Source organism: Nannobrachium achirus (assembly GCF_963921795.1).
Source record: "Nannobrachium achirus genome assembly, chromosome: 6".
NCBI classification, from domain to species: domain Eukaryota; kingdom Metazoa; phylum Chordata; class Actinopteri; order Myctophiformes; family Myctophidae; genus Nannobrachium; species Nannobrachium achirus.
In genome coordinates, this window is record NC_137815.1 from 27794089 (window position 1) to 27856115 (window position 62027).

Below are 62027 nucleotides of genomic sequence, written 5' to 3' on the forward strand. Positions count from 1 at the left end.
CAGGTGGCTACTCCTCCTGCCCAGAGACGCAGAGACAAGCCTGCAGTGTGCGTGTGCGCGTGCACACCGCATGTGCGTGCTCAAAGCGCGAGACAGCGGCCGCAGCGCATTGCATTGTGGGGCGGCAGGGCTTGGATAGCGCTTGAATAGTGACCATCGAATGCTCACTACAAATCCAAATGCATTGTGGGATACTTCAGTGCACTATATTAGGGTACAAAAATGCTCACTATACATTCGGACACTAGTTCAAAATGGCGGAGCCCCCTTTTAGTATACTACATTAGAGAATAGGGTGGATTTCGGACGCAGCCCAAGTAGTAGTACTGATCAGAGGAAAAGAAACACAGATGTTTTTTTCTTTTGCCATGCAGAGTGTGCCCCCTTGTGGGCAAAGATTAGAAATACACTCACCAGGAAATACTTTTGCTGCAGAAGTCTCTCCTGGAAGGCTGACCCGAACACAGAGATCTGTCCATCATACCGTGTGTCCTTCTGCAACAGAGACCATGGACAATGGACCAATAACATTAGAAAGCTGCACACATATAGCTGTAATAGAATAACTCCATAACCTGACATTTTCCAGAACCCATTAACAGGACAACTTCAACCATTTTCCGGTAGGCAGGTTTCAGAAGCGTCCACACAGCCCTCCTCTGAGACACAGACGGTATAAAAGGAAATGGCACCATCTTATCATGAGCAATGAGCATTAAACCAATTACCGGTATATGAAGATATGTTGAAAATGGGTGAAGTAGTCCTTCAAGTTCTGTGATATCATTTTGTTTTCTTCCTAGGTTAGGTTTCCATTATAACGAAAACCGTCATAAAACAACATCATAAAAAAGTGAAAATTGCAGATCTACACAAGCTCACACTGTGTCGCGTTGTGAGCTTCTTCTTCTTTTGTGTATCATCGTCCTTGATGATTGGTTGGCGACATTTTATTTCACAAGATTTCTTGTTACTTAGGGGAGCTTGAGCTTGTAGATCTGCTATTTTCTGCTACTTTGTTAGACCAACTTTGAAAGTACACCTCAGGAGTTCTACTTCTGGGAAGAAGTGTTAGTACAACCTCCTAAGCAGGGTCTCTTTAGGTTCTGAGAACATGCTGGCAAGCTGAAAGAAAATAAATAAATAACATGCAGCTACAAAGTCTTACTAAAGAACAGCTGCTCTGCGTCAGTTGTTTTTTCATTTCTTCACGGTCTTCGGGGAGGCATTCCAGTGCATCAAAATACAGCCACTGCTGAAGCGGTGTGAACTTCCCACTGCAGGCCTACACGGACACAGTGGAGACAATATTATACTGTACACCAACTATTATTTACATTCATTTCTGAAGAAATTACTGTCACGGATTTTACGTGCGGAGAATTTGTACTCAATTAATTGAGTACAAAGGACCCCAATGTAAACAAGCCATGGTGCTTTCTTGGGTTTAAGTCCTACTAGTAGACCTTGTATCCAAATTGTACTGTCATGTATTTCCCTAAGCTAACTGCTAATAAAGTATTCAAACAATCAAAGAGCAAGTCGAGTCAGGAAACTGTGCAATTGCTGGTAGCCGATCATTGATCAGTGTCAGCTCCATGCTTCTGTTTGCCCTGTTTAAACAAAAGTTTGCATTGCTCATTACTGCTTGCTGTTTGCTGCTGCTTACTGCTGTCGGTGCTGCTTTTAAGATGGCTGTTGACCCTCCACCACCTGTTGTTGTTTTGTATCTGCTTTCATGTACTATGGGGGGTCTTTCGTAAGGCCCCTAGTTGGTAGGGCACAGGTTGATATGTAGCCTGCTCCCTCAAGAGTACCTACAAAAGCATTGTCTAACTAAATGTATAATTGTTCAATTTATATTTATTAGAAATATTTTTAGGTAAATTCATGAGTTGTCCTGATTGAACCCATATTAGTGCTAGTGGGCAAGCATAAGGATAAAGGGGGAGAAACTAAGAGATCAAGATTATTTTGCCAGGGGAGAAATAACTACAGTATGTATTGACTGGAGTAGTAATTAGTATTGTACTTAAGTATTTTTTTTAATAACCTCTATAGCCTATATACTGTATATGATTTGGGTCATAATACTGTATATCAAGATAACTACAGTACAGTCTGTGTTTCATATGCAGTATATGATGTGTGTTAGAAATCTGTAAGAGATTATGTTTGACACTTTTACCACTACATTAGTCTTTAATTAGTCTGTTTATTGAGAATCCGAGTATCTGTACTTCACTTGAGAATTGTAGTTTTGGATACTTTTCTCATGTCATCAACATGGATCTGTCCCATTTGGCGCCACCATCAGGCCGATTTTTTTCAAACACATTTTTGGACACTGCTCCTACAGATTTTGCCCTTAAATCAGGCAAATCGGTACACAGTATGTCTACACTGATCTCAACAACATGGATCTGTCCCATATAGCGCCACCATCAGGCTGATTTTTTCAAACACATTTTTGGACACTGCTCCTACACATTTTTCCCTAAAATCACGCTGCGACCTGACGGTCGCTTATCTCCCGATTAGGGAGTCTTACTGGTAGTTTTGGATACTTTTACAGTACACTACATTTCAAAGACAAATATTGCACTTACGACTTATGACTGGGGGTCCTTGAAATGAAAAGGTTTGATAGCCGCTGCCCTTCAGCTTACCTTCAAGACCTCCTGCGCGGCCAGCCCTCCAATGAAGGCATTGACAGGAGCCAGGTCCCCCTGGGCTGTGTAGGAGAAGCACCTCACCACATCCTCATCTTCCAACGGAGTCACCATGGACACCAGGAGATCAGCATCCGTCTGTTGACAGATGACCAACCATGCAAATAAAACCATAGCGTAATGCAGGGGATCTCAAACTTTTTGATCGCACAACTTTTTTGACGTAGTTTGAGAACTGCTGGTGTAATGCATTGGTTTGCAAACTTTTAAATTTGATACAAATGGAACCAAATGGACCCGTCAGGGTACAATGTCAAAGTTCCAGACTTGTAAGGGTCAATTTAGACCCCCCTAAAGGAACCTAGAGAGTCCCTGAAATCCACGTTGAGAACAACTGGTGTAATGCAGTGGTTTCCGACCCTTTTCATGTCAAGGTCCATTATTTATTTGGCATTTGAGCCACGGACAACCATTTGATGAGATTTGGCCTCTCAGACCCAAGACTTGGAATATTTTGTTGTCGTTGGGGTAAGATTTTGTCCACAATTCCATGCTCTATTAACCCATTTAGGCCTAGAATTATTGAATGCTTTAACCAGTGAAAAATAGCAGATATACAAGCTCACAGCGCGGCACCGAGTGCTGCGCTGCGAGCTTGTAGATCTGCTATTTTTGAAAAAGTCGTGAAAATGTCTGCAAATCTTTGAATATACTTTTCAAAGAGAACGTTTGTAACTCAAACTTTGCTTCTGGGTGGTCCCTGGAACTAGATATTTTGAAATGGGGATCTACAAAATAGCAGATCTACAAGCTCGCAGCGCGGCACTCGGTGCCGCGCTGTGAGCTTGTATATCTGCTATTTTTTTTATATTTAAAGCATAAAATATTGCGTCATAATGTGTTCAGTAATGTTGGTATCATAGTAGCACCATAGGAGAGATAACAAGCAAACATTGATCAAAATAACAATTCTTATACATTCTCGAATTGTGTAAACAGATGTTTAACAATAATTTAACTCTTGAGAGCGTAAAATGACCCTTACGGGTCCATTTGGTACCATTTTACGCTCTCAAAGAGTTAAATATCAATAAGGGTCCATTTGGTTACCAACTCTCCATCATTACACTGGGGACCACCTGGATCCCCCTCAATGACCACTGGTGGTCATGCCATTCCTTATAGTTTTCTTTCAAAAGATGCCAGGACTGAGCTGTAGGTACAACAACTTCACACTGGTGTGTCACCAATCATGACTATGCAATTAATCTGCTAGCCAATAAACATGAGGCGAAATATTATTATAAAATATCACTAACCTATAAACACTCAATGTACTTTGTAGAATTGTACAGTACAACCTTGTACATTGCTTACGAACTACAAATCAACTGGAATTGTGATAAATATAAATCTTGTATGATATAACTGAGTGGGAATATGAAATGACTGGGTAACCGTTTTGGCAATATGAGAACCTACCGGTATTCAGTTAAAATGTTACATCACTGCTGCCGTTCAAATATTGTGGTAATAACTGACACTGTCATTTCAGATTTCATTACTGACCTCTGACCAAGGCTTAGGCAGTCGTTCTGTGTCCTTCACAAAGCCATGGAGAGCCTGAAAGGCCAAGTGCAAGGTCTGATGCCTGGTTGTCTTCCCATAATCGGTCGTCACAATCAGCTGGGGGTCTGATAAGGCCTGATGGAGTGGTTTCTGTAATGCATTGAAAGTTGCGGTTACATCTCTTGGCAATGGAGGTTAAATCTCTAGCGAACATGGGTTTACACTGAAGATAAAGACTACTACTTACAAATGTGAGTACTTTTGTCTGCTTAGTTTCAGTTACTACACCGCCATGTTCATAGTCGGAGAAACCTGAAGTGTCTCCAATGCTGAAGGAGTATGCATCTGGTGATGAAACAGGACATTTAAATATGGTATGAGAGATTCACCTCATTATGACGTATCCTTTGATTGAACCAGTTAATCGAGAAACATACAATCTTTCCCTGATTTTGAGTGCAGATAAGGTGCCCTTTTGGCACATCTACTGTGTAATAATAACTATTCATAAAGCACTTATCAAAGCAAGGTTTCATAATGAAATAAATGTAAATTAAGCAATAGTATATAACATCATAACGTGCATAAAGTACAGTGAGAAAAGAATAACACAAAGAAAATCAAACTCCAGAATTTTAAATCATGGAAATGCCTTTTGATTAAGATTATGTTTTTGCCAGGGGGTCCCCAGCTAAATTATTGATAGATAGGAACCATAAAGAACTCAGAGAGAGGTCTTTAACTTTAGAGTTATGGGGTCTGTTTGACCTGATTGAGTTTAAGATGTTACTTATTACCTTGAAGGCACTTCAAGGTAATAAGGCCTGGCTCCTAATACATTTTCTGAGTTATTAAAACACTGACGTGAGATCTGAGTGCCTACCGATTAATTTGATCTCCAAGGGCCCAGCGTTGTTGAGCTCTGTCATACCATGGACCTCAGAGAAGGAGACTCTGAAGCCATCGTCGGCATCGTGAAAACCATGCTTCTGGTCACAAAGCACCACTCCAGGGTCTGACTAGAATGGAGAAAGAGGAGAGAAAAATCACATTAAGACCTGGAATTATTTTATACTTTAGCTATTGAGAAATAGCAGACGCACAGCTTGTAGATCAGCTATTTTAGAGAAATCATGAACATTTGTGCAAATCTTTGAATATATATATTTTTAAAGCGAACTCAAATATTTGCTTCTGTGGGTCACTGATACATAATATTTCGAAATGGGGGTCGGCGGCCAAATACATATAATTCTAGGGGTCCTTGACATGAAAAGGTTCGAGAACCACTGACATAGAAACATGCGTTTTTCAATAACTCAGAGGACATTTATAGTCGGGTCAAAATATTCAAATAGATTTTAAAAAAATCACACCCGTGTGAACTGAGCGGTAGTTTACCCACCAACCCCCCCCCCCCCCCCCTTCCCCCCTGTGTGTGTGTGTGTGTGTGTGCGTGTGTGTGTGTGTGTGTGTGTGCCTGGTCTGGCCTGGCCTGAAAACAGCGCCCCTCCCTTAACATGTGTGGTCAGAAAAGGTACTACACCACAGGCTTGAGGCTACATACGGACGCACCCACCCACATACACGTCTACACACACGGCCACGTATAGGAGCGGCGTGACCACCGCTCAAAAATAGCAGATCTACACTCGGTGCCATGCTGTGAACTTGTATATCTGACGTTTTTTTTAAGAGTTAACGGTGCCGCGCTGTGAGCTTGTATATCTGCTATTTTTTAATAGTTAAAGCATAACATAATGGTGGGTTCCGGATGTGTTCCAGGTCTTAAAGGGTTCAGGTGTCGATGCTCAATCGACCTCACCCCCTATATACGTGATTTTAGAAATATCAGTACGCTCTTACATGTCTCTGTAACAAACCTAAATGATGAAACAATTACCGTACCTTAGTGATGTGAGCGATCATGGCTGATACTGGCATTTCTCCATTAGAGTCCAAGACCTCGAAATGCTCCCCAAAGTCACAGAATAGCTGACTGCAGAAAGAACGTAAGGTTTGTGTGTCTTTATTCAGCACTTTGATGGTATTACATTAGAAAAGATTAGATTAGATTACACTACATTACATTATATTTTTGATACTGCTGCTACTTTCTGATTCTTGTTTTTCCTTGTGTTCTGTCTCCCATGTTGTTACTATTATTATTGTGACCGTAGGTCGCAGTTTACTATCAGAACCGTTACAGCTTGTCTATGTCTGTCCGGTCATCCGGACAGGTAACGCCTGACACTGTGGTTCTCCTGACACATCACTGTGACATCACAGGTGACATCACAGTGATGTCAGATACTCAGAGCAGGGATCTCCATATATGGGCATAAAAGGGATTCTGTTAGGGATCTCCATATATGGGCATAAAAGGGATTGTATCCCAGATGATGCCCTGTTAGGAGAACCACACTAACAGAATCCATATATGGCCAAGACTGATGGCCTTACTGGTTATTACTAATTACTATTAATGCTGCTACAGTGTCTGAGGAACCCAAACTAAATAATGCTACTCTTAACATACTCATAAAGTAACCTTGAACCTTGGACTTGAACCTTGATTAGATTAGATTAAATGGCATGCTCTTCTTCCTTACCCACACAGTCCTTTGGTGTCTGCCACAATGAACTTGATCCCATTCGAATGACACAGCGAACCAAACCGTATCTGATCATCCAGTGAAGAGTCAGTGAGGACTACCACCTGAAAGATGTAATTCAGCCTTTTAAACCTGCCGTTGATTTTTGACCTTTACAGGAAAACAAACTACAAATTCAGAGTAGGGTTTCATGCCTTTATTAATTAATGTGAGGGCTACTTCACTTTCTCTATAGCAGTGGGTTCCCAATCTTTTAGTCCGTGACCCAAAAGAGAAATTGGATATTTGCCCAGGACACAAACTAGTGAAAACAGCTGATCTACAAGTTCACAACATGAGGCTTTGCGGCGTGTTTTGAGCTTGTAGCACGGCTATTTTCACTACTTCTTAAATATTTATGTTCAAATGTATTTGTAAATGTATAAATGAATTTCTTTGATTTTTCTTTAATTCTTCATGACATTAATGAAATAATAATAATTAAAAACAAAATGAGGGAAACAAAAAATGAAGGGCCCCATAAAAATGTGTCCGTGACCCACTAATGGGTCCCGACCCACTGTTTGGGAAACAGTGCTCTATATTGTACATGTACAGTGTAGTCAGAATGAGCTATTTATTCCAGTGAGCTTTCTCTTAAGACTGTACCTGAAACCCAAGCAGCAGGTCTTCAGTGAGCGGTCCAGTGTTGGCAGAGACGTGCACATGAGGGTTTAAGGCAGACAGCTGATCCAAGGAGCTCGTAGCCCGGTTCTGACCCAGATGGGACTCGTTCAGGAAAAACTGGAGGGGAGATCATCACAAGTTTACATGAACAACTGAAACCTGCAGCCATTCAATGTTGCGTTGCTCATTGTCCAAAATGTCAAACCCTGGAAGATCAAACCCTGGATATTCATACTGTCACTGTTGATCTTTGATAAGGTGGTGGTGATGTCACCTTATCAATGATGTCACCTTATCAGTACAGGAAGTGATGTTACGTTTTTATGAAGGCTGACTAACATTGATTTTGGCTTCTTATTATCTATCTGCTTAAGATATTAAGATATATTTGAATTGAATTAACCCCCTTTTGGCTTCTTGACTGGGACATGCTATTCCGCACATTGACTTCCAATGTTCGGAATGGAGGTGTTTTTAATGTTTATATAAGACCCCGCCATTCCGAATAATGGAAGTCAAGCCTTCGGAAAGGCGGTGGTATTATTTCGGAATGGCGGTGTGTTATATAAAAATGAGATACACCGCCATTCCTAACAATGGAAGTCAATGTTCGGAATGGCGGTGTTTCGGAATGGCGGGGTGTAACCAAAATCTCCACTGCACCACTGCTGCCATACAACCAAACATTGTGGTAATAACAATCACTGTCATTTCAGATATTTTAGAATGTCAATGACATAGGCATACATACTTGAGAAGACAGGTCCAGCCAGTTGGTCAGGCCTTCATCCTGGACGGTGACAGACTTGACTCCAGACAGGATGACGTTCTTGGCTATCTCCACACCCAGACCCTTCATCCCCGCAATGAGGACATCAGCTGCCCCCATCCGACGCATGGCTTCATGGCCCAACACATACCTGGACACACAAATGGTTCAACATGTAAACCAGGGGTGCCCACACTTTTTTGATGTGAGATCTACTTTTAAAATGACTAGCTCAACATGATCTACCCATCCAAAATGTTTTAGCTGAGGGCCTGAGGGGGGCTTTGGAATAGCAGCACTGGCGTTACATTTTAGACAAACACACTTACTATAAGGGGGAAATAAATGGGAAATACTGGAGGAAATGTCTTCATCCCATTCAGTATGGAAGTGGTAGGTTTTGGGGTTCTTTGTAATGCTACTGACTCTTGAACAAAGTATTGCATTGGAGGTTTGCCTACTTTAGAAGCCATGAAGGGAGCTGGCAGGCCCTTCTTGATGTCATATTGACATATTCTTTTTATATTAACTAGAAATTCGCGGCCGCTGCGCGGCCGCTCACATCTAGAAATCGCGCCCTAACGGGCGCTCATATTAAAAAAAAAAAAAAAAAAAAAGTTGATGGTCAGCAAGGAACATGCGTTGTTGATTTTTGTATTATGTTTTTGAGACAATTGAACAACTGCTGAACGTGGAGTTGCAGATGCACATACATACATACACACACACACACACACACACACACACACACACTACCCCATTCTGATTAGGTTGTGAGGATTATATATTTTTAGATGCATGTCATGTGGTCTAGCCTGCACACCATTGGTGATCTTTGGGCACACCTGTGTAAACCAACAAAAACATTCAACGTTTTAAGCCCCATGCACTTAGGGGCTTTTAAGCCGTGACATCATTTTGTAGGCAGAGGAGAATCTGCCCCCAGAGCATTTTCTGTCCCTCGCTATTTTCAACAGATCCGAGACAAAAATAACGACTAAAGTATAATTCTAACACTTTCCTTTCAACAACAAAGAGAAGAAAAATGTGTAAATAGTAAAAATAGTAAAAAGATTCACGGAAACTGGGGGCAGAAATTCTCCTCTGCCTACAAAATGATGTCATACTTAACAGCCCCAATGTATGACAAATAGAAGATCTACAAGCAAAAAGTGTACAATACTATTACAATTAATTTACTATTAAATATTAAACATAATCAGTCTTCCCCAAAAGGAAATGCAAGTAGGCAATTTAATTCAGTGTGACCAAAATCCAAAATCAAGGATAATGTTTAGCTTAAAGTTCGGTTTGAACTGAAGCATAGACTGTAAAATGCTTAATACTGTAGTAGCCACAGGCATGTTTCAAGCTTTAAGCCAACCCCCTCAAGGACCACCAGTGGTCCGGGTTCCAGGTGGTCCCCAGCTAAATGATGGAGAGCTGGTAACCAAATGGACCCTTATAGATCTTTAACTCTTGAGAGTGTAAAATTAAACCAGTTTGGTTCCATTTTACACTCACAAGAGTTAAATTGTGGTTCAACATCTGCATTACTTTAATTTACAGGAAGTCTACTCAATTAGAGAATGTAGAAGAATTGTTATTTTGCCTGTTTTCTCTCCTATTGTAGCAACATCAACAATTCATGGGTTGCATTTGTAGTCCTACACCAGCCATGTTGAGGACCAACACAGGTGTTCTGATTAGTTCCATGCCAATCAAACAAATTGAACCACCTTTGTTGGTCCTCAACATGGCCGTTTAGGACTACAAATGCAAACCATGAGCATGGAATTGTGGACAAAATTATAATAATAACAACATGTGGGAGAGGCTAAATTACATCAAATGGTGGTCCTTGGCTCTAATGCTGAATAAATTATAAGCTAATGTAAATCTGTTTTGACTTTGTCTAAAGAAGGTCAACTGATGTACAATACATGAGGTAAACAGGTGTATCAAGGTGGGGCTGGGCCTACGAATTCATGGTCAATTGAAAACATATATCACTATTATCACGCTGACTGAATAATAATGAATCCATTGTACTTACAGTTGTCGGGAGTAAAACCCCTCGTCGATGTCATTATTGATCACAGACATGTTTAATGCTCTAAAGTGACTTTCTGTGCTTGCCTTGCTTGAGTGGAATGAGGTTAGCTGGGTTTATAACCCAAGTTGTGCGTTTGCATACAAGTAAAACTAAACTAGCCAGTTAAACTAGTTTACTATCTAAAGTGCAGTAAGTGAGTAGCCTAGAAGTAGCTACTATGCTACTTCTCGTAGTGTTGTTGACTGGAGTTTGAATGAATACATTTTTACTTTCGTTTCTTGAGAAGTCCTGGGCTTCATTTTTGCCCCCCACTAGAGGGCACCACACTACAAGAAATAAACAATGCACTGCCAGGTACCTATCTATTTGGCCTTTGACTGGACACTTTTGGTAATTTTGGTCATACTGGTCATACAATATGTACATTTAATCAGACCTATTCATTAGACCTTTATAGGCCTTAATTCGGCAATTTCTGTGAAGATAATACATTAACATTAATAAGAAAATGCAAAACATCCTTGAGTGGTTATACTTAAAATACATTATTCATCCAAATAAATAGTGTAATTAAAATATATTATAATTAAAACACACACACACACACACTGCAAGTAGTGTCAAAATATGGTACATAGTCTTGTAAGCCTGTGCATTAAGTGTCGTATGGCTTAGGCTACAAAAACATTATGGTAGACTCTGGTCCAATACAGACTATCATGGGCCCTTTAGATTGTTCATAGATTGACTGATCAGCATTTGACGTGCTATATACATATAACATATGACATTATTTAAATGCCCAGGCAGATTTTTGTTTCCAGTCTGCCATATTAGGCCTATCTTTATTGCTTGCCATTGGGTTGAAAACAATATAGGCCTATTTACATTTCTGTGCTGTTTCAAAATTCCACTGATGTCCCGGGTCAATTTGATCCGGCTTTCACCACCAACGCTATCCAAACCGAACATATTGAACGAATGGTTGTGTACTTGAATTCACTTCTGTATTGTTTCAAAGCGAACTCTTAATGAAGTCACTGCATAATTAATTCGTAATCTTTGTTATAACAGGTGTGTGTGAGTGTCTGCATTGGTGTCTGTGTCATGTGGTGGTCCACAAGGTGGTCAAATGATATGCATGCAGGCTATATGATATAATGTAGACCTCAACTATCATGGCCTGTGTCACAAATGCAAAAGTTAATGCTGTGTGAATTCATTGACACTGTAAAAGCTTGGTTTAACTATGATAGTGGAAACCATTTTTAATGCATAAGCTGTTTAAATTTGGCTACTTATTTGTCTATGTTATTAGAAAAAAATCAAATAGCTATTTCTGTGCACTGGCTGACCACACATTTACATGACCACACATTCCTGTCTTGACACATAATTAATATCATGGTCTGCCTCCACCTGATAAGATTGGGGCAGTTGTTTGAATATGATCTCAGACTTCAGGGAAATATCTGACCTCGGGAAAGTATTTTGGGAGGTTGGCTGCAATTAAATAGGCCTACTACTTATTTACCCCTGTTATACTGCCTATTGCTTCTTTAAAGTAAACACAATAAAGATCTGAATATGATAACTGACTCTTGAGATAAATCGGCCCATCAAGGTTTTCAGAATAAAGGGCCTATGGTTCTCAAACATTTCCATGTGAATGACCTGACCTCCATATTGATATGTATTTGCTGCAGTGCAGACCCCATCTGAAAATATTTTGTGCCAGGTTTTGTTAAGGTTTTTCAAAATGTTTAGAAAATAGCCAATCTACACGCTCATAATGCGTTGCAATGCGTAGTGAGCTTGTAGATTGTCTATTTTTGAAAAGCTTTAAGGGTTTAACTGGACTTGTGATGCAGGTGACCCCCTGGAACCCCTTCAAGGACCACACTTTGGTGAGAGATTAAAAACTGCAGATCAAGAGTGTGACTGCGGACCGGCCCTCTCCATGGAGCACGACTAATTGCTACTATTAGCAGGTGCATGCTATGTGAAGTTAAAGAAAAACACTTGTGGTGACACTGGACACAAATCATTATTGAGGTGCCCAGTTGTCCAGGTGCCCACCACCCTAGTGTCCAGTTATTCAGGTGCCTACATGTCCATAGTGCCCAAGTGCCCACTCATTCAGGTTCCTAGTTATCTCCACCCCTAAGTGCCCACTTGTCCAGGTGCCCACATGTCCCTAGTGCCCAGATGGTTTTGGTGGCCATGTATTCAGGTGCCCACATGTCCATAGTGTTCAAATGGTTTTAGTGTCCAGTTGTCCCCAGTGCCCAGATGGTTTTGGTGCCCAACTAACCTGTTACCTTTGGTAGGATATCTATGCCAGATTGCTGGACTTTGGATTTACAAGTAGATGTTTAACTTCTATTGCCTCAATGTGTGACGCATTGTGATCTTGTAGATCTGTTATTTTCCAAAGATTTTTATACATTTGGAAACTTTAAATGGGACATTCTCCATAATGAGTACTTTTACTTTTGTTACTTTAAGTACATTATGATGCCAACCTTTGTACTTTTACATAAGTAGGCTATAGCCTATAGCCTATATATTTTTAGTTTTTATTCCATGCAGACCTTTACTTAACAGAGTAGGCCTACGCCTATTCTACATTGCACTACTGATACTTTTACTCAAGCAAAGGATTGGATTGGATTACCTTTTCCACCACTGATTATTACTTTAAAAGGAGGTAGTCTGGCCAATAGAAAGCAAGGCATTCCTCTCATACCATCTCGGCTAGGTTACGCATGAGTAGACTGAACTGTCCTCCTCCAGGCCATGCATATTTGGCAAATTTCCTACAGGCGCAGAGCAGACCTACTTTTTCCCATTTCTACACTGGGGAGTCACTCACTGGTACGGACGGGTAGGCTACAACTCCATGGAGTGAATGAAATATATTCATAATGGTGAAGGAAGGTAGATTTCGCAACAGCTTCCAGGCTTCCTTGTCGTTGACGGGGCGTGACACAGACAGACAGGAGTGAACCGAGGACTAAAGTAAATCTGTGCCAAAGTGGCACTGGCAGACTACGCCCCGTGCCCACACACACACGCACAGCCGGCACAGGTGAGTGTGCCCGCTTCAAGACACCACACAGCACCGTGGGGGAGTTGGTTTGTCATCTGGATACGAATGCTATTGATCAAAACGGTAAGATCATGCGATGTACACATTTGTAAACGACTTGTGAACTTTCTGTGAGACTGTTCGCCTGGTTGAAAAGGTAGGCTACAGTAGCCTACCTGATTTACTTTAAAGTTTACATAAAACATGCGAGTAGCCTGGCTACTCGCATGTTTTATGTAAACTTTAAAGTAAATCAATACTGCAATGTACGAATAGCCTACTGTTAAAAGTAAAGGTCTGGAATTCAAAATGTAGGCTACTGGAGTAAAAGTATAGGCTACAAAAGTATTGGTATCAAAATGTACTTAAAGTACCAAAAGTAGTAGGCCTACTCATACGCAGAATGTCACATTTCAAGTTTTCAAATGTAAAAAAGAAAAGAAGAAAAAAAAACAAGGCATTGAGGCATTGTGAGCTTGTAGATCTGCTATTTTCAAATTGGCCGAATTGCATCGAAGGCTGAAGTGGTTACAATGTGTGTGTGTGTGTGTGTGTGTGTGTGTGTGTGTGTGTGTGTGTGTGTGTGTGCGTTTTTTAATAATAATAATAATCAAAATACATAAAGTAACTAATCAAATAATTGTAGGCCTACTGGAGTAAAAGTATGCTACAATATTTGCCTCTGAGATGTAGTGGAGTAGAAGAAAAAGTATTAGAAATTGGAAATAGCCTAAAGTGCAAATACCCCAAAAATGTAAGTAGGCCTACAGTAGACTACCTGAGTAAATGTAGTTACTTTACACCACTCAACTTTCTGTGAGACTGTTCGCCGACTTATTAGTTACACAAACTATAGGCCTACAATAATAAGCAGTACTAGTAGGCTAGGCTAGTAGTCTATGTGTACATTTTATATAGGCCTAATAGAAATAATAATAATGATACAAGTCATTATTTGCCTGGAGTTTGTGTAGGACTGTAGGTCACCCTTTTCTTTCTAAAACGAATATTTTTCTTACTTTGTATTGTTGCATGATTCATGCATCAGACAGAGTTGCATCTTGAACAGAGATTTAATACACGTTGGTGATACAGGAAGTTGCTACACAGATACAAACTGACATGCACACAGCATGTCAACATAAATTGTGTACACACTAGAGGTTCGCGGCCCTTCGGGCCGCTCACATCTAGAGTCCACGCCCGCTTTTTTTTTTTTTTTAAATTAAAAAAAAAAGTTAATTTTTTTTTTAATTTTTTTAATATAAAAAAGTTTTGGCCTAATTGTGTTATTATTGTTACTGTAATAGGCCTGCCAATGTTTTATTTTCATTATTTCAATGTTTTCATTTTAGCAACACACACACACACACACACACACACACACACACACACACAGACAGACAGACAGACAGACAGACAGACAGTATCTTGCTGTGAACTCTAGAGGTGAGTGGCCCGAAGGGCCGCGAACTTCTTGTAAGATACAGGCTCTCGGCTAGCGATTGAGTCTCTCTCTCTCTCTCTCTCTCTCTCTCTCTCTCTCTCTCTCTCTCCCCCTGTGCAGCGCCCTTCCCTCTTGTAACCTGAGACTCTCTCTCTCTCTCTCTCTCTCTCTCTCTCTTGCTCTCTAGCGAATGAGCGGACGGCATAGGGTTAGGGGCGGTATTCCTTACGCCCTAGACGACTACCTATGAATTGAAGTGGATGTAAAGGGGGCGTGGAAGTGGGATGCGGCAATAAGCCCATTGTAAATATAAGATGGCTAACAGATTGAACAGACGTCTGCATATGCGCGCACGTTCGTTTATCAGCAAGCGTTGGTGGTATAGTGGTGAGCATAGCTGCCTTCCAAGCAGTTGACCCGGGTTCGATTCCCGGCCAACGCAATATCTTTGTAGTATCTTAAACAGTGCTGTGTTCTACCTGATACCGCTGATCTTAAACATATTAGCTCTAAACAATGCAAACATTTATACCATTGCAACTTTGTAATCCAAAATATAGTAGTGAAAAAAATACTTTGCTGTTAGAAAACACACGCGCACGCACGCACGCGCGCACACACACACACACACACACACACACACACACACACACACACACACACACACGTCATAAAGGGGGGGAACAAATTAAAGTTACTAGCCCTTACCCGTTCAAAGATATGAGCTCCGAAATGATGTGCAGTGTGTGGGTTATGGGATGTGTGCACTGTGCACACAGTATATGAGGGATGGAAAGTAACTTTAACTGGTGCTTGCATGATAATATGTAGGAGCATCAATGTAAGAAATACCAGTTTCGTTTAATGGCTACAGAGATACTGTCCCCCCCCGCCCGCCCGCCCGCCCGCCCATCCGCCTGCACACACACCCGCCTGCCTGCCTGCACACACACACACACACACACACACACACACACACACACACACACACACACACACAGCTGGTTAAACATGTTGCCTCATGCTAGATGCAGAATAGATATGCCTCATGCTAGATGCAGAATAGATAGTAGATACACCATGAAAATGCTAATATACAGCATATGATTTGTGAAAGTGACAAACGGGCTTCATAGTTATGTCAGGTGTGTTCATATGCTAATGGTGATGCGATTTCAGATCAATTGCTCCAGCCACTGAAACGCTGTTTCAGACAGACAGACAGACACTCACTCAGACATTCGGAAAATTATATGTTTGATGTGTGTCTAAACGTGCCATATAGTGAGAAGTGAGAACACCACTTTTATCTATCTATCTATCTATCTATCTATCTATCTATCTATCTATCTATCTACATCTTATAGGCTATTTAAAATAATGCAAGAATGAGTCAATATTATAATTAGAGAACAGGACAGGAGTCAATAATTGAATCATTGAATTGAATAAGGTTATTTTGATAATATTTTGAATTGATCAATAATCATTTTAACCACTTATGCTTAGCAAACAGACCTGAGTTGCACTGTACTTGTGCGTTCTTTTTCAGCCTATATGTGTTTGACACAAAAATAGCAGATCTACAAGCTCACAACGGTCAAAACCTGACGCGTTGTGGGCTTGTAGATCGGCTATTTTTGGTGAATGGTCCCCCCAGAATAGGGATGCTGGGGTCAATTATAAAAAATATTTTCAGTCTGTTCTATAATGGAAACAGATATTCTCTCAAGTTTTTCTCGTGATTGTAACGTATCTTAAGGGGAAAGATTTACATATTTGACACAAATGTAAGGTACTGTAAAGTATCAATGTACCGGTCATTCAGTTATAGGAGACCAGTGGATCCAACCCCCCCCCCAGCATTACAGAAGCACCTCACTGTAGGGGTCAAGGGTTCAGGCCTGTACCGCTCTCTTGGTGTAGCCATTCGTCCACTTGAAGGATGACTCATCTGACATTATCACTTGCTTTCCACATCTTTGTAGAACAGGGGTCGGCAACCTTCATTCATAAAGTGCAATTTTTTCACAATTGCATTGTGAGCTTGTAGATCGTCTATTTTCAAAAGATTTTTTATACATTTTGAACTTGTGAAATGGGACTTACTGCACAATGAGTACTTTTACGTTTGGTACTTTAGGTACATTTCCATACCGATGCTTTTGTACTTTTACTAAAGTACATTTTGAATTCCGGACCTTTACTTCATTTATTTCTACATTGCAGTATTGATACTTTTGCTTAAGTTAAAACAAATTGTACTTAACTTTTTCCACCACTGTACATTTGTCAACTGTCTATCAAGTATGTCGTTGCTGTAGTAGTACTAGTCAGTGTGTTCATGTGCATCCTGTGTACACTACCGAGTGATACTGTGTCTTGGTAGTGTCAACATGATGCAGCATGTCATGTCTTGTCCACAGTGCATACTATCTTCCCTCTGTGGTCTTCCTATTAGGCACAGCACTTAAAGGCTCTACTCCCTAATCTCTGCTATGCTATATTCTTCTATAGAAACACTTGTTGTTTCTATCTTGAATCAAAAAACAAAAAACACACAAAAAAAAACATAAAGAAACTAATGACACAGAAACGAAGACAGCCAATAATTTTCACAATTAAGCTCAGAAAGCAAACAAGAAGCCAAGTGCTTTTCTTCTGCTTTAAACACATTGTTGCCTTAGGTTACGTACACACCAACGTTTATTTCCCTCTTTCCTCTGTTTAACAAGCTAAAGTGTTTGCATTGCATGTAAACTCTAAAAGCTGTGACAGGAAAAAGCCAACCTAAAACAAAGTCGACCCAAACTCGTTTCCCAACGGGTCTGTGGCCTTAAAGGAGTAGTTCACCCCCAAAAGGACTTTTTTTCTATTGATTAGTCATGCTATGGAGACTAGAGTTCAATAATATTTTTTGTTTTTTGTCGCATTCCTAAGACAAAAACGTGATAACAATACATTTACCCCCATTCGTTCCGGATGGTGACCCGTTTCGAAACGGGTCACCATCCGGATCAATGGGGGTAAATTTACTCGAATCAAATTTTTGTCTTAGGAATGTGACAAAAAACAAAAAATATTATTGAACTCTAGTCTCCATGGCATGACTAATCAATAGAAAAAAAGTCATTTTGGGGGTGAACTACTCCTTTAAGCTAGATGCAGAATAGACAAAAATCTAATCTTTGCTTCTGGGGGTCCCTGGAACAAAATATTTTGCGATGGGGTTCCGTGGCCAAATACATATCATTATGGGGGTCCTTGACATGACAAAGTTTGAGAAACAATGATAGCAACATAAGTTTTTTTCAGGAAAACTGTTAGGATTTAGAAGACATTTTTAGAATGTGCCTATCAGTGGTTAAGGACGCCCAAAATGTGTTTTTGGCCGCGGACCCCATCTCAAAATATTTTGTTCCACGGATGGACCCCTATCACAAAATATTTTGTTCCAGGGACCCCCAGAAGCAAATATTAGATTTCGGTCTATTCTGCATCTAGCTTAAGGCCACAGACCCGTTGGGAAACGAGTCTGGGTCGACTTTGTTTCAGGTCGACCTTTCATGTATTCTGACTCAGGAGTAATTCTTAACTATTACTCAGCCAGTCAAATCTCAACATTCCTCTCTCTCTGTCTTTCTCTCTCTCTTCCCACACAGAGATCCTGCTGGTCTCCAGAATGTGCTTGGTGCGACACATCTCCTGTAGGTAACATACACTCCCCGTGGACCGTTGTGTGGAGATGGTCCTGTGGCCCGCCGTACTGACAATATGCTTAATGTGGATACAATCACACCCTGCTTCAGGACGGTGCCCTGTGGAACCCCGCAGGCTGGAGGACTTCGGCGTGAATTACTCCCTGCCCAGTTTCCAAACGGAAACGCCCATACAGAACATAGCAGTGAACTCATTCGAAGGGGAGGTATATGTGGCGTCACAGAATTTTATAGAGGCAGTGAACGGTGACCTGAATAGACTGTGGGAGGTGCGCACGGGCCCCGTGGGCAGTGCGGAATGCACCACGTGCGGGGTGTGCGACGTGGAAGCGGACCCCAATGACCCGGTGGACACGGACAATAAGGTGCTGCTCCTGGACCCTGGATATCTGCCCTACCTGTATGTTTGTGGGAGTAATCAGCACGGTCTATGTTACATCCTCGATTATGGCTTCTCACCCCCCCAGCCTAAGTGTTTGTTCCGAAAAGGGGTGAACTCACCAACGGACTGTCGCGACTGCGTGGCCAGCCCAAATGGAACGAGGGTCAGCATCGTCGAAGACGGGTTCACAACGCTTTTCTTCGTCGCCGCCTCTGTGGATGAGGACGTGGCGCGGAGGTACCCGAGGTGGTCGATATCGGTGCTAAGGCCGCTCTCGACCGAGGACGGTTTCGATGTGGTCTCCAAAGGCCTGACGGTGCTCCCCTCTCTGCAGGCGTCCTATCCCATCGACTACATCTACAGCTTCTCCACCGAGGATTATGTCTACTTCCTGTCCCTTCAGAAGGAGGATCCCTTCAAGAGCGGCCTGGCGTTCCAGACTCGCCTGGGACGGCTGCCGGTCAAGATCCCGGAGCCGTGGATGTACCGGGAAGTGGTCCTGGAGTGTCGCTACGCGCCCAAGCGCAAGCGGAGGCAGAGGGAAGAATACAAGGACACCGTGTACAACGCCCTCCAGGCGGCGTACTTCGGCCGGGCCGGGAGGGACTTGGCAAACGATCTGAGGATGGCGGATGAGAACGAACCCGTGCTGTACGGGGTGTTCGCGGAGATGGAGGAGGACGGACGTCCCCAAAGGAACTCGGCCCTGTGCGCCTTTACCTTGATGTATATAAACAAGGCCATCGATGAGGGTCTGGAGGACTGCTGCAGTAAAGGACCAGAGCAGCTGTCCAGGGGACTGTGTCACTTCTTCCAGCCCTGTGAGATGTGCCCACATGAAGTGAGTAGAACACAACCCAGATGACAGATGTTTGGGTATGATGTTGATCCCGATCTTGGGGAGTCCAAGTCCACCCATTGCAGATGTTTTTTTGACAGATATCAGAATCAAAGTGTCACATCACAAATTATTTTTGTAGTTCACACTTCAACATTTTGTAGTTTTTCATGAGAAGAGAGAGGGTAGAGTAAGAGCAGGAGAGAAAATAAAACCAGAAACAAATAATAAAAAATCACACCCGTGTGAACTGAGCGGTGGTCGTGGAGGCTGCGCAACAGCAAAACAAATATACATGCATACATGCATGCATGCATGTATGTCACTCAGGCCGCCACTGCTATTGCAGTTGATGCTCAGGGCAGGCTAGACTCAACAGCACCTCTCTGGTCACCCAGGGTACTACTCAGGCTACATACACCAGAGGCTACATACAGACAGACACACAGACACACAGACAGACACGGATACACACACTGCCACGCTATGGAGACGGTGTGACCACCGCTCAAAAAACAGACAGCATATGCAGTAGCAGCCAGGTATGTATATTATGTTTAAAAGAATTGAAAAATCTTGAAATCTTTTCGAAAAAATAAACATAAACTTTAATAGAACAATTATGTAAACCTAGACATAAGTTCCTCTTATTTTGATACCGGGCTGTCATCATGTTCAGAGTAGAGTTCAAAGGTCCTTCCTGGCCCAGACAGGAAGCGAACCACCAAGACAAACATACGGTAGTATAACTAACTAAAGCCACTTGTGATCAGAGGCGATGGCATCGTATAAAAGTGTCCAGTTAGACTGAGTTCAGCGTGTGCCTGGCAACAGTGTGCATGAAACCAGGTGCGTGTGTGTGAAAGGGAGCGTCTGATGAGTCACATGAGACCTGAACATTGCCACACCAGTTTTCCACTCCGTTGAGTTTCAGGCATCAACCATTGATGAATGCCTTCTTTAAAAAAGAAAAAGAAAAAAGGGTGGGAACTGTTTACATTCCTTGTCTCCAAATTATAATTGAAGATATGAGTTTAGACTCACTGATTATCTCCCTGGATAAAGTCGATTGCATCCATTTGCTTCCAATAATCCTAAATACTTTTGGACGTATGTTCTGTAACTCTGGTTTGTGCTAGAAACCTTGAACCTGGATTGATTGGGAGGGGGGAGGTTTACCTGTTTGGAGGTAGCCCAACATTTAAATCACAAGTTGCTGTGTTTAATGACCTTGTAATGCACAATAGTGTTTTCAAAAATATCGATTTATCGAAAAGTATCGATTTTGAATATAGTATCGATTTTCAATATGACTTTTCCATAGTATCGATAATATCGATACTCAGTTTTTACCTCTCTCGTTGGTTTACACCAACGTTACTTTTATGTGTATCCTTCCTACTTTGGCTTATTGTCTCCACCAGCCGAAGGCTGAGGGAGAGTATGTTTTCCCCTCCGTCCGTCCGTCCGTCCGTCCGTCCGTCCGTCCGTGCGTGCGTCCGTGCGTCCGTCCGTCCGTCCGTGCGTGCGTGCGTCCGTGCGTCCTCGCAGTTTGTGAGCAGCTAATCTCAGTCACCGTTGGCCCGATCGCTGCCAAACTGAGCACACACACTCCCTGGATGCCAATCTAGAACCTCTGCCCCACATTTTTCAAATCAGCCTCATGGTGGCGCTATAACAGGCCGATTTGTGTGGCCTGGTTGTTACCAGCTAATCTCCGGCGCCGTTGGCCCGATCGCTGCCAAACTGAGCACACACACTCCCTGGATGCTAATTCAGAACCTCTGCCCCACATTTTTTAAATCAGCCTCATGGTGGCGCTATAACAGGCTGATTTGTGTGGCCTGGTGGAGACCTGTGCTCGGAAGAGCACTGCTTCTAGTTCCTAGTTATTTTAAAGGCCTATTTGTATTTAGAATGTGAAAACATCAAAGGCAGGCCTTTAAAAAGTGCACTACCATCTACCTCAAGAAGTTCTGTATTTTTCTTTAAATAAAAATATTATTTTTTGCACTAAAATCGCCATGGTTGCGTGGTATCGAAAATGGTATCGAGTATCGACATTTTCTTCAAAATATCGTATCGAAGTTAGAAATCCAGTATCCTGACAAGCCTAATGCACAATACTATCCTGTAACTTTAACAGAGCTAACACATTGTGAAGCACAGTAATAACAATGTTAAAAGGGTGGGTTAGGCTTAGAATGTATCACATTCAACCTGGCACCCCTATGTTGGTTATTATATTGTCCAAATTAGTCAACAAATCTTCAAAAAATATCTAAAATAACATTATCTACAAGTTCACAATCACAACACATAAGATCACCACATTTTGAGCTTGAGTCTTGGCTATTTTTGCCATTTGACGCACAAGACTTTTATAGAATATAGAGGGTATGCGTGTGACATCATCATCATACCCGGAAGTTATGCAAGAACGCCTACTGAGTGGCAAAAAATCTACTTTCTGGCCTTGACAGCCCATACATCCAAACAGAAAAGTGGGGACTCTCAGCCTTTTGTGAGGTGTAAGAAGGAGGGCTCCAAGGAAGTAAAAGAAGAGGTTAGGAACCTGTAGTGTGTTAGTGGAGTAGAGTGCAAACTGCAGTATAACGTTATCGTTGCAGTCTAAGGACAACATGTTGAATGATTTTGTTGGCCGCGTCACAGAACAGAAAGGTGTGGTTTTATCTCTCTGCCTTCCAGTGTGTAAGTACAGCCATGTGTTCACTACACCTGGGGGGTGAACACACCAGAGTTATAAATCCTGACGATAAAAACAGGGAGTGTGTGTGACGTGCGTGTGTGTGTGTGTGTGTGTGTGTGTGTGTGTGTGTGTGTGTGTGTGTGTGCATGTGTGCATGTATGCGTGTGCGTGCGTGTGTGTGTTGAGGGGGTTATAGACTGTAGTGGGCTGTGCATTTCACACATTTTATTGGAGTGCCTGGAAACGGCCGCATCGCAGAGGAAGCGCTGATAATTCTTGTTTATTTTGCACATAAAAGGAAAACATCAAAATACACAAGAAGATAGGAGGGGGAAGAGTACTATAAGGAGCAGGAAAATGGGTCCAACAAGTTAATAAAATATGTGCGGGAGAGCATAAAAAAGTGAAGTTGAAAATGTAAAGGGGTGTTTGTTGTTAAAATAAGTGTTTATCTCTATATTCTAATCATTGTCTAGAGGGGTCTCCCCATTGCTCCAGCTCTTTAGTAAAGACAAAATACATTTTCATGTCTGGATACCATTTTGGATAAGTCATACAGGATACAAGATAAACAAGTCAAATTGAAGGTGACAACACCAAAACAAACAAATGGCAGACAACATTGAAACTGAAACACTATCGAGTTGAAGCTGGTTAATGCGACCTCTCACCTGATTGGATGAAATTGGCAACACACCAGCTGTAGAGACAGGAAGACTGCTTTTATAGCAGTGGTAGGCAGGGCTGCCTGTAGGCCGATAATGTCTGGCCTGGCCCAGCTAATTATTTTGTAAATAATTTATAATGTCTCCCTGGACATCAATGGAAATTAATTGGACATCAATTGCTGTGCATTGATGAAACCTGGCAGAATGAACACAGTTCTATTTCCATTCTTTGAATATTCTGTTTTCACTGAACCTTTCCTCTTTAGACTTTTGGATGAAACACATCTCAAATTTGAAAAACAAACCAAACCTGTGTTTCACACGCCTAAAACTTGTATGTTTTCTCTCTGAAGAGGCTTAAAACAACAAAACCAAAGCTCTTGTTCAAAAAGGATTATGTCTGTCTCCAAGAAAACAAATCTTTTTTTTAAATGCCACATTCAAGGTTGCGGACTGCATAAAATGATTATCCACAGGCATTTATGTATGCAACTTACTGTAACATTTGATCCACATGTGTTTCTGTCAGTGGTTATACCAGACACATCTTTATTTTCAACTTTTATTTCAATATATTATTGTATATTAGGTGGTTTATTGCATGTTTCAGGTCTTAAATTTGTCATTGATTGTGTTCTGGAGCACCATATACAATGGCTTAGAAAATTAAATTGTCCCGAGGCCAAACTTGCTGACTCATGCTCTATAACAATATAAAGCTTTAACTGACAAAACCTTTTTGTTTTGACCAAACAATACCTCCAGTTAAATATTTCATTCTGATATTTGGCAAAAACAAATCCCTGTTGCTGTTATCGATGACTCAGCACCATAACACCAGCAATATGTGACGGATCGATGATTCTTGTGATGATCACATAACACTCAGCATGTCTACTGTCTACACTTAATTGAATCATAGCTTCCCTTTTCTGGGGCCAGCATTCGGTGGAAATAGCGGATCTACAACCGCACAGAGTGTTGAAGAGATTGTGGCGAAGAGATTTGGTGTAGTGAGAAACACAGCACTCCTAATAGAGCAATGAGACTATAGGGTTTAAGTTACTAAAACATCTTATGTATAAACTGACAGCGCTTTACTGTATGTGCAGATAAGATCAAATGGTATGCAATATTAATGAGGTAAACGTAAAGGAACATGCTTGGACAGGTCGCCTAAGTGCTCTGTGTTTATCCTTGCATTTCATATAGATATTACATTTTCCTTATCCACATAAACCATATAGCGTCCCCGTCCCTATCAAGCTCACAACACATGTAGATCCGCTATTTTCGGGGAAGAGATTTTGGTGTGTAGAGGTGAAAAAAGAAGGGGGGCCTAGACCCCTGTGGGACTACGGTGAAGCATATAAGTGGTTAACCACGTTCCATTTTTCTAGCCTCTCTAATGCCAAGAATCTTCACTCGTACATCATACGCTGTCACTCTGTGTGCAAATCATGGTGGTGATAGAGAAATATCCCCAACATCTGCTTTGAGTTTTCACTTCACAGGATAGTCTGAGTTGAGGAGCTACAGTCTCCTAGCTCAGTGGTTCTCAACCTCGGTCCGGGGACCACCAGGGCTTTAAATGGACCCTTAGGGTCTGTAATTCTGAGCGTACACATTGAACCAAAGGTCCATTTGGTTCAATGTGTACATTCTGTACACTCTCAGAGTTAAATTAAAATGGAAGACTTAGTTTACAGAGTATCAATTGGGGGCCCATCTGTATCCTAAATGCACATAAAACATCATACATGTTGCAGTTATCCACCCATATGTTGTTCACTATTTGAAATAGTAATTATAAAGAAGCAACTGTTTTGGACATACAAGCTTTCCGCCCGACAGTGACTATATAATATGACCTGGTTGCACTCTCTCTGCTGACGGGCTGCTCGTGGCTGGAGGCGTCAGACTGGGACACTTCCTCTGTAAATACTGCTTCCTGCACCCCCTCCCCTCCCCCCCAAACAACTGGAGCTCGTGTTTATACCTGTATTAACATGGCAGTACATTATTGACAATTATACGACTGGTAGTTCCGAATGAAGCAAATTGATTGGTTGAAATAGCTCTCTTCCCGTGCGAATAATGAGCACTACCATAAAAACAAGAATTGACACATTGTCAATACATAAGCTGGTCACATTTGGGTTAAAAAGGCGGGGACGTTTAACAATGTTACCATAATGCTTTGAATGAGCGTGACAAAGTGAACATATAACTGACTGACTATATTGTGGGATGAAATCTGCAGTAGACGGCTGTGAATTGCTGTAAGTGGCATCTCTTTGATACATTCCAAGGTAGTCTGACACATCCATTCACACACAAAATTAACGAATTGAATATATTAACATATGGATTCCCATTGTTACAATTATTCTTTTGTGTACATTGTGTGAAATGGTAGACATTAAGTAGCCTATATATTCGTATAAACAATCTATGGAAGTGTGACTTCATTTTGCAACACACAAAGCTAATGATTTAGCAACAGTTGCTAGCATGGCCTGTGATGCTACATTAAACAGTAAAGTGTGTTTTTCTATGTTGTCAGTTTTGGGGATTTCCATGAAGAGTGAGCTGTGACTTTAATGTCACAACATTATAACTCTAGGTAGTTTGCAGCAAGTGCAGATTATGTGTACTGTACATTGCATTCACGAAGAGTCTCTGTATGTCACTGCCCATTTATAATATAATGTGAATCATTGATATGGACATTTGTTCATAATACTAAAAAGGCATTACTAACATAAACCACTTTAGCCCTAATTCATACCTAGGCTGTTTGAAAATAGCCGATCTACAAGCAAGAATTGGGAGGCCCGTTTCAAGATCTAATTTGGAGGCCCCCCCCCCCCCCCCCCCCCCCCCAACCCCGAAAAAAATAAATGTTTTTTTTTTTTTTTTCTTTTTCTAAAAATATACTGTACTAGCCCTTACCCGTTCAAAGATATGAGCTCCGAAATGATGTGCATTGTGTGGGTTATGGGATGTGCACTGTGCACACAGTATATGAGGGATGGAAAGTAACTTTAACTGGTGCTTGCATGCTAATATGTAGGAGCATCAATGTAAGAAATACCCGTTCCATTTAACGGCTACAGAGATACTGTGTACCGATCTGCATGATTTTTGGACAACATCTGTAACAGGGCCAGAACCCCCCCCCCCCCCCCCCCCCCGCCCGCCCGCCTGCCTGCACAACCCCCCCCCCCCCCCCCCCCCCCCGTGTGTGTGTGTGTGTGTGTGCGTGTGTGTGTGTGTGTGTGTGTGTGGGTTTGTGTGTGATTGTGCATGGCCTGAACAACAGCGCCCCTCCCTTAACATGTGTGGTCACAAAAGGTACTGTAGGCTAAATAGATATAGATACACCATAAAAATGCTATTATACAGCATACGATTTGTGAAAGTGACAAACGGGCTTCACAGTTATGTCAGGTGTGTTCATATTGCTGATGGTGATGCGATTTCAGATCAATTGCTCCAGCCACTGAGGAGAAACGCTGTTTCAGACAGACAGACAGACAGACAGACAGACAGACACTCACTCACTCACTCACTCAGACAGACAGACAGACACTCACTCACTCACTCAGACATTCGCAAAATTATAGTATAGATATACCGGCAGGTCTACCAGAGATCGCGCTAGTATTTTAAACTGCCAGTCAGCATGACCTGGCACGATTAAAATCTACCAGACATCTAATAAAAAGACCTTTCATAGATATCTGTATGCATTAATGACAACCAGGGCAGGTCCGTATAAAAGCAGCCCAACACAACCATAAGCATTATGTTTTGGATTGAACTGTTTGAACATAATGCATAGGCTATCCACAAATGTAGGGCCAACTTGCACAAATACTGTACATTAATTACTGTACCCACATTACCATTTGCGCATTGGCGTGACATGTTAAGGTAATAAATTAGGATACTCACAAGTTATATTGTGGAGACAAGCAGTGGGGATGCTGTCCCAGCGTCTGATTTAATAGGACAGGACAGCCTTTTGGGGAAGTTGACTGCTCCTCATATATATATATATTCCATTCCATTCAAGGTAACGTTTTAACGTGTCCAGCTGTCCATGATTAACACCGTGTTTCATCTGACTGGATCTAACAGACCAGTGTTGCGTCCATGTTTGTTATTGTCGTCTTAAAATGAGCGTGCGTTGTTGTTAATTAGTGGTTGAACAACTTAACTTTACTCACAAGTGCCCTCTCGTTTGAAAGGATCTGTGATGTATTCTAACTAATAACAACTTGTTTTGACAGTCCATCCATTCACAGTACATATATTGTACAACTAAACCGCACGCCTGGGTCGTATTGCGTATTCCAAAGTCAAGCTGAACGATGCTGTGCAGAGGGGGGCCCATTGAGGGGGGCTTCCGATGGAGGGTCGTTCGCATTGAGTGTCATTTATTTGGACTGAGATTTACCGGCAGTCGGAGTCCCCCCTGGCCACAGGACATTAGGCAGCGCGTTACAGAAAGGGGGCCCCAATGTGAGAGGGGTTTTTCGATGGACTGTCATTGGCATTGACCGTGATTTGGACTTAGACTGACCGGCAGTCGGAGGCCCCCCTGACGGCCGCGGCCCGTTTCAATTGACGGTTGAAACATAGTAAAGGCCGCTACTGTCTACACTCAAAGCTCACAACGTGTCGCATCTGTACTTTTGCTACTTTCAGTACATTTTGATGACAATACTTTCATACTTTTACTCAAGTACATTTTGAATTCTGGACTTTTACTTATAACTGAGTACATCTACAGTGCAGTATTGATACTTTTACGATACTTTTACTTAAGTAAAACATTTGAGTACTTTTTCCAACAGCTAATTTCCCCCATAGCCTGGAGGAGCGGTAACTGCTATTGGCCCAGTTCTTTCCCCCCCATTGTCTGGGAGGGCGCTCCTGGGGTACTGTCCTGCGATTGGCCCTTAGCTCAGTACCATGTGCCATGGAAGCCTATCCAGAAGAGGTAATCAATGGTCGTCTAAGAAAATGACCTGATTACAGAAGCTGGTGGCCCAGCTTAAAAATAATAGCTGAAGCGATCCCTCGCTGCCTACGAGTGCCTACGGGCACTCGCCCTTCGGGCTCGTTCCTGCGGCAACGCAGGCGGTCCAGTAATCACAATAACCAACACCCTCTCGTGTAATATTGCTTAATTAATCCTTTGTATCTATGAATGTTTCACTATACTGTGAAGTCCTCCATGTAGTGGGGAAAAAAACATTGTCAACGTTGAGTTTTGAGTGTTAAAATGTATTATTTTACTGCTTTCAATCGTTTTTAGCGATTTCAGTGGGTGGGGGCATGCGTACAAGTGGCTAAATATTTTAGACACAATAAGCCAGCGATTTCTTCTTCACTTCTAGCCATAAGTCACACGCATGAAAGATTGCGGTGGATCTTGGGAATGTGCTTATTGTGTCTAAAAAGACAAATAGCCACTTGAAAATGAAAACATTTTAACACTCGTCTTTTCTTTTTTCTAATTACAATCTGTATTCTGAATTCTGAACAATCTGAATCGAATTGAATTATTTTCTCTAATTACAATCTAAAATATGAACCAAACTAAAATAGAGTTGTCCTTTTGTACTGCTCTTGTTTTTGGAGCTGTGTGGAACACAAGCTCCCTATACGTGGCCGTGTGTGTAGGTATGTATGTTTGTATGTGGGTCTGTCTGTATGTAGCCTCAAGCCTGTGGTGTAGTACCTTTTATGACCACACATGTTAAGGGAGGGGCGCTGTTTTCAACTGCAATACACACACACACACACACACACACACACACACACACACACACACACACACACACACACACAGCTCCACTTCGAACAGAGGTTCGATTTTTTACTTTTATCTATCTTTTCCTACTGCTGTGCTACAACGGGACAACTGAATTTCCCCCTTGGGATAATAAAGGTATCTATCTATCTATCTATCTATCTATCTATCTATCTATCTATCTATCTATCTATCTATATCTATAAGTAAAAAAAGATATACTATTTCCACCACTGCTAAGAAGGGGATGTGTGTGTGTTTTTCTGGTGTTGTTGCACAGAGTCCGGACACCAACAGCACGTGCAGGATCAAAGCCACCCTGGTGTCCAAGCCCTGCCACAGAGTGGACCTGTTCAACAAGAAGATGACAGACGTTCTGTTCACCTCCGTCCTGGTCACCACCCTGGGCCCCGACACCCTGGCACACCTGGGCACCTCCGACGGCAGGATCCTGCAGGTAGGGGGGTGTAGGGGTGGGCGATATGGTGATAATTATCGTTAAGACGATACAATGTCTCCACAATATGCCTTTTCAGAGATATCGTATATATCGTGATACAATTGATGGAGCCTTGTAAAAAAAATCCTGTTTAATCGTTAATACAGAGATTCATTGCAGAATTCAATTTAAACCAGCATTTTGGTTTAAATCAGTAGTTCTCAAACTTTAAAATGTCATTTGTATACTGTCAGAGTTACATACTTGTAAAGTTCAATTTAGACCTCCCAAAAGGAACCCAGAGAGTCTTGTTTTTGTCAAATAACTTGAAAAATAAATAATAAAACCAACATGAAAAAGAATCGTGATAAAATCGTGTATCGTGATACAACTTGGAAAAATATCGTGATATTGTATTTTTCCATATCGCCCACCCCTAGGGGGGTGTCACCATTACACATTTGAGTTGACGTTAATTGTCACACGTGTTTTTGGCATTGGACAATGAAACGAATTGATATGAATAAAACGTAATTTCTGTTTAGGTTTCGTAATTGCACAGGGCAGATATGACAAATAACTTATATACAAATAAATTACTGACATATTATTTAATAATGTCATACTTAAAAATGCGTAAATAGCTGATCTACAAGCTTAGAATGTGTCAATTCATGACGCGTTGTAAGCTTGTAGATATTTTTTTTATATTTGAAAATGTATGAACATTTTTCAACATGGAAAAGATTCTGATGATTATGTAAAGATAATTGTGATTATCTCAAATTGTCTGTCTAAGGGAGACGTGATAATTAACTCCCCTTTTGGCCTCCTAAAAGGTGAATTTTCAGGGCTGTTTAAAGGAAGCCAATGAACCAGGATGGAAAAAGGATGGAATCAGGGCATTCCGCAGTTCGGTGGCAGTGCTTTAGAACAGGGGTTTTCAAAGTGGGTGACGGGGCACCCTGGGGTGCCGCGACGGCAGTCCAGGGGTGCCGCAAGATCATTTGATAATGTTTGGAATTCATTTGGACACTTGAAAAAATATTTAGTCTCATTCTAAACTTGAAGTACAAAGTTGGGGTCAGTTCTAACCAAAATGGCTATTATCTCAACGTTTTCCTCACAACATAATCACTAAAATATCATTACTATCAGGCAGAAACGTCTGTCGCACAAAACTAGTGAAAACAGCAGATCTACAAGCACACAACGCCTCGCGATGCAAGGCGTTGTGTGCTTGTAGATCTGCTGTTTTCACTAGTTTAGTACATTTTATAGATGATAAATACAAAACGGTTTTGGACATGCAAGGTTTCCACCTGACAACGACGATATGCTATAAATATAAGGTGCTGGGAGTGAAAATTATAATGTAGGGGACGGGTGCCTCGGATTAAAAAAATATTTATGGTGTTCCCCGAGACAAAAAAGTTTGGGAACCCCTGCTTTAGAAGGAGTATTAACCCATGTGTGTTTTTGGGTGTTACCAGTTGTTTACGCTCCCTCTGGTGTTGTGGCTGTGGCTGGATGTTCTACCAAAGCTCAACATCACTTTAATAATGAATGTTATTTCCAAAGTCGTGTTATTGATTTAATATCCATGTTCTTTTAGGTCCACCATTGTCTTTTAGCAGAATAAAAACATATGAATGTTCCTTTCTGTTCTTCTTGTGCAGGTCATTCTTTCTCTCTCCCGCATTACCATTTTTGCCAACTATTCCCTGGGAGAGGCCCCGGTGAGCAGGGTTGCAGCCGTGCGTTCAGAGACATCTCTCCTCTTTGTGGCTGGAAATAAGGTGCTTTTATTCAATAGCAACTATAACAGGATAGTGTTTTCTGCTGGTGTTTCAGTCTGAGTGTATCAAAGGGTGCGTTCGGAAATGCGCACCGGGTTTGTGCTCAGTGTAGTGAGTGCCTAAACCCAACCCTAATCCTAACCCTAACCTCAGTAAAACTATGCCTAAACCCAACCCTAACCCTAACCCTAACCTCAGTAAAACTATGCCTAAAACTAACCCTAACCAGACCCGGTGCGCATTTCCGAACGCACCCTTTGATACACTCGGACTGAAACACCAGCAGAAAACACTCTCCCAACTATAACAGCTGGACAGTTGACAGCTTGTCTACATTTCTGAGGATTCTTGATCGATCCATTGAATACTGTCTATATATAGGCAGTAGGTTGACAGGAAAAAGGGGAGAGAGATGGGGAGTAACATTCAGCAAAGGTTGGGATCAGGACTCAAACCCGCAACACGCTGTCTGGCTACCCTGAGCCTAAAGGTGCCTGGCCGATTGAATACTTTATTAACACGTGGGCTGCCATTGTTTTGAAAATTCTATGTGTTGTAGAGAGCCGCCGTTCACTTACGCTTTATTTTGAAGAGCCCCGGGAAGCCACGTACGTGTGCATGTTGTGTAATCTGACGATTTTATTCGGTCGCAAAACTAAGATCCTAACCGCGGCCTATTGTCAAGGCCCAGTGTCGCCGTGAAAAAGAGTGGCTCCCTGTCTTCTTGGCGTTCTGAAATTAGATTCCGAGATAAAGAGAATGCTGCAACCAAGATGTTCAAAGTCAGTCTTTTCTTTTAGGTTAAGTTAGATGGTATTTTTGTTTTGTTTATTTTGTTTTGTCTTTAGTGTAGAAACAATGATTTCCCTTCAATTTCCTTTTGCCCGTTTCTCTCCTTGGCTTTCTGTCCCTCCACCAGATGTACAGCGTGCCTCCGGAAGGTCCTGGATGTGCACACTTCCTGACTTGTTACAGCTGTCTGAAGGCCCCGCGCTTCATGAAGTGTGGCTGGTGTGCAGGTGGCTGCTCCAGGCAACATGAGTGTACGTCGCCGTGGACTAACCAGACCTGCTCTCCTGTGCTCAGAGAGGTACGACACATGTATCGTATCGCTGTTGTCGTGGCAACCACGGTACAACACACATTAACAATTAGGCCTGTACAAAGCAGAGCAGTTACACAGCAGGGTCAAGATGACCCGTGATAGGACCCCAAGATGCACTCGAATGTTGTTAAACTGTCCTGTTTGTTGCAACTTTTGCTTGTAACTGTCACACAACAAAGTGAACGTAAAAAGTTGATATGGAGATCAGCTATGAGGCCGCTGTTCTCACTGGTTGCTGGTGTGTCTGTATAGTTCTTCCCTAAGACTGCGCCTGTGGACGGCGAGACGGAGCTGACTCTGTGTGGCTGGGAGTTTCAGTCTGAGCCACGCCCGCCCATCATCAACGACAAAACCCACGTGGTGAGAGTGGGACAAACCCCCTGTGCTGTCCTCCCTGTGAAGAGCAACAGTGAACAGTGAGGAACAAACACAAACACACACACATTGTAATTCTTTTTCTGCTCTACAAGTTCATAGTGCAATTAGCGCATTGTGCACATCCTATCCTACCTTTGTAACCCAGGGAAGGTCCAATTCCAAATTCTAGGCCTACATTGATATGCTAGTATGGTCATTCATTATGTCTGTGTATTTTTACTAAATTCTCGTACTACTTATTACTTCTAGGGCTGTTAACATTCCTCATAAATTACATTTGAATATTGGTCCAAAAATTGGCCCTAATATCGAATATATTAAAATATTATTATTATTAATAATTATTATTTTTACATTGTTTATTAAAATATTATATTTTGTTTGTTTTTATAACTTGATACATTGGAAAAATAAATCGAATATACATTTTTATATTCAAATATACATAATTCCCCCATATTCTAGGACTATTCGAGATTTGAATATTAACACGTTGCAGTCCGAAATAGAATGGGGGTTGGTAGATTAGCCGTGAAATTTCTATTATTGTATTGTGATCTGAGACATAATATTATGTTTATAAACATGACCCCGCAGCCCCTCCATCTTGAACAGCGCCGCTGTTTTTTCTTTTTTTTTTCCCCCCAGGCCAGTAACTCACCATGATTTTCTCGATCTCCGTTGGGATAGAATGGGGGTTTTGGCCGATCGTCGATGTCCCCGTGCGTTTCGCGTGCGCGATCCTTTCACGTAAATGTCCCCGCAAATAGTCCATGTGTGACTGAAGAACAGACCTGAAAAGTTTCGCTAGCATAGCCCCAAGCATGGCTGCAGGAGGAGCTCGAGTGTGTAGACAGTAAACGGATGGGTGGAAGGTGCCTTGGAGAAGGAGAGGCGCTGACGTCACCTCTGCTTCATGCACGGTCTGCATGAGCCATCAGTGCACGAGTGGTGACTAGGGAAGGTTAGACGATCGCCGATTTTCGGATCAAAAGCTTTTATTCCGGTTTTAAAGACAAAGTCCGGGAATGTGCGACGTGGCTGAGAGTCCCTGGGGGGATGTGCGATATAGTACGGTTTTAACATTAAGGGGCTCCCCTTGGCTTAGAAGGTGTTAATTTACCGGCCCTACTTACTTCTGTATTATAACTTTTATCAACTACTTATACTGTATGTTGTACGGTACATTGTTAGCACAGCGTGGTAGAGTCTGCCACACCACAATTCCACTGCACGCTTGTGACAAATAAAACATCTGAATGTGACCCATACTCTGTAGGTTAGTGTGTAAGATTCAGCGGCAGGAAGAAGCACCGACGCATCCTCTCAACATCACTGTGGAAGTGCGTGAAGAGAAGACAGACCACCACTATTCCATCCAAGGACAAGCCCACCTGCAAGGCTTCTTATTTGTGGTGAAGATGAGCTCTTTTCTTATGCGCTTGTGTGACATTCAGGGGTCATCAACATGTCTTTAAACGGACAAATATGTCCGTGGCGTATTTTGTATTGTGGTTATAATGTGTACATCATCTATCTATATATATATATATATATATATATATATATATATATATATATATATATATATATATATATACAGTATATATATATATATATATCTTTGAATGCAATTTTGGGGACTGGTAGTAAAGTGTTGGGACGACATGCTCATTAATATGTTGTGTTGGTCAGTTGAGGATGCAAGACAAGACAGCTTGAAGTTTGTTAATAGTTGTTACACTAGTACACCTTACATCACACAACACCTACGCAAAGTACGCATGGTCTAAGACTTTCTCATCAACACATACTTGTTCACCTTAACGGAAACCACAAGTGTGAATGAACACAGGATTGACCCTGGCAGCATATCAATGGTACAGGTGTGTTACCTGTTTATTAAGCTATTACTATCTTTCAACCACAACAAATGAGACAAGACATCAGTTGAATGAGTTTGGGAAGAGGCGTCATGATGAGGCAAAAGGCATAGTATACAACAAATTATTTTTGAAGGGGAAAATCAATTGCAATAACGACGCTGTGATAGTGAAGAAATGGAACTTAGAAAGACTCTTGCCTCCCCCTGTTCAGCTGGGCGCCTGATGGAGGGGAAAGGAACTGGTTGGAATAACGTGTTCCTTCCACGCGCTATGTCCAGCCAGGGAATCTCTCCCGTCAGGGGAAAAGAACGGGCTTGGACTACTCACTAATGCATAGAAGGAAGCATGAGGTCAGTCTGTTGCTCTCCCCAGGTTGGCAGAGGGAGTGTAGCACCCAGGATTACATTAGATAATTGGCACTGGGTGAAAAATGGGAAAAAAGACTCTTTCTGACCAACCACAAATCATTTGACTATTACTAGACCTTTCCAGCAGACAGAGGACTGAGAAAAAGAAATAATAATGAAGTGAAATCTAAGCCATATGTATTGGTGTACCATGCATGGAACTGGGTAGAGCCCTATCATCATTAAGTATTTGTCTCATCAGCAAGAACTGCTCAGTGATGGTGAAGAAAGAGAACTTGCAGACTAACCACACATCATTTTGATGAGACATTTCCAGCAGACAGAGAACTGAGAAAAATAAATTAACTAAGGAACTGATATTTCAACCATTTTTATATACATATTAAATGATTGGCTTATTGTCTTTGCATCATTTGAATTAGGGGTCTAAAATAAGACGAAAAGGCAGTGGCTAAATAGATCTCATCAAAATGTTCATCACAAGCTGGCATGGTGATGACCCCTGGTGACATTCATCATATTACACTGCCTGTGTTCTTTATCCATGGGTTGATGAGGAAACTAATCAATGTATGCATGTATGCTCCTGCATTCCATTCAGGAGCCTACAATAACTCAAATCCATCCTCACTATGGACCTAGAAACGGGGGTACAATGGTCACACTGACAGGAAGTCACCTGGATTCGGGGGTGAACAGAAGAGTTGTCATCGGCGGCAAAGACTGTGACATTCAAAGGTAAAGAGTATGAATTACACATTTGCTTCGTTGCTGTAAAATTATTTTTTTGGAACAGTGAGGTCTCTGTGGTATCTTTTATGTGGCTTCAAGGGAATTAGGGCTGCACAGTATTAGGACATTTTTACATTGCAATGTTTTTGTATTGTAATATATAAAAAGGTTACATCATTTCATCAGATACCCGATAGGCAGATCTGCATATATCTAGACTTAAATAATTCCATTTCTCTGCCTTATGCAGCCTGCCATGTTTTTACCCTGCTGTAGTTCTTAACCTGAACCGGAAAACAAACTGCAAAAGGGTTTCATGATCCCCATTAAAATAATCATGTAATTTTTCATATGGACCGTACTGTTTCTGTTCCAAAAAAGCTAACCTGGCTAGTATTAATTTTCTCTCAATAAGTAAAAGTGTTTCAGGACTGTAGCAGTTTGCCTTTAGCTATCCTCTGTCACTATTGCACATGTGTTTATTGTGATGCTATAACGCTACATTGTGCAGCTCTGGTGGGGATACATCCTCCATAGTGTGCCTCTCTCAACGTGTGGAAGCTGTGGGTGAGAAAGTGGTGGAGGTCTTCATCGACAGCTCTGCAGTCGTCAACACTAAAACCTTTGTCTACAAAGAGAACCCTGTTATAACCGGTGTCTCTCCTCTCTGCAGCTTCAGTCGGTAGGACAACCTTCATTATTAACGCTTCAAAACATTTTCAAAAAGCATTGCCCAAAAAGATAAAATGTTCATGAATTAAAAAAAGAAATACAATGATTTTTCGAAGTAATTTCATTAATAAATGAAATATAAATCGAAGAAATTCCATAAATTAGAAAATGTTTAGAAGTATAATGAAAATAGACAAGCTCACAATGCGGCGCGAAGCGGCGCTTTGCGTGCTTGTAGATCTGCTGTTTTCACTAGTTTGGGTCCCGGGCAAACATTACATTTTTCTTTTCAAAAGAGAAATACCCAAAAGAGTCTTTTGGGTCTCAAGCTAAAAGGTTCGAGAACCACTGTTCTAAAACCACTGTCCCTCGCCAAAGATAATTGATTAAAGAATGATTTCCATTGCATTCAAAATAAACTATTGCCTGCAAACAGAGTTACTATAATTCTTATTTGAAAGTTCATTTATCTGGTTGGTAAAACTTAAAATGACCTTTGAGAGTTTGGTCGTGTTGTCAGGAACAGATATTAATTACAGTGTTGTTGTGAGATTAGTAAGGTGCTATACCATCCAAGGCATTAAGCATAACATTGCTGCTTAGTTACATCATAATAACTCCATGGAAGACAAGAGTACAACTGTCAAGTTAAATTCATTGTTTTGTTGGCCTGATAAGTGAACTATAACATTATAGGTTAAAATGAACCTTTTTGGACATAACTTGAAGTCTTGTTATTCTCTCATAAAGTGGCTCCAGACTGACGATTGAAGGCAGAAACCTAGACTCAGTGCACCAAACTGTGGTCAAATACACATCCATCAATCCCACCAATCAATCTGAGGTATGCTATTTAAAAAATCTTCAAGCTCACAATGTGCCATATTGCAAGCTTGTAGATCGGCCAATTTTGCAAATATTAAATAAAAATCAAACCTCGGTTCGAAGTGGAGCTGTGTGTGTGTGTGTGTGTGTGTGTGTGTGTGTGTGTGTGTGTGTGTGTGTGTGTGTGTGTGTGTGTGTGCAGAGCCGTTTCTGGGCCCATGGGGGCCCGCTCGCGCCCGCGAAAAAATAATAGGCCTAATATTTTTTACCATTTTTTAATCCATTTTATAATGGAAATATATATATATATATATATATATAAAATATATATATATATAAATTAATAAATAAAAAACGACAACAACAGGCAACGTATTTTTGCTATGTTTGAAAAATAATAGGCCTAATATTTTTTATAATTTTTTAATCCATTTTATAATGGAAATATATATATATAAATACAAATATATATATAAATGAATAAATTAAAAACGACAACAACAGGCAACGTATTTTTGCTATGTTTGATTTGTTCTTTTCTTATTTAAATAAAAAAATGAAAACTTCCCCTTCCCCATGGGGTGCTGGAACACCTGCAGCACCTCTAGTTCCCACGCACTGGCAGAGTCCTGCACAGTGGCCACTGTGCCAAATTCACTTTCACTTTCAGAGGTGTGGATGCTCGGAAGCAAAGAAAGTCACCACAGTTTGATTTGATCATTCCTTAGTCAATTATGAAGGGATTTCAAAAATTAAAACGTCTCCATATTGCTTGGGAAGTCTACTTCGCAGAGAAACCGTGGCCTTTGCGATTCGCTAATCGTGGGATTTCGCATCGCGATTTCGCACGTCATTCTCCATGCATCCGGGCGGAGGGGAACTCAATTCGATAGGTACCGAAATGTTGTGTAACTGCTGCGCATGTGCAGATCCTGTTCAAACTCAACGGGACAGTTCTCACTTGTGAGACTGGACACACATTGCTGCCTATAGCGGAGCTGCTGTGTTCCACACAGCTCCAATAATAATAACTAGAAGCAGTGCTCTTCCGAGTACAGGTCTCCACCAGGTCAGGCGCCCTGGTGGCGCTATAATAGGCCAATGTGAAAAGGGTGGCATGTCTTCTTCGCTAATCTTAGGCCTTTCACGGCAATGATTTGAGGCATTGTGTTCCAAAAATGCGTTTTGCAAAGGTCTACCTGCTGGTGGCGCTATAACAGGCCAATGTGAAAAGGGTGGCATTTGTTCCTTGACCTAGTGGGAATATGTGTGGCAAATGTCACGGTAATCGAAAGCTGCGTTCATGATTTGAGGCATTTAAAACTGAGCAATCCTGGAAACTTTGGAAGCCAATATTTAGGATGGAATATGAAATATCGGACAGATCGGTCTTGATCACATGACTAGAGATGCTGTGTGTGTACTGATTTGCGTGATTGTTGGAGAAAAGCTGATGGAGTAATAGCAAAGAATGTGTTTTACATAAGTTGGCCTCCTGATGGCGCTATAAAAGGCAAATGTGAAAAATGCAGGGCAGGCACTGATCGGTTCGGTGGAGTTAAAGGTAAAAATACAAATTTGCCTGTTATAGCTCCACCATGAGGCTGATTTGAGACATTTTAAGTGGGATTTCTTCCTCTGCCTAGTGGGAACACGCACGGCCAATTTCATCAAGATTACGCTGTGTTCATAATTTGAGGCATTTTGTTCAAAACAAAGCAATCCTGTAAACTTTGGAAGCCAATTATAGCCAATCAGGATGGAATATGGAAAATTGGACAGATTTATGTTGATCACATGACTTTAGAGATACTGTGTACCGATTTGCATGATTTGTGGACAAAATCTGTAGGAGTAGTTTACAGAAATGTGTTTTGCAAACATCGGCCTCCTGGTGGCGCTAGAACAGGGCCATGTGAGAAATATGGGGCAGAGGTTCTGAATTGGCATCCAGGGAGTGTGTGTACAGAGTTTGGCAAGGGCGCCGGAGATTAGCTGGTAACAAACTGGAGGAGTCAGCACGCACGGACGGACACACGCACGGACGGACTGACGGACAGGGGCGAAAATATATACTCTCCCCCAAGCCTTCGGCTGGTGGAGACAAAACACTTAATCAATTACTGTCAACAATCTTGTCTTTTGGCATTGCGTCATCCTGCCCAAAGTATTTATGTATTTGTTATGATTAATTACATTTTTTTAAACAGGTCACCCGGGTCTGCAGTCATTCACTGAATGCTACCCACATGGAATGCTTGGCCCCTGTGTTCCCCGAAGACAGGTCAGACATGGGACACATCTCCTTTGACATGGATGGAGTTCATACCCTCTGGAAGAAACGTTTCGACTACTACCCCGACGCCAAAGTCATTCCCTTCGAGAATGACAAAGTATTGAGGCTCATCCCAGGAGTGAATGAAGTGTCGCTGCATGTGCGTATATCTTTTTTTTTTTTTTTTTTTCATTTTCATGATTCATCAGGATCCTGTATTGCTTGATTCTAGGCTTAAATTAATCAAAATAAATATTTTTGTAAAAATCTATCGGAAAAATGAATGGCCGATATTTTTGTGGCACCAGTAAACCACGCCCACTGCTATGCCCTATATCCGTCCTCACTAATGTGATCTGATAACATCATAAGCGTAGATTTCAATCTAACGGAAACGTACAGCTTTCCTCATCCAGGATTGTTAACATGCTAAATCAGTGCGCTTGGTTATTGTTGCCTCATCGTTGTTGCAAAATAGTTTGAAATCCCCACCCTACCAGTGATTCAAACGGCAGATGAATGTAATCGGCAAGTAGATTTCATCAGCGGGTAGATTTCATCAGCAGATACATTTCATCAGCGCACTTCTGAGACAAGGAGTGAGAATACAGAAACGCTACTATAGTGAGGTGATCCCATAAAAATATGAGGTTGAAGTAAGGACTTGCTCCGCCAAGGAAGTGCATGACGCCAGGGACGTGCTGGGCCCCTGATTCAGCCTGGGAAAAAGAGTTGGAGAGGCCCTCATTGGGCGCTAGAGAGAGATCTCTCTCTATAGCGCTGCTTGGGCCAAGCCATTGGGCCAATTACTGTACATGAGTTATATTTTGTTGTTGTCGGGTGGAAACCTTGTATGTCCAAAACCGTTTGTTTTGTATTTATCATTTTAAAAATGATTTAAGCGGTGCGAGGCGTTGTGTGCTTGCAGATCGGCTGTTTTCACTACTTTTGTGCAACAGCCTTGTATGATGAAGCAGGGCTTTGCTTTACGAGAAAAATGTATAAATTTGAAACTTGGAGATACGAGGTTTCTGCCCGAAAGTGACAATTTACTTTGTTGGCCGCCCAGCCCCCAAAATGTAACGAAGGCCGACATTTTATTTTTTTCCTAATGGCCGGCCTGGACCGGCCGGGAATTGTCCCGCTTTTCCCAATGGCCAGCACGTCCCTGCACAGGCGATTTTAAGGGGTGTCACTGTCTATGGGTGCACTTGCACCCCCTGGCCGCCAGGGGGGTGAACAACCTCATAAAGTCATTGCAAGCTACCAAAAGCAACGAATTTCCACAGAGCAAAAAAGCGTCTGTTATTTAGCTCTGGTGGTGAACTACTCCTAAAGCCCTCTCTCTTAAATGTATTTTACACACAAGTTGTTGCAAAAATAAGTAAATAAATCATATAGATTATGTTCATGGTGTTTAGAAAAAGCACAGTTACAATTAGTTAAAACCTGTTAAAACAACAGGAAACCATACAAAATCCGAAAATGTTTGCATGAGGAACCCAGTCTCGCACCCCCTGCTAGAAGAGGCTAGAATCGCCTATGCGTCCCTGCAATACCTTGCAATTTGCTTAGATCTCATAAGATGCAGTGTTAGACAAAGGTAGTACAGCCTCCCTTCCTCATCTTTATAATTCCTGATCCTGTCTGAGCCTAGATTTCCCCCCTATAAATGGTAGCTTGTTCAGTATTCAGTTAAGCGAGTGATTCATTAGGTATTTTCAATTCATTACATGATGCAATTTTGTCAGATTACATGCTTATCACATTTTCTCATCTGTTAAAAAAGTATGTTTGCCTCACTGAGAGATGTGTTCATTTGTCTAGTATCCTGTGGTTTTGGTGAGTTGATGTTGAGCTGTTTTGAGCAACTTTGAAAATTTTATTGTAGCATATGGATACAATAACATTTTCTACCCATTAATCGCTGACTAATGGGTAGAAATCATTATGTTTTCATTAAATGTTCTTCAAAACTGTGTTCCCTGCAGCATTTGGAGCTGAATGCGGTGAACTCGTGCATGAAGATCGTAATGACCATCGGAGGTGTGGACTGCAACGTCCAGGTCCTGCTGAACGAGCTGACGTGCAGGATACCAAAGGGTCTGGTCGTCCCCAGTGAGGGACTGCCTGTCACGGTAAAGCATCTGTCCTGTCAATATCGTCATGACTAGAATGTACACGATAATAAATCATCAATCATGACTTAAAGCTGGAATACATAACATTCGTGTCCTATCTGGAATTCAAGATCCCAGTGTGTGAGCCAAACATTCCACCGCCAAGCTAATACAGAAAGCCTGTTTGGGGAAAAGATATATTACACTTTTGAGCTACATGCAATACCACTTGTCAACCAGCATCTACATGTCTCAACATACTGTAAGAGCAATAGATCAACTACACCACTGCATTGTTAGTTATTATTGTATTAATATTGTGTTCCCCCCAGAATATTGAAGCTGGAGTCTGAGTGGTTAATATGATATACAAAAACGTTATCCTTTTTCTGGGCATCCCAGTGGGTGTCCACTTTATTCCCTTATTTGATTTTTCAGGTAGTTGGCCACCCTAGACACCAGGGTTAACGTGTGTTAAACAGTTGCCATTCATAATTGTCTCCACCAGCCGAAAGGCATGGGGAGAGACTATGTTTTTGCCCGTCCGTCCATCCGTCCGTGCGTGCGTTCTTTTTACATTGGCCTTTTCTAGCGCCACCAGGAGGCAATTTTTGCAAAACTAACTTTTGCCCCGTACTCCTACAGATTTTGTCAAAAAATCATGCAAATCAGTACACAGTATCTCTATAGTCATGTGATCCGATATTTCATAATTGGCTAATATTGGCTTCCAAATTGTGCAGGATTGGTCCATTTTGAACAAAACGACTTAAATCATGAACACAGCTTGTGATTACAGAGAAATTCTGCACACACATTCCCGCTAGATAAAGGAACAAATGACACTCTTTTCACTTTGGCCTGTTATAGTGCCACCAGCAGGTCGACTTTTGCCAAGTACATTTTTGGATCAAAATGCCTCAAATCATGCATGCAGCGTCACCGTTACAGGCCAAAGAAGACATGGCACCCTTTTCACATTTAGCGCCACCAGTAGGCTACAATAACATACCTGACCTGGTGGAGACCTGTGCTCAGAAGAGCACTGCTTCTAGTTTAATTTAATTTCAATCTTTATTTAATTCTCTGAAAACACACATGAAAAGAAAAAGAATACAGAAGAATAGAGAATACGTAAATGAAGTGTGATTGATCAAGTACATGGCATTTCACGGCTGCAGGTGTGTGTCAACGGGGAGGTGCATGATGTTGGCACGGTGGTGTACGAAGACAATAGTCGCACCATTATCGCGGGCATCGTGCTGGGCATCATCTGTGCACTGGTAGTCGGTGCCTTCCTCGCATACATGGTCATGACCCATCTGAGGAGAAAGAAGAAAGGTACGAGAGGTACTTGATATTATTGTTGATTAGGGCTGGGCGATGTGACTTCAAAATCAATATCACAAAAATGTTTTACTTTTGCCTCGATTACAATGAATGAACGATTAATGTGAAAATAAAAATTAGTGAAAATAGCACATCTACAAGCTCCCAACGAGTTGCAATGCGGTATGTTGTGAGATTATAGAATATAGATAATCTATTTTCACCATTGTCTGTTATACAAAACAAATTAAATAAGTGAATAAATAAAACAAAAGTACAAAACAGGGTTAAGTGTTTAATCAGGGCAATCAATTTAATATATAAAAAATCTATTAGATCTTTTTCCCCATGTCAATTCGTTGCTTCTCGATTATTCGATTAACCTACATGAGCAAGATTAAGTTGGTTACTCATTCTAAATATTGATTTCGATCTATTTTCTGTTTTTAAATATCGCCCAGCCCTACTGTACATTGATCATAGTCACAATCATTTACATACTATAAGAGATGTGGGTTTGTGGATGTATGAGCAAAATGACAGCTATGTGAATGTGGTCAATTGGTGGTCTAAAGATGAGTGTGTTGTGCAATAACGTTTAAATGACCTTTTCAGCCAAAGTAGAGTACAATTTGTCAAGACTGTCAAGTCGGAGGCAAATGAGCAGCAATGCTGACACAGGTGATTACAGACAAGGTGAGATATAGTCATTGATAAATCTCTCTTTTTTTATTTCCTTACATCCACCAACCAAGACAATCATTCATTCATCTGCTCACTGATCCATCATTACAACTAATCAAACCAAGTTGCATCCTCAACTCTACTGTACTGTGTGTGGTTTTGTTCATGTTCATGTTTTGTCTATCCCAAATAAATTGAGGTCCCTTTTCCACCAAAAGAACTTTGGTTCTAGAAATGGTTCCGTTCTAACCTTGGTGCTTTCACGGATCCGGATGCCATTTTTTAAATTCCAGTTTGTAACCATTACCAACTTAAGGTTCTGAACCAATTCATTTTCAGTGGAAACACTCTGAACTGGTTCAATATTAGGCAGGAAAAAAGAACGGAACTGGTTCAACCCTGGTGGAAAAGGAGCCTTTAAAGTAAGTTAAGTAAACAGATTAAACAACAGCACCTAATAGTAAGAACAACTCTCTCAATGAGGAGTCTCTCTCTCTTCTCTCTCTCTCTCTCTCTCTCTCTCTCTCTCTCTCTCTCTCTCTCTCTCTCTCTCTCTCTCTCTCTCTGCTTCCAATAATGTCTTCCTCCTCACTCACACAGCATTCCTCTTGCCCTGTAAAATGTAAGGAAGTGGTAAAGCTCATTCTTCTCTTACACAAACAGTTGGCTTTTTAGCTGTAAACATGAGGTAAAATGACACACAAGACCTGTCTCTCTAGGAGGTTATACATGCTAATGTGTCCCCCAGAACAAACTCTTTCCCCCTCCCCCTCCCTCTTGATGGGGAAGCTATGTCTCTCTCTCTCTGTCTGATAAGGAAATGCAACATTACAATGGCAAGCGTTGGTGGTATAGTGGTGAGCATAGCTGCCTTCCAAGCAGTTGACCCGGGTTCGATTCCCGGCCAACGCAAGCTTTTCAGTAGCTTAAGTGGTGGCTAATTGAAGTTTCTGTATTAAGGGCCAGTGTGAAGCAGGCCCTTATAACAGCTAAGAGACATGTTCACAACTTGTAAAAGGTCTGAACCTGAACATTTTTTAAAAGGCCTGTTGGCACTTTTCAATTCTACAAAAAACTTTTGTGTTTATTCGTATTGATTGATTGATTGATTGAATACTGTATTAACATGCTTATTAACAGCACAGGTAGTAAAGTCAAAGGTTATGCTAAAAGGATTACACAAAATGCCCCATAAGGACTTGTTTCCATTGTGGTCCTCAATTAATCAGTTATGCATATATAATACAGACAATAAAATACAAAATATACTACAAAACAAAGGGATTAAAGCTAAGAATCCTAAGTTATATACGGAAAAAGTATGGGAGCGGGTGGGCATTAGGGCATTCTACTAACAAGTTGTTCAAGGTTCAATTGTATTTTGAATTATTTTAGGTCCGTTTTGAATTTGGGTAGGAAGCCTTTATGCATTTTGGTAGGTCATTCCATGTTTTGGTGGCAGCCTAAACTAAAGAATATTTAGAGGGGGCACCCGGATTTGAACCGGGGACCTCTTGATCTGCAGTCAAATGCTCTACCACTGAGCTATACCCCCTACAGTAAGCACAGGGAATATAGACTCATCTTACCTCTAGCCTACATATAATATATGTAAGACTAGTCTACTTTATGTGGGAAAAAATGCAACACAGAGCACCAAAGTCTGACATCACTTCCGCTAGTCAAGTCCCCTGGTCAAATTCCCTGGTCAAATCTAATCTTAGGTCATGTCATATAAGAACTGTGTTCCAGAAATAGACAAATCACCCACAGCAATTTTGCTAAAAGGATATTAAGCATCAATTGACGGCAAAACACAAATTAATTAATTAACTGATTTTTTTCTTTTTCTTTCTCCAAACACAGACGTTATCAAATGTAACTCAATATCATAAACGAACACAGAGTCACATACCTGACAAAATCGCCAGGGTTGTTTGTTGTCATTTTTGGAACACAGTTCTATCATTTATACAACATGATGTAAGATTTTTGGAAAACCAATACACCAAATAACGCTGTGACCCAGGGGTAGAGGGAGTGACGTCAGGTCTTCAGTACTCGTATTTCAAACCTATTTAAAGGTATGTGCTCTGCATGCACAGTAGGTCTGTGTAATGTACCATGATCAAAGTGTAAAGTGTACATGTGCAAATACGTGTATGTATTCATCTCTCTCTCTCTCTCTTTTGCCTCGATTACAATGAATGAACGATTAATCTCTCTCTCTCTCATATCAGACAATCAGACATCAGGCTCAGGGGGCATGGCGTTCCATGGCATGCTGTATGCGGCCAACTATGAGCCTCTGGCCATCCCACTGCTGCCTCAGGAGAGCCTCAACCCCGATCTGCTGGAGGAGGTCAAAGACGTTCTCATACCCGCCGAGATGCTCCGAGTTCAGCACCACGAGATTATTGGCAAAGGTGGGCCTTTTTAAGTAGTCCAGCGATTCCCAACTGGGCCCTGACACAAATCTGTTGTGATACCAATAAATATAAACGTGCTATGTTAGTGTCATTGATCCAAGCCAGATCACAATCAATTAATTGATCATTAAAAATACCATTATTTTATACTTTTGCTATTCAGAAATAGCAGATATACAAGCTCATAGCGTGTCACTTCGTGCCACGCTATGAGCTTTTATATACACCATGTATATTAAACCATACTTGTTGCGTTCATACAGGTCACTTTGGGACAGTCTACCATGGGTACCTGATGGACTGCAATGATCAAGAGATCCACTGCGCTGTGAAATCACTGAACAGTACGTGAATACCTGCTTAAGTCACTGCAACACAAGTTTAAAACCTCTCTGTTTCAGACAGAGTGTATATAACAGGGGTTCCCAAACTTTTTGTCTCAGGGCACTCCATGAATATTTGTTTTAATCCGAGGCACCCCTACATTATAATTTTCACTCCCAGCACCTTATATTTATACCATATCGTCGTTGTCGGGTGGAAACCTTATATGTCCAAAACCGTTCGTTTTGTATTTATCATCTATAAAATGTACTAAACTAGTGAAAACAGCAGATCTACAAGCACACAAGCACACAAGTTGTGTGCTTGTAGATCGTCTGTTTTCATGATGATGAAGCAGGGCTTTGTTACCAAAAGACGTACACATTTGAAACTTGGAGATACGAGGTTTCTGCCCGACTGTGACGATATTTGAGTGATTATGTTGCGAGGAAAACGTTGAGATAATAGCCACTTTGGTTAGAACTGACTGAAAATAACTTTGTACTTCAAGTTTAAAATGATACTAAATATTTTTTCAAGTGTCCAAATAAATTCCAAATACCATCAGATCTTGTGGCACCCCTGGACTGCCGTCGCGGCACCCCAGGGTGCCCCGTCACCCACTTTGAAAACCCCTGGTGTATAATATCATGATTATGTGTGGTGCTCCCAGGGATCACAGACCTGGCGGAGGTGGAGCAGTTCCTCAGGGAAGGCATCATCATGAAGAGCTTCCACCACACCAACGTGCTGTGTCTGCTGGGCGTCATGCTGCCCAGGGAAGGGCTCCCCCTGGTGGTGCTGCCCTACATGAAGCACGGCGACGTCAGGCACTTCATCCGCTCTGAGAACAGGGTGAGTCAGCATTACTGAGCAACTGAGCTTGAACATTTGACCTGCGCAGCGCTTGGACCGTTCACAATGAGTCAGCACAATGTTCTAAAAGTTGTTCCTGTTGATCCTGTTTCCCCTCTGGGAATTACCCAGTGGTTTAAAGTACATTTACTCGAGTACACTGCCCTACAAAGGCAGAGTGCAGTAACTACGTTTTCGGACACACCGACTTATTTGTGTCGCCCAAAGGTCAAATTAGCCTTCATGATATTGGGGGATGAACAATTAGCTCAAGAACAAATATACAATCAGTGTAATATCACTTGTATGTCTATATCTCATTTGGCTGATCAGCTGTAACACTTTTAAATCAATTTTTCAGTGAAATTTGTGAACATAGTTACTGCACTCTGCCTTAAGTTTTACGTTTTTTTTTTTTTTTACTTTACTGGAGTATTTTATGTACTTTTACTTCTACTCCATCCACTTGCACAGAGGCAAATATTATACTTTTACTCCACTACAATTATTTGAGTAACTGGTTATTTTGCATATTATTACAAAACATAAATTACCCACTTTAGCCCTAAATATATTTTGACGATTTGAAAACGATCTACAATGTGTCACGATGTGACACATTGTGACCTTGTAGATCTGCTATTTTCAAAGGATTTCTATACATTTGAAATCTTGTGAAATGGGACATTCTGCACAATGAGTACTTTAAGTATATTTTTATATAGTTTTGTACTTTTTCTTGTTACAAGAGTATTTCTACATGTCAGTATTCATACTTTTACTGTAAAACATTTGAGTGCTGTGTACACTGGAATTACCCCCGTTATTTTCCACCAATGTCACTCTCAAAAGTAAGTCACTCAGTCACCTCCACAATATCACTGAACACCACACTATCAGAAACAAAGTAACATCGGCCTGTGGCTACACTTTGCCAAGGTGAAACACAGCACTTCCACCCTCAGATGTTGAAAATAGGGCTAATGTGGATTAATGTATGTTTTATAATATAATCATCTATCTATAAATGCGACAAATCTCTGTCTGTCTGTTTGTAATCCGCGTATCTCGAGAACCGTTCGTCCCACCGGCTTCAGATTCGGCACGCACGTTCCCCGCCGCCGCACGGAGTGCAGTGCCGGGCCTCGACCCGACCCGACTCGCGGTTTTCCGAAACCGGCGCAAAACGTTCGGAATCTCCTTATGCGGAGCTGATTGTTGACATCAGGCTGTTCCGGAGGAAATCGGCGCAAGCGCTGACTCATTGTGACATCACTTCATAAAAGGCTCTGAGATCACGTACACCACATGAGTCAACAAAAAATGCCATGGTTACGTATTCTGATGTTCCTATATGGGCATAAAAGGACACAGGCAAACATATGGTCAAAACGGCTCTTATGACAACAGGTATAATGGGGTTTGCATTAGGGTGGGTGACGTGACGTAACGTTTTCGCTGTCCTCGGTGTCAAACATGTATAAATAAAAAATATATTTGTCAAAAACCTTCTGAATATTGTGCAGGACATTAAGCTTTATGTGAACTTACTCAAGATTAAAACATTTCATTCCTCATTTCTTCAGAATCTTCAACCAAACATGGCAAAACTCATATGGTGTGACTGTCCTGACCTTGTTTCTCAAAGTGGGAACTTGAATAAAACTAAGAAAAAGAATTGCTAAAAATCATTTGAAAATGAATTTAGGCTAAAAAAAATGTCTATTTTGAGCCTATATCTTTTCAAAGTCAAAGCATAATGTTTTCAGTCATTTCTGATCAAAAACATTTTGTCCCCCAACCCAAAATCATTTGGTGTGACACTAGTTTGGAAAAATTAAACAGGCAATTATTTGGACACCTATTGGCTAGAGAGGTCCTTCTTCTGTAAGGCTATTCAGCACTCCCAGCACAACTGCAAGACAGGTGTCTGAGGTGAGTTATGATTTTAACATTTTCATGAAATGCCATCTTGTTGAAACGTTGACAAACTCACCATTCTGGATGTCTTTTGGTGTGACACCTTTTCTTTAAAAAAAGCTTAAGTTATTTGAAGTTTTGGTCATATTTCCATGTAGATCTAGGCTGCTTTGTTATAGCTAGCATGCTGTTAGCATGCTAATGTGTACATAGTAGCCTCAAGGTAAACCTAAATGGAGAAAACAGTAATATGGTGTGACACTTAATCATATGGTGTGACATGTCTGCTTGTCACACCATATGACTTGACTGTCACACCATATGATTTATACTGTATTTAACTACAGATATAACAACAAATAACAAAGTTCCATGTTTCTTTTGTACATTTAAACATTTGTTTTAAACATTTTTACATAAAATGTAATTTAGCTTCATTCAGTGATACTTCAAATTCATCAGACAGAGCAGAAACCCCTTCACAGAAACCTTAACATATTGTTTCAATCTAAACAATATTTTCTCTTTGTCTTAAACTATACATTCCATTTTCTTTTGTCAGCTGGAAAATGACAAGTGCTGAGAGAACGAGAAAGTACAGGGAGAAACTAAACAATGACCCAGCAAGGAGAGAGGAGCCAAAGGGGCGAGACTGCATTTTCTACGAAGAGCAGGAGGTTGTCTGTGGCATAGCAGAACCGCAACAAGGCAGCCGGTTTGCTACCCTCACCAAATACGACTGGCTGATGTACAATACAGTCTAAATGTATAATCTAATCTGATCTAATACTTTTGTACTTTGACTCACTGGACTGGACAGTGGACAGTGTTAAGGTAGGACCCGAGACAAAACTAGCGAAAATAGCTGATCTACAAGCTCTCAACACGTTGTGCTGCGAGAGCTTGTAGATCAGCTATTTTCAGAGTTGTGCAACCCAGCACTCTTTAGCTAGTGGAGATGTGGTGTAATGTCATGATTCCTAATTACATTTGTTCAACACAAAATGCTGTGTTCAAGTTCAGGAGACTTCGGAAAAAAGCAATTTACCTGAATGCTGAGTTCTGTTTCCACTAATTGGTGTTAATAAAATGTTGCCTTCAATGCCTTGGCTCCAAGTGTGGCTATGCGCCTTATTGTCCCTTTAGGATCCTTCTGCCGTGGGCCGGCAGAAGACTTAGGTGTGCGTAGCATTCCTGTGCACATCCTCATCATCCATCTACTACTACAATTCTTTCTTATCCCATGTTAAAGCCCTACAATAATATCCTGTTCAGAAATATTAAGGCCATGTTATCCTGGGTAATTGTTTAATCAATCAGTAAAGTTCAGTACTCACTAATAGGTAGGTTAAAACACAGTTTGCTTTGACACATGAAGATATGATCATACGGTGTGACACTAAATCATTTGGTGTGACATTCCAAATAGTGAGAAATCATACCTTTATTAATGATTAAACCAAAAAAATGTTTATGGATTACATAGAGAATATTATCAGGAAGAGTCACAAATATTTGTGTAATTTTAGAGAAAGTTTTGACAGAATACATTTAAAATATGTTGTAAGATCATGAACATGGGCCTCACACAGAGTGTCGATTATGAAAAAAATATACAGATATAATTAATTTTCAAAAAACTATAGTGGATCACTGGTTAGTTATGATAAAGGACTTTGATAAAGTGAGTAACTTAAGAAGGATGTACTCCATTTTCATTTTATGAACAATTATTTTCATGTCACACCATATGACGATTTTAGGCACAAGTACAACAAACTGCTGAATAAAGTCTGATTCCAATAAAATATCTAAAAACAAAATGTATTTCCATAAGGTTGAGAGTGAGTAGAACAAAAGTAAATAACTTTTATGCCTGCAATTTAAAGTTTTTTTAAAAACACATTTTTTGGGGCGTCACGTCACTGACCCACTAAAGAGTGGGGCATTCATTCCCTATTTCAAATTAGGCATGCGCGTTCCCCGCCATGGGCATAAAATGGATGCAAACAGACAGATACGGATATCTCCATATATGAGCATAAATGGACACAGGCAAACAGATGGTCAAAGATCTCCATATATGGGCATAAAATGGATGCAAAAAGACAGATACAGATATCTCCATATATGGGCATAAATTGACACAGGCAAACAGATGGTCAAAACGGGTCCTATGACAACAGGTATAATGGGGTTTGCATTAAAGGGGGAACCAGCACTGTGTCTGCAACACATTCGGAGGCACAGACAGATACAGATATCTCCATAATGGGCATAAAGGGACACAGACAAACAGATACAGAGATCTCCATATATGGGCATGAAATGGATGCAGACAGACAGATACAGATATCTCCATATATGAGCATAAATGGACACAGGCAAACAGATGGTCAATACAGGTCCTACAGAGATCTCCATATATGGGCATAAAATGGACGCAGACAGACAGATAACTCCATGTATGGGCATAAATGGACACAGGCAAACAGATGGTCAAAACGGGTCCTACAGAGATCTCCATATATGGACATAAAATGGACGTAGACAGATAGATATCCCCATATATGGGCATAAATGGACACACGCAAACAGATGGTCAAAACAGATCCTATGACAACAGGTATAATGGGGTTTGCATTAAAGGGCGGGGCATTCATCCCCTATATACATTGTTCCCGAGTTGGCCAGGGCGCCGACTAGACGCTCGGCCACCCGAAGGGCGGCCGAGCTTCTAGTTTATATCAATAATGCAAAGTAACTAGTAACTAAAATGTTCAAATAAATAAATAATATACTCGAGTACAGTACAAATACCTCAAAATTGTAAAAGTAAATACTTAAGTAAATGTACTTAGTAACTTTACACCACTGCCCTCAGATGTTGTTTTTGGCCTGGTCTTACTCGAAAAAAATAGATCTTTGATCTCAAGTGACTTATATAAAACATGTTGACCTGGTAAAACAAAAGCTAAGAGAGAGGGAGAGAGAGAGAGAGAGAGAGAGAGAGAGAGAGATGTGAGGAACGTTTAGTTAATAAAACATCCACACAGAGGAGAAGACAAACTCTATGCTCCTAAAATGTGTCTGGACACTGGAAACTTTGGCCCTAGAATGCCTGAATGAGGATGTTGATGTTATACCATTCCTGTGAATGAATGTCATGTTATGTCTCGAACAGTAAGACTGTTGCTACACCTCTACTATGTTTCTGCTCTTGTATATTTTTTTGTTATACCATTTTTCCTTTCATCAATTCAAAACAATTCCACAAGTATTTGATAAGTAAAAAGAAAAAAACAAAGAAAAAAAAAAGAATTCCATAAATTAAAATAAATAAAATATAGTGAAAATAGCCGATCTACAGGCTCACAACACGGCGCAAAACAATGCGCTGAGCTTGTAGATCTACTATTTTCACAATTTTGAGTTCCGGGCAAACATTCTTTTTTTTTTGTTTTTGTCTTCTTTGCATAATGTCTTACTTTTTCCCAGTCAAAATACTTTTATAATTGGTGTCTTCTAATCTAATAGATAGTAGTGGGGCGGCATAGCTCAGGGGTAGAGAAACCGTTATTAGAGCACGAAGGGTTCCCGAAGGGTTCCCAGTTTGAATCCGGGCTCCCCCTGAGTTAATGTCGAAGGGTCCTTGGGCAAGACTCTGAACCCCACATTGCTCCCGGTGAGCAGGTTGGTGCCTTGCATGGTTTCCTCCGCCACTGGTGTATGAATGTGTGCGTGAATGGGTGAATGTAATGCACAATCTCTGTAAAGCGCTTTGGATAAAAAGCGCTATATAAATGCACCATTTACCATTATAGTATTTATGACGGTTATTCAGCTTGAGTTCAAACAATTGTTTATGAGTTGTTTATACTGCATTCTCCTTGATGTACCAAATCTTGTGTAAATTAAAGGGGGCCTGTCACCTAAAGGGTTACTGTCACTTTAAGACAAAACAAGTTAATATTTTTATGATGTCATTGTGGGGATGTGCAATTATAAGCCAATCAAATTAATTGTCTGTATAGCCTGACTGTATGACTACTTACTGTACTGGTCAGCTGTTGTTGGGCAGATTACACTAAGACAGTTTCAGACTGTTTGAGGATGCACACGGGAGAGAGACCACATGACCTACTGTATTATACTATTATAATTTCGGGGCTGACAGCGGACCTTCAAATACAGTATTTGCTACAATATGGCAATACACAATAGATGTGGGTTTATAACGTGGTTCTGTAGTTTGGACTATGGGTATTTAATGTTGCTTGAAACATCACGTTTGTGCAGATTACATTTTCTTTTCAATGGGAGCTACATGATAAGCAGGTTTTTAATCTTCATGGCTTCATGATTCTTCCACAGAACCCAACGGTGAAGGACCTGATTGGCTTTGGACTACAGGTTGCCAAGGGGATGGAATATTTGGCCCAGAAGAAGTTTGTGCACAGAGACCTGGCAGCACGTAACTGCATGTGAGTGTGAACCACACACGCTTTGATGTCAGTGAGAGGGTCTTTAGTTGTAAAATCTGTCCTCTGAATAGAGGTGGTATAGCCCACTGTTTACCAAACAGTGGGTCGGGACCCAATTGTGGGTCACGGACTGATTTTTGTGGGTCGCGACTCGCGAGTAAACATTATTTTTGTTGTTTTTTCCTACACTTATATAGCCTAGTTCCAGACCCTGAATCGCTAGCCACACCCCTTCAATTTTTTTGTTTTGGCGATTCAGGTCTAGCATCGCTCTCATTGAAGAGGCCTGCCTCGGTTGAAAATCCGATCGGCGAATCAGCGTCGTGAATCAGCGTCTTGTGATCAGCGTGGGTGGGGGTTTCCCAGAACTCATGTATGTTTCCAAGTACACCAGCCGCCAGCGCCGCCGCCGTACCGTACCGCGCATCGCGGTAAAATGCGGTAAATTGCGGTAAAATGCGATCGTATCAATCTCGCTATGAAACACCAGTAGCAGGCATGTTATGTTGTGTTTGATTACTAGTTCGTAGTGCTCCTATTCTGACTGTTTCTTTGGTTAGCATTGGCAAGTAGCACTAGCAAGCAACAGGCGAGCCACTAGCCAGCCAGTCATGTGTTGGTCGGTGAACCAATCGCTGAAGACTGCCTCTTTTTGGCAACGCCCATCCCTGCAATCGCCCTGGGGGGAAGCGAGTTCAGACTGAATAATGAAGTGAAACGAAATGTCAATTCAGGCTGAGTGTCAGGCTAACACTTATATCTTATTATCTATAGGCCTACTTCTTATTTCAAATGATTTCACAAGTTTAAACAAAAAGTTTAAACAAAAGAAATCACAACGTTCCATCAATTAGATTTTCTTTCTTTTCAAAAGTATTTCATAAATAAAATCAGAAAATCTAATAATTTGTATAAATAAATAATCACTTCTGTCCGTGACATCAGCTGTGGTAATGTCGGTTTCTGTGTACTTTCTATGACTTTCTTTGAGACTACTGTATGTTACTCTTGTGTGGCGTTAGTTTCATACTACGGACATACCGTACACACAAAGCCAGACGTAGGAGCGGTTAGTACCGCTAAAAAAGAAAAAAACATTTAAAAAGTAATGAAAATAGCCTATCTACAAGCTCACAACGCAGTGCGAAGCGACCCGTTGTGAGCTTGTAGATCTGATTTTTTTTTCACAAGACGGGTCACAGGTAAACGTCTAATTTCTCATTTGGGTCTCGAGCTAAAAAGTTTGGGAACCACTGGTATAGCCTAGCCTATTATCTAGGTTGATTGTCTTTCGATTGATGCTATGCAGTTATAGTTTGTTTGACTTTTTGTCATTTCGTAGGTACAGAATGTTATTTAGAGCATGTTGTTTAGACAGATGCCAGGTTCATTGTTTAGCTAATATCCTAGTTTCTTTCTTGAGGCACTACATTGCTCTCTCTGCATTCCATTTATGTGATTATTTAGTTTGATGGTTATGCAGTTTATACAGTTTATGCTTACTCTGATTTATTATAATCTTGCTGTGGATAAGAGCGTCTGCTAAATGACTAAACATGTAAAAAAAAATGTGAATGAATGGTGGTTCATTTTCTGTGACCTGCATGGGTGTTGCAGGCTGGATGAGAACTTCACTGTGAAGGTTGCAGACTTTGGCATGGCGAGAGACGTCTTCGACAAGGAGTACTACAGCATCCAAGACCATAAGAAGGCCAAGCTCCCAGTCAAGTGGATGGCCATCGAGAGCCTGCAGACGCAGAAGTTCACAACCAAGTCTGACGTGGTAGGTTTATGTAACCCACTTACATTAAATAATGTGTTCCAGACCAGTGGTGTAAAGCACAGTAAACTACTGTAAGCACATTTACTCAAGTGCTGTACTTAGTGCTTTTACTTTTACTCCACTTCATCTCAGAGGGAGATATTGTAGGCCTACCTTTACTCCACTACACTTATTTGAAAACTTTAGTTACTAGTTACATTGTAGATTTGGATCATTATTACAAATGCATTAACCACTTCAGCCCTATATTTCATTTAAAAATCTACAAGCTCACAATACGTTGCAACACGACTCATTGTGAGGTTGTAGATCTTCTATGTAGATCTGCAATATATACATTTCTTTATACATTTGAAAGCTTGAGAAATGGGACATTCTGTATAATGAGTACTTTCAACATTTGGTACTTTAAGTACATTTTGATGCCAATACTTTTGTACTTTTACTGAAGTACATTTTGAAATGTTGAATTAATTAAAAGTAAACATTTGAGTACGTTTTCCACCACTGATGTGTTCCCCTAATGCGTTGTGTATTTAAATGTTCTAAGTCTAACTGTTACCGCCCATCACAGTGGTCGTTTGGGGTGCTGATGTGGGAGCTGCTGACCAGAGGGGCGAGCCCCTACCCCAACGTGGACCCCTATGACATCACCCTCTACCTGTTGAAGGGACGTCGCCTCCTGCAGCCCCAGTTCTGTCCAGACGCTCTGTAAGAGTCACACTCATATACCACTGCAGTATATCCTTGCTGTCGGGAAACCTTGAATGTCCAAAGCAGTTACTAATCAGGAAATGGAAGAAAAGAACATGTTGTTCCAATGGATCCAATGTTAGTTATTATTTGGTCACAAGCGGTTGTGAATTACTTTGCATTGGTTAAATATTTATAAAACCCACTACACACAGACAAGACTTAACCACTTACACTTTCACAAAAAATTGTATATCTAAAAGCTTGTAGATCATCTATTTTTGCTACTTTGTTGTATGATGATGTATGACCCAAAATAAATTACCCAGTGTTGGGAAAGTTCACTTTCAAAATGAACTAGTTCAAGTTCAAGTTAAAAACTTCTAAAATTAACTAGTTCATTTCATAGTTCATAATTCATGTTCATTGAACGCGTTCGGGTACAACACTGAAATTACCCCCCCCCCCCCCCCCCCCACACACACACACACACACACAACAAAGTTGAAAAATGGAGATACAACTAAGGTTTCTGCCCGACAGTGATGATATACTCATTTCCTTCTTATTACTTCCTTCCTAGCTTATTCATGCATTTAAGGTATTTTGCCGGGTTTAGGGGAAGGCCAAAGGGGGTGATCGTAGCAGAGTGTCTCAGAGTGCCTCTGCCTGGTAGAGATGGGTGAACAAATGCCCTTGGCCAGAGTGATACTCCGGCTAGTGTATCCCCGCCCTTCTGAGCCATGGACTGGTAGTGCTCGGCCAGGGTAACTAGTTACAGACTCACTCCCTCCCTCCCTCCCTCCCTCCCTCTCTCCACCAGCTACATGATCATGCTCCAGTGCTGGGACCCGGAGCCGGAGTGCAGGCCTGACTTCCACAGCCTGGTGCTGGAGGTGCAGGAGATCCAGTCCTACCTGGAGGGGGAGCACTACATCAGCCTGAGCAGCGTCACCTACATCAACCTGGACCAGCCCAAGCCCTACCCTGGCCTCTCCGCCTCCGCTGACGAGGCCGAGGCCTCAGACACTGACTGACGCAGTGATTCTACCGCGATTTTTGTAACCCTTTTTTTTCTCTCCACACGGTGTCAATGGTCTAATGTAATCCTGGGCACTACACTCCCTCTGCCAACCTGGGGAGAGCAACGGACTGACCTCATGCTTCCTTCAAGCATGCTTCTTTTCACCTGACAGGGGGAGTTTCCCCGGTTGGACGTAGCACGTGGAAGGAACACGTTCTTCCAACCATTTCCCTTTCCCCTCCATCAGGCGCCCCGGCTGGCCAGGGGGAGGCAGTATAGAGACCAACCAGGATTACTGCATGTTTTTTTAGGGTACCTACCCTAGGAGACACGGGAGAACATGCAAACTCTACACAGAAAGGCCCTTTTGCCAACCCCACCTAGGGTATGGGCACTGATGACGCGGAGGAGAGAACATGACCCCGGCGCCCACAGCGCCCACAGCGTCCCCAGCGGAATTGAACCCAGGACCTTCGAGCGGTACCGACGCAGTGATTCTCAAGCTTTTTTCTTTATTTCAAGGACCCCCAGTTTGTGATGCATTAAACCACCGAGCCCTATCTTCTTGTTATCTTAATTTTCTCCTTGGAAGGTGGGCGGTGGGGCGTCGCAAACATATCATTGCCCATATGGAGACCACTTAAAACTAGATGATTGAAAGAAAATCTAGTTTGGCTCCAGTTGACCACTCTCAGAATTACAGGTACAGGACCGTAACGGTCCATTTGGACCCCTTGGTGGTCCCCGTACTCACATGTTGAGAACCAGTGGACTTGTATATCTGTATATCCAAGGTGGGCCTACCAAATCCACAAAGCCTCATGGGATGTGGAGTCCAGAGACAGTCAAGAAGAGGCAGGAACGGTCATATAACAGAAGAGACCTACTCGTACGAGGAGCTAAAAGCATTTTCCTTTCTATGGATGTCTCTGTAACAGTAGTGGCTCTCTAGTGCCCCTGCCTGAAGACCAAAAGACTGATATCTCCCTTGGAGCAGGAGGGATTCCCCTTTGGGCTAGTGTCCCCTCCCACGTTACATTGGTTACGGGGAAGGTCAAAGGGGGTGATCGTAGCAGTAGAGTGTCTCAGTGCCTCTACCTGAAGACCATAAAGTCTAACATGGCTTTAGTGTCCCTTCCAGCGTGTGAGACCCGGGTTCGAATCGAATCCCTGGCGTTTGGTCTTCTGTCTGAAGAACAAAAGCCTATCTCCCCCAGCTGAGGGCGATTATCCTTTAGCCTAGTGGTTAAGGTGTTAGGCTTCAGCAGGGACATGCAGGGAATGTTAGAGGGGCAGGGCCTGACATTTCTAAAAGGGCACTTTTGGTGAAAATACATAAAAAAGCCGATCTCCAAGCTCACAAGGCGTCGCAGTGCGACACGTTGTGAACTTAGAGATCGGCTATTTTCGGTTGTTGATTGCCGATGATACTCAAACTAAGTAGGCCTATATTCAATATTCAAACCAATACTGGAGATGCAATTCCTTCGACATAAACATGCTGCATTCAAGTTCAGGAGAGATAAGTATCTGTAACTTGAGGTTGTCCTTGAAAACGAGATGGTTCATCTCAATGGTTTATTCCTAATAAAGAACTTCTATATATAGTTTGGAAAAGGCATTTCTTTTGAATGCTGCGTTCAGGTACGGCATGGAAAGCGGGGGATTTGCATTTCTTTCACCATAGTAGATGCTGCGTTCATGGTCTGGAGAGAGGGCGCTTTTACAGTCGGGTAAGACGTCAGGGGCTCAAACCCTGTTTGATGTCTATGTGTGCACCTTGCCTGGGCTTTAGTGTTTCCCTCCCCGTGCGAATTCAAATGCCGGGTGCTACACCTCTCCCAGATCGCAGATGGCTTTTCTGATCTCTCTTATGCCTGAAGCTTTATAAACTGACTGACTCTGGAGACCTTTTTCTCTTTTTTTTTTTACGTCTACGGCACAAACTGATGAATGTCTGACAATGTTGGTGTGTATATTTGTTCAAATCTGAAGAATATAAGAGACATGGTTGATTTTTAATTATCTAAAACGAGATGACCGTTTCAGCATACAAAGACATACAGTAGTTATGTATATCTGGTCAGACTTAGTCATCTCTGTACGACTTACTCTCAGGGGACAATGTTGTTGTTACCGGTACTTGTTCTGAAAAATATGTTGATGTGTTATTTTAAGTTATGCTGTGATTAGTCTCGCATAGCCAGACCTTGCACAGCACCGCCAACTCCGCTTGAGAAAGGTGGAGCGGCTGGCTATGCAAGACTATGCTGTGATGGATGACAAGTTTGACACAAGATAAATTAGATAATTAAAATCTCTATTAGAACATGCGCATTGCACTGTCCAGCTGTAACTGAAGTCTGGTCACTTAATCGCTGTATAAGATAAGATCAACCTTTATTGATTCCTTGAGGGAAATCCAGGTGTCATACGTTAGCAGCAACCACGGTTTCGATGAATTGAATATATTTTCGATGAATTGAATAGGCTACAGAGGACCCCAAATTGAAACAAGCCATAATGCCTTCTTGTGTTTAATCCTTTTTAGTATTCTTTTGTATGGAGCTGGAGCTGTACTTTTCTGTGCTTTTTTTATTTTATTTTTTGGCTGTAACGACAAAACATTTAAATAATTAAACAATAGTCTATGACAAGAGTTCTCAAACCTTTTTAGGCCGTGACCCCCAAAATAAACATATTTGAACTGGGGACCTGACAAGCACTTGGAATTGTAGGTATTACATTTAATGTGACTCGGTTCCACAGATACATATTGTGAAAATAGCCGAACTACATGCTCACCACGCCTCGCAGTGCGAGGCGTGGTGAGCATGTAGTTCGGCTATATTTTCACAATGTCCGCCCCTTGCTTACTTAATATTTCACAGTTTGGTCAGATTGGTATTTTGGTCTTTAAAGTCCTTAAATTGTGACATTATAAATGTGCAGATTCCCTGTATAGGCCTACACATATACTGTATGTTGGTTTGTTTACCGTTGAGTGAGGAAAATAAATGATCAATGACCAAACAAGTTGGTTTTTCAGTACCTGGATGCACCATCAGAGGGCATCCAAGACCTTGTTCAGGAACTGAACAGCAGAAGGTGCTGCAGTAGTGCTCTGCACCACAGTATAATGCTGTGTTACACACACATGCACGCGCGCACACACACACACGTGCATGCAAACACACATGCACGCGCACACACACGCATGCACGCACACACACACACACACACACACACACACACACACACACACACACACACACACACACACACAGCAGCAGCAGCAGCATACTGTGCAGCAGACTCAATCTTTTGTGTTATTTTCTGTCAATTACACTCACCACATGAAGCCTTTAATTCATGGAAATGTTTTAGATTTGTGTCGCATTCCTGGGTCAATAGTTTGACGAGCGGGTCATCGGTCAATAGGAGACTCTAGTCGACTCTGCCAAATGCGACAAAGGCGGCAAAAAGATATCCATGAATTCTCAAAGCTTCGTGGTTCATTGATAGAAAATAAGTCATTTTTGGGGTGTACTTATCAAGGATACCCATTTTGATATGCTTTAGGCCACAGAACCCCATTTGATGCTTAATCATACTGTCACACAAAACTAGTGAAAATAGCAGATCTACACTGCCAGCCTCTTTCACACACTTTGTTCACCACCACCACCTCCAACAGGGGGTGGTGTGGCAGTCTGGAACCCAAGGCGAGGTGGTCCCTATGTTGAGAAGTAGTACCAGATGATCTAAGGAAAAGGTATTATTTCCATCTTTCTACTTTGAGTATGGGTTTCGATTTCTATCCGATCGGTTGCAACACATTTTCAACCTGTAGATCAGCTATTTTTGGCTTATGTTCCCCCCCCCAGCATAATGGATGCTGGGGTCTGAGCTGGATTGCACTTTAAAATAACAAACAAAAAACATTCACCACTTCCTTATACTGTAACTGTTCCCAGGAAAGGTCTATCATTATGGTTCTGTTTTTCAGTCTTTGGTTTTATTAGCATTCTTTTCACATTATAGGATATACTCACAATTGAGCTGATGTTACAGGAGTGTTATTTTGGAGATGTACTAATTCTTGCACACAGCAGACTCTAAGGTGTATAATAAAAGGTCTCCCTTGTCTTGTTTTCCTACATACGTTCCTCGGCCTTATTGATGACTAAAAGCTTTTAGTTTGCTGCAGGTGATCACACAGAATGTAGAGACTTCCTCACCTCAAACACCTCTTCTTAAAGGGACATGCCAGCATCTTTGAACGGTGCGAACCGCTCCAATACGTGAATTTGTGTGTATGTCCACGTGGGGATAAAAAGTATTTGATTTCTCCATAAAGCGCCCTACAGACGGACGGCGGTTGACGCGGATGTTCCCGCTTGGATCAGCGGGGATCACGCCGCGGTGAGACGCCTAGCAGCCACTGTTGTTGTCCTCCTGCCCGCCAGCCACCAAGCGTGGAAAAGAAAAGCTGACCACAATCCTGCTCTTGCCGCCCGCGAGCGCATGCACAAACGACGACGCGTGCGGGAATTTCACGGGACCGCGCCTGCTCGCCTCGCCTCCCCTAAACTTCTCCACGGCGGCTCAAATAATCTCCCGCCTGTCATTGAAAATGAATTACTAGGACGCTGCAACCGCGGCCCGTCTGAAAGGCGCTTTAGGCTACATAGAATGGAGAAAAGTGCAGAATGATTGGACAATATAAATGGATTTGAGGATTGGTCAAGCTTCACGTGACATTAATCGGAAACAGTATTTTCTAGTGTGAAATGCGATGTGAGCGCTGTATGCTTCACACAGGAGTACTTTTTATAATTTAATTTTACATAAAAATTAGTTTGAGATATATC

General features: G+C 41.5%; 2 protein-coding genes across 2 annotated transcripts in view; one reads left to right on the forward strand and one right to left on the reverse strand.

Moving 5' to 3' along the window:
- Positions 1-10501, reverse strand: part of uba7 (ubiquitin-like modifier activating enzyme 7) — a 118662-nt gene extending 108161 nt beyond the window's left edge. The window contains exons 1-11 of the mRNA XM_080728081.1: positions 10348-10501; positions 8274-8442; positions 7505-7639; positions 6854-6960; positions 6150-6240; positions 5125-5260; positions 4489-4586; positions 4242-4391; positions 2670-2810; positions 1169-1285; positions 415-495 (exon numbers count right to left, since the gene is read on the reverse strand). Coding sequence (XP_080584207.1) covers positions 415-495; positions 1169-1285; positions 2670-2810; positions 4242-4391; positions 4489-4586; positions 5125-5260; positions 6150-6240; positions 6854-6960; positions 7505-7639; positions 8274-8442; positions 10348-10397 — 1275 coding nt within the window. The 5' untranslated portion in view covers positions 10398-10501. The remainder of the gene's footprint in view (positions 1-414; positions 496-1168; positions 1286-2669; positions 2811-4241; positions 4392-4488; positions 4587-5124; positions 5261-6149; positions 6241-6853; positions 6961-7504; positions 7640-8273; positions 8443-10347) is intronic.
- A 2855-nt stretch (positions 10502-13356) lies between these two features.
- LOC308287424 (macrophage-stimulating protein receptor-like) lies at positions 13357-59835 on the forward strand. Its single transcript, XM_080728595.1, has 21 exons — positions 13357-13438; positions 18548-19827; positions 29310-29486; positions 31148-31267; positions 32187-32357; positions 32625-32788; positions 34030-34165; positions 35606-35742; positions 36248-36418; positions 37159-37252; positions 39444-39668; positions 41500-41646; positions 42810-42969; positions 43573-43653; positions 45882-46067; positions 46334-46414; positions 47068-47249; positions 53544-53653; positions 55271-55436; positions 56011-56147; positions 56953-59835. Exons 2-21 carry the CDS (start codon positions 18631-18633, stop codon positions 57164-57166), a joined length of 4056 nt encoding a protein of 1351 aa, XP_080584721.1. The 5' UTR covers positions 13357-13438; positions 18548-18630; the 3' UTR covers positions 57167-59835.
- The last annotated feature ends 2192 nt before the right edge of the window (positions 59836-62027 follow it).

Coding starts and splice junctions, on each gene's coding strand:
- LOC308287424 (XM_080728595.1), top strand. CDS start 18,631: ATGGTCCTGTGGCCCGCCGTACTGACAATATGCTTAATGTGGATACAA. Junction 32,789..34,029: donor GTGAAGAGCAACAGTGAACA/GTGAGGAACAAA, acceptor CATACTCTGTAG/GTTAGTGTGTAAGATTCAGC. Junction 53,654..55,270: donor CTGGCAGCACGTAACTGCAT/GTGAGTGTGAAC, acceptor TGGGTGTTGCAG/GCTGGATGAGAACTTCACTG.